Below are 72,089 nucleotides of genomic sequence, written 5' to 3' on the forward strand. Positions count from 1 at the left end.
CGCTCCATCGCGATTCTATGGGATATTGTGTGATGAAACTAATGAATATAGTGTTTTTAGCACTAAATAATACAGGACCGTGGTAAAATGCAACTTACTTGCCACATTGGCGAATAGTTTTATTTAATGTTTATTTACTAGCAAATCTGGCTCCTAGATCACGGTAACTTTTTTTGGAGCCGCAGGACATTAATCAATGTTAATATGGTTCCCGTTAAGATAAAATACTGTTATTTATTCTTAGTTTTTGCTCGCATTTTCTTCTAAGTGGGATGTTAATGATGAATTGTTCGTCCTTTCCTGGGACTTAAACTCCATCCTTGTCAAAAATATAGCAAATTTATTTTTGCATTAAAATAACAGCTGTAAATTTGGTTACTCGTCTGAGGGAATAGTAATGCTGAACGTAAATTTGGCCAATCAGATCAGGTCAGGACATCTGCTTGCTCAACCGGAATATGTGCGACAATTGGCGTGGTCCGTTAGAATGTTCAATCATATTTAAATATATTTTTAAATATGGCTAAATTTGATTTTGGTAAAAATAATTTGTTTCTATATTGGCTTCTTGTTTTTGCTGTTTCTGGTTTTATGGGAAATAGATGTGGGTGTTTTCGAACAAAGATTGCCGCTTCCAATATAAATATTGAGGGTAGCGTTAGAAGCTTAAAATTAATAAAATGAGGGCGAGCGCTATTAGGGATGTGAATGTTGGCTAATATGCGGATACATTTCTTTTGCATGATGAAAAGTTGTTGCGAGTCTACACTGGTTCCCCACAGAACGACACCGTAACGGAGGCTCGAATAAATATACGAAAAATATACAGACAACGCGGCTTCAAGACTAGTGTTAGATTTAACTATGCTTAGTGCGTATGTATATCTAGCTATTTTTGTTTTGGTATTTTGAATGTGTGTTTTCCAGTTTAGACTGGAGTCTATCGTGATTCCTAGTAGATTGAATTCATTAACTTCTTCTATTTCATTATTGTTTACTTTTAATTGTAATTTTAGTGGCTTTTTTTGGATGGGTTTGAACTGAATTATCTTTGTTTTTTGGAGGTTTATTTCTAAATTGTGATCCTCGAGCCACTTTTGAACTGTAAGAAAGGTGTCGCAGATCAGTTTGTTGCATTCAATGCTATCTGTACTATTGAGTAGCAGGGAAATATCGTCCGCAAACATAACGCAATTGACATTTGTGTTCAGTATTTTGGGCAAGTCGTTTATGTAAGCTATAAATAGGGTACTTCCCAGCACACTGCCCTGTGGAAGTGAACAGGTGATAGAACGCAATTGTGAAGTGACCGCTGTGACTTCCCGGGCTATAAAATCATAGTTATCTATTTGCACGAACTGTTTCCTATTTTGCAAGTATGATTTAAACCAATTATGGGCGGTACCGCGTATTCCCATGTCATGCAGTTTATATAACAATACCTCATGGGACACTTTATCGTAGGCCTTCGTCATGTCTAATAATAATCCGATACCATATTCCTTAATGTTTATTTTTTCTAGAATTTCTGTTGTATAATTATAAACTGCTAATGTTGTCGAGTGATTTTTTCGAAATCCATATTGGTTTTTATCAAATATATTATATTTTTCGAAAAAATTGTAGATGCGATTTGACATGGCCATTTCGAAAATTTTTGACACTGCTGGCAAAAGCGCGATTGGGCGATATTGGTTAGGGTTGTTTGCGGCGCCCCCTGGTTTAAGTATGGGTTTTATTTTTGAAATTTTTAATAGGTCTGGAACTACACCTTCTTCAAAAGATTGGTTAATTAACCAGGTTAAAGGTTTAACTAACTCAGTTGCACATATTTTTATTAAGCTCGATGGAATTTCGTCCGGGCCAAAACTATTTTTATTTTTTAGTTGTTGTATTAACTTTATTATCTCGCCTTCGTTGACTGGTCTAATGTAAATAGAATTACTAGCGGGAGAGATAACCGCGCGTCCGAGCGCTTGCGGCCGCGCTGCAGCGCTGCCCTGCGTGGACGCCGATGTACAGCCTACTGATAAGAAGTAGTCGCTTAGCGTGTTTGCGATTTGTTGGGGTGATTCCACAACTAAGTCTCCTACTTTTAGTGTCATATTTTTATGTTGTCTAAGTTTATTTTTGCGTGTAATAGTATTTATTAAAGTCCACATAGCTTTTGTTTTATTGTTCGATCTTCTTATTTGGAATGAATAATTTAGTTTTTTTGAGGTTTTAATACATTTTTTTAACAATTTTTCGTATTGCTTGTAGTATTTGCTAAGGATATCGTTATTTGTTATGTTTAGAAAGGTTCTCAATTGACGTTTATGTTTGCATGATAATCTTAAGCCTTTTGTTAGCCACGTTTTGGTTTGCGTCGGTTCTTTTAATTTAATTCTCCGCTTAGGTATATATTTATTTAAGTTTTCTTGTAGTATATTGTGGAATGTCTGGAAGTTTGCGTTTATGTCATTTGTTCTCAATAGTATTTTATCCCAATCGATTGACTTTAAACCTTGTTTAAACAATTGTTTGTTATTATCGCTAAATATTCGAGTGTGTGTGAACCATGATTTCGATTGTATTGGTATTGTTTGTGTTTCTAATGTTATCATAATACTTTTGTGATCTGATATACCATTATCCTGAACTTCTACGCTAAATTTTGTCTCATTTGTGAAAACTAAATCTATACAAGAAGATGAGTTATGCGCGTCTCTTGTAGGTACTTTGACAATTTGCCTCAGATTGTAACATAACATGGTGTCTAAAAGTCTTCTGCTAGTATTGTTATTAACCAACATGTTTATATTAAAGTCCCCCACTATAACGATTCTTTTATTTTTATGTTTTTGATGTATGTTACACAATAATTTTTCTAATTGCTCGAAAAAAGTTTCAATTTCAGGACCGGGCCGATAGATATTTATTAACAATATGTTTTCTTTTGGGATTTCAACAGCGCAACATTCGAAGACCGACTCCTTCGACAGTTTAGCGATATCATTTTTTTCCACAAAATCGATGCCTTGTTTTAGTAGAATCGCCACACCGCCTCCGTGTCGTAAACATCGATTGAATTCCGCTGCAAACTCGTATGTGTCAAATGTTATTAATTTATTTTGATATTGGGCTATCCACGTTTCTGATATACATGCTATAGGTATATTTTCGTTAAGTAAGAACGATTCTACGATGTGATTTTTATTTTTTAAGCTTTGTACGTTTTGCACAAGAAGTCTCATTTTATTCGAAACTACGAAAGGAATTATTATCGTGTCTCAAGTTATTTTTTTTACTATTTTCCTCATTGCAACGGGTTTCGGTATCACTAGACGGTAATTGTTTTGGTAGTGAGTGCGGCAGTGAAGTGCTTGTGTGCGGTGTTGTTTCTTGTGATTTCTTCGATTCTTGTATTGTTTCTTCGCAGATGATGTGTTCCTTTCCTTCAACAAAAAGTTTGTTATTTCTTATCGTTGCGTATTTGCCTTCTTGACGTGCTTTTATCATAATTTCTCGTAGTAATTTTCGTTTTTGAAGAGATTTTGTGTCTAGCCAAGCTGATACGGTGTAACCTGTATTTTTGAAACAATATGCATTTTGTAGTATATAGTTTGTCATTCGCTTACTTAGTAGATCAATTTTTACCGGGCGGCGACGGTAGCCTTTTTTACCTACTCGGCTAGCTCCTTCGATAAATCCGTTGATATTGATATTTAGGGTGTCGTAAAATAAGTTGTCCACTCGATGACATAGTTCTGATTCAGTTTCTGAATGATTTTCATCTAGTCCGTAGATAATTAATGTTTTTGTTGTTTCACTATGGTGGTTACAACTGTGTTGTGTTTCTAATTTGTTTTGAAGCTCGTACAGTTCTGTTTGTAGCTTCCGGTTTTCTTTTTCTAATTTGTCTATTTTTGTATTTGTTTTTTGTAGTTCTACTTTTAAGGACGCTTGGTTCGTTGATAATGTGCTGTAGTTTTGTGTAATTTCCTGTTTTAGTTCATGGATAGCTATATTTATTTCTTGTTTTATTGTACCTTGCATCTCCGCTACTATGGCTTTGTTGTTTGCTTCCAGAAGAGTTTTAAATTGATCTAGAGTGATTGACTGTTGGTTGTCTTGGTTTTGTTGTGTAGGCCGTGCAGTGGCTGGACTGGCTGGCGATGTTTTATTAGGTGAAGGGTTGCCGAAGTGGCTGGGTAAGGTTTCGTCGCCGTTTAGGTCTAATAGGTCATCCACTGACATGGTAGTGTCATCTAAGGTTGGTGCGATTTTTCGATTACGTACTGGTGTGTCGTCATCGTTTCGCCTACGTGTTGCATTTTCACAAACTGGGCAACGCCAGGATATTTTCAATTCGTGTGAGTGTTCTCTGTAGTAAGCTTGTGTCATATTTGTACATAGGTAATGGTATAGTCCTTTGCAAGTAACACAGACCAAAATATCCGTGTGGCGTTGAATGCGATGTGGACAAGCCATGCACTTCATGTTTGTTTCTTTGTATATTTAGTATATTACAATTTACCTAATGTTTTGATGGGAGAGTTAATAGTTATTTTGAGTGTGGAGGGGTCGGTATGTTGAAGATAGTCTTGGAAGAGCAGCATGCATATATACGGAATATGATATGGGGTTGATATGGGGTGGTATGATGTGGGGTTTTCCACCGGCAATGTGAGGGCGTAGTGCTACCAGAGGATGTAGCCGTCCCCAAAGGTTGGCTCTGTAAGGTATGCCATACGAAGCAGAGCGGGGACAACAGCTCGCAAGGCGACAACAAAGCCGCGCCTTCTTCTGCTGAAGCTGCCCGGCCCGCACTCTCTCCTGCCGCTCCCGTGCTGCTTGGATCGCCCTCTCCTGCTGCGCCCGCGCCGTCCGGCACGCCCGCTCCTGTCGGGGCCGGAGCCGTGCTGACCATCCCCCCTTCGCCCGCCTCGGTATCAAGGCCACTGTCGCCTGATGTCGACCCCAGGGAGTTAGACTGGCAACAGAGACTCGATAAGTACATGGAGGAGCAAAGGGCGTTTCGAGAGGAGATCCGGGCCACACTGAGAAGCCTCACGGATCGCATGAATGGAGTCGAGGGCCGCCTGGATGCGATCGAGAGAAGAGTAGCAGAGGTGGAAGCGGCACCCTGCGGACCTAGCGAGGAGGTGAACGAACTGCATCAAACAGTGTCACGGCTGCGGCAGGAGCTGAATGAGCGGGACCAGGATGCGCTGCTTGCCGACTTAGAAATCGGGCATATCCCAGAGGAGAAAGGGGAAAATGTGGTGCATACGGTGACGGTTGTCGCCGCCAAGCTGGGCGTGACGCTGGAGCCCCGCGACGTGGTGTTCGCTGAGCGGGTCGGCGTGGTGGAGCGGGGCGGGGCGGACGCCGGGGGGGGGGGCGGGCCGCCCGCGCCGCGTCGTCGTGCGGCTGGCGCGGCGCCAGCTCAGGGACGAGCTGCTGCGCGCCGCGCGCGTGCGCCGCACCTTCACCTCCACAGACGCGGGCCTGCCGGGCCCCCGCCGAGTCTACTTCAATGAGCGGCTCACGCGCGCTAACCGCCTGCTGTTCTACCGGGTCCGTGAGGAATGCAGGAGTCAGCAGTGGAAGTACTCGTGGACGAAGAGAGGCCGTGTGTACGCCCGGCAAAGCGACGGCAAGCAGGCGATCTGCATGAGGTCCGACGCCGATGTGGAGCGGGTTTTTGGGCGCAAGGCAGTTTGATTGCAAGGGTTTTATGGAGGTATAAATGTAGTATTATACTTGATATTGTTATGTTCTGTGTATTCTTGGTTGGATATGGCAATGCAAACTTCACTAGCGAATATATTTATAAACTGTTTATATTTTACTTCTACACAAAGTTACACCGACTGTTTCGCTTTATGATTATATACACTTATACTGTCATTATTTTTACATTATATGATATCTTATTAATTACTACATACTGTGTTCATGACTCAAGCCAGTGCAACTATTATATTTATAATAATTAAAAAAAAAACAACTGAAAATAGGTTTGTATAATGCAGGTTCCTTAGGCACAAACCAGGACAATCTTATAGCGGCTGCAACTCGACTAGATTTTGACCTCCTCGCTATTAATGAAACTTGGCTGACTGCAGAGAGCGATGGCCGGGCTCCGGTGATACCTGGGTACAAGTTCCGGCACATACCCCGGCCGCGGGGTACCCGTTCGCGCGGGGGAGGCGTAGGGTTTTACATCAGACGCAGCCTCAATGCCCGTACATTCTCCCACCCTGTCGACCCCCTGCACAGGTTAGTGGAGCAAATGTGGCTTACTATGACGGTTAATGGGAAGAAACTAGTGATAGGTACAGCTTATCGGCCGCCATGGATGGACATAGATTTATTTTTTGACGCAATTTCTGACACAATAAGCTCAATTCCCAATTATGACAATATAGTAATACTAGGTGATTTCAATATTAATTTATTATCAAATGCTGACCCAAGAATAGTAAAATTTAATAATTTCTTGACATGTTTTCATCTAAATCAATTAATCTCACAGCCTACACACTTTACAGAAAAAAGCCAGACCTTACTTGACGTGGTATGCACGGATATGAGACCAAAAAATACATATAACGAACATGTAGGGTCACTCTATGGTCACTGTCTCGTAATCTGCGAATTTAATATTAAATTAGATAAACCTAAGCCATATTGCTTAACATACAGGCCTCTCAAAAACATACAAATGGAGTATTTTGAAAGAGACTTACAGTGTGTGAAGTGGGACTGCTTGTCAAATTCTGGAAATGTGAATGATATGGTTAGTGTTTTCAATAACAGCTTACTATCTTTATTTAACCTACATGCGCCTCTTAAAACAATCAGGCTCAAAGGAAATTCTAACCCATGGATTACAGACACAGTCAAGGATATGATGCGACTACGCGATAAGGCTGCAGCTGACTATCATAAGAACCAGTCTGAAGGTAAAAAACAATATTACAAGGACATGAAATCCATAGTAAACAGGGCTCTATATTATGAAAAATCAGCATATTTTAAATTAAATATAAATAACAAAATAAACGACCCTAAGTCACTATGGAAAAATCTAAAATCAACTATATTGCCTAAGAAAAATACTGAACTACCGAATAATTTCAACGATCCTGAAATAATTAATACTCATTTTCTGACTCTTCCTGGTACTTCAAAAATTAGTATGTCTGATCTCACCTATTATGAATTTCACAGGTTTAATAACTCCATCTTTCATTTACACCCAGCTAACTCTGACCATATAATTAAAATTGTTAAGAGTCTTAAGTCAAATGCTGAGGGATGTGATGGAATTACTTTGAATATGTTATTATTGACATTTCCACACACTATTGACATAATCACCAAAATAATTAATACCTCATTTTTGACATGTACATTCCCTGATATCTGGAAACTAGCTCTAGTCAGACCATTACCAAAAATATTAAACCCGTCTGAACTCAAAGATTTAAGACCGATTAGCATCCTGCCCTGCCTCTCTAAAATAATAGAAAAAGTGGTGAGTCAGCAGTTAACTGATTATTTAGAGACCAACAATATCTTACCAGATGTTCAGTCGGGTTTCAGGAAGGGGCGCGGCACAGTGACAGCCTTGTTGGATGTCACTGACAACATCTTGTGTTCCCAGGATGAAGGGATGTGCACGCTGTTAGTGCTGCTAGATTTTTCCCGGGCTTTTGACTGTTTAAATATTGATTTGCTGATTTCTAAGCTTGCTTACTATGGATTTGACTGTAATGCAGTAAAGTGGTTTGATAGCTACCTCAATAATCGATATCAATGTGTAAAATTGAGTCAGAGCAATGGTACCACACAAACTTCAGTTCAGGCCGGCCTTAAAAGAGGAGTTCCTCAAGGATCAGTTCTCGGCCCGATCCTATTTATACTGTACTCCGCAGACATAGCCACACAGATCACACACTGTAAGTATCATATCTATGCCGATGATATTCAAGTTTATATTACTTGCAAGCCAGGGGAAGTAGATAATGCAGTCGAAATGTTAAATCATGATCTTGGCAAAGTTGCTGCTTGGGCCACAAAAAATGGTTTAGTGCTTAATCCTAGCAAGACCAAATATTTAGCTTTTGGCAGCAAGCATCAACTGACCAGACTTAATCCCACATCCAAAGTATTGTTAATGGGGCAATCAATTGAGGAAGTGCAAGAAGCTCGTAATCTAGGGCTTATTATGGATAGCAGCCTTCGATTTGAGTGTCACACAGTAAATGTAGTCCGGAGTTGTTTTTACAAACTGAAAGTACTTTATAAAATAAGGCCATTTGTAAGTGAGAGTGTGCGTATACAGCTGGTCGAGTCTCTCATACTTTCCAAACTAAATTATGTTGATAGTGTCTATGGTCCACGTCTACTTGCCAAGACTAAGAAACTTATACAGCGCGTCCAAAATGCCTGTGCTCGTTTCTGTTTCAGTATTCCTCCAAGATCACATGTCACGCCTTTCCTTAACAAGCATAATATGTTAAAATTGCAACATCGACGCAAACTGCATTTAGCCTGTCTTCTCTTTGGTGTCTTGAAGTTCAATGCCCCAAAATATCTGTACGACAAGCTCTCGATCATCAGGGCGCGTGAACGCCGGCAGTGTGCTGTACAGCTGGTGACGCCCCGGCACACCTCATCAGCATTCCGTGGTTCGTTCAGATACGCCAGTACGAAGATCTGGAATAACATTCCCCCGCCTATAAGGAACCTGCAAAATGTATATAGTTTTAGATGTAAACTAAAAGATTTCATGCTTCAACATCAAAGAACGCAGGAAACTTTGAGTCATGACACTAGTTGCATATGATCTAAACATATAATATATCCGTACCAGTCGTTTTTGTCCCATTTGCATTGCCATATCACTCCAGCTTGTTAATTTATGTATGTTTTTTAGGTTAGACCACGCTGCTTTCTGTGTCGCGGAATGCCCATTTTACTTGAGGCTGTAACATTACCGCAACCGCATATAAGTACACCGATCGTCTTAAGGATGTTTGTTACATGACGCGACCACATCAGTAAAACAAATTATATTTGCTTGTGCTTTGTAGCCTTTTTCGCTGCGAATTGCACCAATAACACGTTAGTTACGTTTGTTGCCACCGGGCTGGGTGGCGCTAGATGCGGCAGGCTGGGCTGACAGCTGATGTGGTCGCGTTCAATGTAATGTAGTTGATAATGTTTTATTAAAATTTGTGTTCTGTTATGTTTTCCTTTTTTTCCCGTTTTTTGTGATTTATGTGTATTCTTGGTTTTTTTTATGTAAATAGTTTTATTTTTTCTGTCTCTTTTCTTCATTTTCTTTTTCTTTTTATTGTTGTGTGTTTGTTATCTGTCGTGGCATCACCGAATGGGCCCTACGGAAGACCAGCGCTGGCTTCCAGCTAGCATTATGCTGAGTTGGGTCCATTTCGTGATGCGCACTTACTTAATGTTCTGTTCTCTGTTTTTTGTCCTATTCTTGTGTTATACAGATGGACTCACGTTATTATATCCCAATTATCCCTGGATCCCCTTGGATCCGCATGAGTTTAATTTGACCACATATATCGGATCATGAAGTAACCTGTTCAAACGTAACGTATGTGGTTGGCACCGTCCTGTAGGATCTTCAGTTGTGCGTAAAACATTTATTTTTCCTTTCATCAAAAACATGTAAAATGGTAAACTGCAAATTTGAATACTCGTGTGAGGCTCTCGTGATTCATACCGTTAATTTGGCCAATCATATCGAGTCATGACGTAAGCCAGTTCAGCCGCATCGCATACGGTAATTGGCGCAGTCTGGTGGGATCTTCAGTTTTGCGTAAAATATTTATACAATTTAATTCGCCCAAGTAAACCGACATGTTTTATGTAAAAATTGATAATTTTATTTACATATCCGTAACAAGTAGTAGCTGTCAGTGGCGTAGCGTCGATACAACTCGGTTCCCATCGGGTTCCCTAAAATTCTGCAGTATCTGTAGAAGTCCATATAAAACAGATACATACTCGTACCAAAAACCCCTCCGGCTTTACCAACAAAAATTTTCACGCGTCGCCACTGGTAGCTATATTTTTACTTGTTAATTATTAAATAACATCTCACGCACATTCATTCTACTAGCTTACGTTCAGTAGAATTGAGTGAAGAACCTAAACTCATAGTGCATTAATAACATGAGGCATCTCATTTCAACTTTCCATTCCGATTGCGATCACTACTGTCTACTATCAATAAAACAAATGCACTTAATACATTGATACTTTTACAGCCAAACCCTTAAAGCCGTCCCCGCTGTAAACATCCCAATAGATTTTTATCACAACCACTATAAATTGACACTCACCACTAGTTGCCTTTATCTCATAGTCACCAGTATTATGACGGTCGAAATCGTGAATATGACTGCATGATAATGACTATGTCGATCTCTTTCAATCGTACGGTGTTAAAAGGTGAAACTGATTTTGTCACACAGATAACGTAAACCTTCATGCGCCCGTAGGTAGGTCATAGAGTTCTTCCCCATTGGTCCATACGGGTATCTGATTCTATCCATGTGACGAGCTCCTGCATTATTCATAACGTTTGAGACAAAGATGCTGTGAATACGTACCCAAAACGCCAGTCTTGCATTGATCACTGTGTTTGTATAAACAACAGGCATGTTTTGTTAGGTTTGGTGGGAAAAGTAGGCAATTTGCCAGTTAGATTGGGTTTACATTTACGCTTATGTTATAAGTATAACGTGTACTGACGGGTGTATTGATGGAAGAGTGACTGCGGTATAAATGTGGCTAGCTTTCACGAAGTTTGTTTACACATTGATTTTTTTACGAACATGCATTAAACACTTACCAATGAGAAAAAAACTGAACATGCTATACGTAAAAACTATACTCTTAGCTATTCGTATCTATACTTATTTCGTAAACATAAACTAGTGTATGAAATGTAAATTGACAACAGTGTCATGAAGTCAGCTTGCATTTGCCATAGATACAAGTTGTGCCCTTGCGAATATAGAAAATGATCTTATAAAGGCGTTGACGACGTCAGTAGTGGAACACATTAAGAAACAGGAGGTCCAAAGTTCAAATCTCACCAGTTCACTAACCCTCATTCAAACGGCAGTTCGATTTTGTGAGGGGTGCTATAATTGTAAGGCTCACCCATATTACTGATACGACCAAACTTGGCCTCGCATACCTATTATTAAATGTAGACGATTTCTCTAGTCAGCTTCAGCGTCTACTTCATAGAAGACGTAGTGTAGGGTAAATATCAAGGAACATGGCATTCATTGTAGAGAATAGTGGCTCCAAACTATTAACATACTAAAACCGGAAATTACATTTTTCGTGACTTTTATCGAGTAACGTATTCTAAAACGTCAAAACTCATGACGCAGTTGACCGTATCAAAGGATTAACTACCTTTGAGAATACGTGAAATCATCTTGCGTCAATGAAAAACCGTAATCGTTCATAAAATAAAAACAAAAACCTGCGAACCAACGAAATAATACGTAATTCAACAAGCAAATTGCACTCCAAAAATGGTGAATCAATTTTAAGGGAATTTACGCTAGTTTACCGCCCCGAGTGGACAAGCCCCGTGTTTGGGCGGCGGCTGTAATTCCATTTGTGATGGCGGCCCGCCCGCGAGGACATTTTAGCGATTAAAATGTGTCCAATGACAAGCAAATGTTAACCGTTTTTTTTGTATATATAGATCTTGTTTTTGTCCTTAAATTGGCAATTAGGGTGTACATTACCTATGACCGTCTTCTTATATTTTTGAATCAAAATGGTTAGTTAATGTTGATCTCCGAGTAGGCTTGAACTCGGGACTCTCCGAACTTTTTGATAATTTTAGGGTTAAAGTTTTCGACTAGGTGGCTATCATGGTTTTCATTTGTTATTTACGTCAAATATTAGGTCCAATTACGATATTATGGCAGCAATTCCCGTCAACTTTGTACAAAAATTAAGGGAAAAGTTAAATTTGTTTTTATTAATTCCTATTTTGTTACCAAGATTTTGTTGATTAATTGAGATTTTATTAAGTTTTATTTCGTCATTAAGGTTGTCTAGTATCTATATTTTCTTAATTATAACAATTATCCTGTATATATCTTACGAAAGTCGAATTATATTACTAAATGTTGGTAACAAAATAGGATCAATTAAAATTTGCTGACGTGGCATTGTACAAAGTTGACGGGAATTGCTGATGGAAGTTTTTTGACACTGATAGGTAGGTATATGAGGACTACATTGTATGTAGACATTGTAGGTATTTAACGTCGTAGAAATGCGGAGGTAATTAAAAAAAATGGGTGGTATATGTAAAAACATCATACAGGCATTTTTCTAAGATTTCTAATCATATGTATGTATATTATTTTCAATTTACTATTGACGAAGACACAAATACATAAAAATATTTCACGTGCTCAAAACCTAAATGATTTTTTTAAAGAAATGGCTTATAATTTAAAGTTTGACTTTCTCCCATTATCGTGTAATCTCATTCAAAAGCCAGGCAATTGAGCTTCCTTACCTCAAATTTCAAAGGCACGAACACACGAGCGACTTTTCAAACGGCCCGTAAGGGAGTGAAAAGGCATCGCGAAAGTGCTGCAGAGCGCACAATAACATACGTCTACATGTAGAACAATGCGACCACCCTCTGTTGGTTAAAAGCGAAACGATGTAAGAGCAAAAGGAATCCGCCTATCGGTTTTTCACTGTATTGTTCCTTTTCGTCATATTAGTTTTCCGCGTAACAAAAGAAATAAGTTTGAAGTTTGGTTCAGCATTTCTCGTTTCTAGTAGAACAGTCACTTTTTATAATCACTTACTGTTTATAAATCTGTATTCTTATGTTACTTTATTTGAAAGGGATTTCATAAGAGATGGTAAATTTTATATTCTAGCTGTGTAGGTAGTTTATTCGTGTTGTAAAACAGGGGCTATGTTGATAGGATGGGCTGCATTGTTTGTACCGTTCATTTGTACATAGCGAAAAAACCAAGTAACTCATAGATAAAGCAAAAATCTATCTATAATTAAATGTACTGATAAAAACATTGATAAGAACAGAAACCATATGGGTCACTTTCTCGTTCCAGGGTTACCCAATGAACTCAAAAAGAACCATTTAAACATTACCCCAAGTTAGTTGTCTAACCCCGGCACGTGCCAATCACAAGACAAAAACAATATTCAAAGTTGATACAGGTTGTTAGAACGTTCCAGTTTCAGAGATTCTCTAAACCGCTCACAACGCAAGACAGATAGCCGCCCGTCCGCCCGCGATGTTTTATTCATCCTTCACTCTGGCCTTATGCGTTTTAAGAAATGAGCTTGACTCAACGGTCTCATAAGAGCTATTATGCTGATCGCAGTTGTTAATTTATTTATATTCCATTGCTGAAATGAACGCTTAAATTTTATTGCAAAGTTTCTGTTAGAAATTTGCGGACTTGATTTAGTATTGGAAACGGATTTTATTCGTTTAAACCAAGTTAAAGCCAAGAATGTTCCTTGAAATATAACTTTTTTAGTTCTTACTTGAAATTGAAAAGCATTAAGGAGCGCCTGTTTAAGAAAGACTTAACCGTAGGTATACTTATAATATTTGTTACATAAGTTTTCGAAGGAATTTTGAATGTGTTTCGCTTGCCTCGTATCAGCACGAGAAACGTATAGACTCTTGTAAAACCAATAACTGGTATAACCTGGTGTTAACAAGAGTATTGCCACCATAAGTCACGCCCCTTGAACCGACATCAAAAACCGAATCCCTACAGAAATCTGTCCCGAAGGTGACTCCGAACAAACGCTCAAATGACCCTTAAACATTATCGCAGTATACAATTGAAAGAATTTGTTCATTGATTAGATAAATTTGGTTGATAGTATCTCGAGGGGTCGCGGGCCGGGAATTTACGACTGCCTTCTATTTACGACTAAATAAAATACGACTATTCTCCACACGAAATAGCCGTAAAATTTATAGAAAAGGAACTATTTATGTCTAAATCACACGTAGAGTAAAACTCTGGGTATATTTATAAGCAGTAAAGCCTTATAGTAATTTCTAGGCATTTGCGTTGTAGACAAATCAGTTCAGAATTTTTATAGCCGTATAGCCTGACAAGTTTTTATTTGACCCTCGCCACGTTGCGGATTTCCAGCTGAAGCAATTTATTTTACTGGCAAGGATTACTATTTGACACCCGTCGTCGAAAGTCATCGAATGTCAGTGATGTAAACAAGAAGCAAATAATTTTAAATTTTCTAACGGTTTCATCGCAAATATGCCCAAACTCATATTAGAAAAAGTGAAAATAATTATACTGGACGTGATAAATTACTTACAAGAAAAAAGGATATAAGATTTCACAGCATTTCGAAAACAAGGTTCTGAAATCGGTTTTTTTTTATTCGTACAATAATGGCTTTCTGCTACCAGGGCACTTTGCCAATGTCAAGTAAATTACAGATATATATAAAACAGTATAAGTAATTTTTTTGCGAACGAGGCCTTCGCGATGCACTGGAGGATTGCTGGAGCAGCAGTACAGACCACAAACTGCCGAGTGATGTCCGTAGAATTGGTTATTCGTATCTCCAAAAGAATTCTTCATTAAATGCACTCTTTGCGCAGGCTATTCACTGCATAATATCCTATCAAACTTATACATTAAACAGCAGAATGCAAAAAATAAAAAAAATATCGGAGGACGATCCGCCATGTTCCATGGGTCAATCGAAAGTCCCTGAAATCGGTTGTTGACATGTCCGGTACTGACAGTTTATAGTGCGGTTCTCCTGTAGGTATTGATTAGTTGGTTTCGATTTAGCTTAATATATTTTTTGTTTTTATTTAAGGTGTCTGTAGATCTGCCGTGAAAAATATTTATAGAAATAAGGAGGTCGTTCCATCATTACAAAACAAGGTCCCACGCAAAAACAAAATAAACATCGGCGACTTCTATAAAGGCACAAGATTCATTGATTTTAAGCTGTGCGGAAAAAAGTCGTGTTAAAACTTTGCGTATTCAATTTTGTTTCTCTAAAATCATATGTTTTAATTTTCTATAAAATATTAACGCGAAACCAGTACACACTGACGTCCGCACATTATTGCCATATGAAAGCGGTTTGTAGCGACATAGTAGCGACACTCTTTCAGGGTCAAATAAAAACTTGTTAGGCTATACTTGACACATGGCGTTGTATGTACCTATAGTTAAGTACTTACTAGAACCAAGCTATAAAGGTATATTTTCCGTTACGTTGACGTTCTCGAGTAAATAATTCCGAAACCGGAACTCTGATGTATTTGTTATTGTGATTTTATTGTATTTGCGGCTTTTGTTTACCTATTAAAGTAAATAAATTTCATTCATAACTCGCTCAATTTACCGGTAACATGGGCATTTTCAGAATTTGGGACTCCCCAATTAGCGTAAGTTGTTAACAAAAATTAACTCATTGTCTGTTTTGTGACGATAATAATTAAGCATGAAATTTCAATGAAAATATTATATTCGTGGTAATTACACAAACTAAGCGATAATCTACATTCATAATGTGAAAAAAGTAAATTTTAGACAGAATTTATGCTTAATTGTCATTACAAAACTGACAGCGAGTTAATTTTTATTAACAACATACGCTAATTGGGGGAACCCAACTTCTTAAAATGCCCACACACATACATTCATACATAAACACGTAACTATGTTATGCAACACACAAATTCCAATTGCCACTAATCTAGAATAATAGACACTAAACCAACATTTCCTGGATACATTGGATACCAAGGTAATTAAGTATTTACACCAATAGCCGAAATACATCAGCATGAAATTTATTGTGTTATAAAATTTACCGAAATTACCCCCATAAATAAGGTCCCGTGTGAATAGTTAGTGGCACTACACCTCCGTGACATTAGGTTTACCTTCGTCAAATGTAACTTTAACTAGAGACCAGTAAATAAAACAGAGAGTCAATAACAAATAACACCGAATTAGCAGATTTCAAGCATGCTTCAATGCCACGCCACACTAATTACCGCCTACATAGAAGAAAGATTTTTCATTATTATGCCAGCCTTCTCCAATTTTAACGATTATTTATTTAGGTAAGGTACAGCGGGGCAAATCTCGACTGGGGGGCAAATGTAACTGGTCCATTTTTTCCATGTTTTACATTGTTTGCATTATTAAATAGTGTCCATCGGTTGTATTATGGTAGGCGTGTTCAGTGGATACAGTGTAGAACTCAACATCATAGTGTAATAATGGAAAAAATGGATCAGTTACAATTGCCCCCTAGTCGAGATTAGCCCTGCTGTACCTTATTTTATTTGTCATTAGACTTTATGGTTATGGCTCTCGCCGTCATATCGGCTTATAATTCACAGTCTATATTATTCTCTCTATGTAACTTTAAAGTTTAATTCTCACAGTTCTCTAATTCTGGCTTTTTAATTAGTATTATAACAATACGATAGATCGCCGATTCACAGATTTGTATCGTATGTTTAAACAAATACTTACCTAAGACGTATACAGGATGAATTAAAAAAAACCGGCCAAGAGCGTGTCGGGCCACGCTCAGTGTAGGGTTCCGTAGTTTTCGGTATTTTTCTCAAAAACTACTGAACCTATCAAGTTCAAAACAATTTTCCTAGAAAGTCTTTATAAAGTTCTACTTTTGTGATTTTTTTCATATTTTTTAAACATATGGTTCAAAAGTTAGAGGGGGGGGGACGCACTTTTTTTTCCTTTAGGAGCGATTATTTCCGAAAATATTAATATTATCAAAAAACGATCTTAGCAAACCCTACTTCATTTTTAAATACCTATCCAACAATATATCACACGTTGGGGTTGGAATGAAAAAAAATATCAGCCCCCACTTTACATGTAGGGGGGTACCCTAATAATACATTTTTTTCCATTTTTTATTTTTGCACTTTATTGGCGTGATTGATATACATATTGGTACCAAATTTCAGCTTTCTAGTGCTAACGGTTACTGAGATTATCCGCGGACGGACGGACGGACGGACGGACGGACGGACGGACGGACGGACGGACAGACAGACATGGCGAAACTATAAGGGTTCCTAGTTGACTACGGAACCCTAAAAAGGACTAGCCATAATTTGCATAGTGACTTTTGAGGTCGTTATGAACAACTGTTATCATGGGATGGGACTATTGCTGAAATCGCGAAAAAAATTTTGACTGTTCCATAAAAATGAGCGGCATCAAGTCAGTCAAAATGTATGACAAATATCTGTTTACACCGGTCGTTAAACTAATAACCTAACGGAGTTTCAAGCTGAAAAAAAATTTAAAGAAATAGTCTAGCGTTGGCGGTGACTATAAAAGCAGACTGATAGGAATCTTCACGCGGTCGAATGCTTGTAGTGACCCTGCGGCACTCCACCCAAGGCGGTGTCGGAATTCGTTGGTGATTTTAGTCGGTAGTCGTACATTAGTTAGTCCGTCATCGCCCCTAGTTCCCCCGGGTGGCAAACGTAAAAGCATTTCCTCAACGTTAAGAAGAAAAAGGCCGATAGAAATCAGTTATAGGAAGTCAATGAAGGTAAGAAGCAATTTCTTAAAACATGTTGCTGTTTATGTTACCGTGGCAAACGTGACATAATGAGCATCCCTTAATAATCGAGTGGTGGCATAGTAAATCAAGCAGATATTTGGCTAATATATTAATATTATGCATTTCGTTTCTAAATCGTTTCACACTACTTACATAACAGAAAATATTTAAGTAGATACACAAATTAATTGTTACGTGTTAGGCATTAGTTTTACTAATGTGTCGAACCACTTTACATTACAATCTACATTCTAGAATAAACACGTAGAAAATTGAAACCTTTTTACGTGACATAAACTCACATAGAATATTGGTCTACGGTTCAAATTTGCATAGAAAAACCTGCAATTTTCCAAAGAATTTACGATGGCGTGAAGTGGTTATCGGGCACTCAAAGGATAATTTACACCTTGGTTAAAAGGGAAGGGGTGAGTTGGCTATCTCGAGAATAAACTTCAATATTTTTTGTGAGAGTCAAAAATATGCTGTAATTGCTGTGTAGACTAGAAAACAAGTTCTCCAGAAAATTAACTGCATTTCAAAAAGCAAAAATATATTTATTTTGCAAAGTGGAAAAATTGGGGGGAGGCCTTTGCCCAGCAGTGGGACACGACGGGCTCCAAATAAATAAATAATAAATAAAGTGTCTCGGGACTCGTGAAGTAATGACATACTTCTCGCACTAATAACGAAATGTACTATTTCAGTACAGATGGTGTTTTTCTACGCACTAGTGCGAGAAGTGGTTCATTATATGTCAGGTGGAAACTTCGGAGGGCCATCTGTACTGAAAAACGTCGAACGACACACGTGCGAAAAGGAAATTCGTAACTCGTGTCGATTTACTTCCTTTTTTACGCACTTGTATATCGTAATGTACTATTTTAGATGGCCTATCTGTAAAGTGTTTAACAATGAAAATAACCATAAAACAGCCTTAGCCTCTAAGAACACTAGTACCTAACTATCAACTTCACCTCTCTTTTTAGTGAAATAAGTTCCTAAGTTCTCGCTTGCGCCAACTTTTGAGAATTAATACATAATAAATAAATATTATAGGACTTCTTACACAGATTGACTGAGTCCCGGGGTAAGCTCAAGAAGGCTTGTGTTGTGGGTACTCAGACAACGATACATATAATATACAAACAAATACTTATATACATAGAAAACATCCATGACTGAGGAACAAAAATCTGTGCTCATCACACAAATAAATGCCCTTACCGGGATTCGAACCCGGGACCGCGGCTTAGCAGGTAGGGTCACTGCGAGTTAGGCCAGACCGGTCGTCAAACACATGACTCGTCCCACTTCCTGTTTCGCGATGCCTTTTATAAGTATTTCTTGTAGTCATGGTTTAGTGGGTTTCCATTTCAATTTACTTATTTAATTATTTTAGTAAAGAGGACTACATATAATCTTCACATTTTGACAATGTTCAATACTTGCTTAACAATAAATATCCGAGAACGGAACCTCTTAAGCTTACTTAACATATTAATTGATATTTTTACGAAATGAATGTTAGGTTCACATTAAATTTACAGCAGAGTTTAACGGTTACGGTGCATGCTACATGCAAGCTAATTTAATTCGTAGAAAGAATGCACATTGTTGTTATGCTATGCAGTGGCACTTTGACACGAGGTAAGTCTACCGTAAATTGTTGGTACCTAGTACCTACTGTATCTATGTATGTACGGTCAACCAATTTGAATCCCAGGCCGCTCTAGAACCCTGTCTTATTGACACCGTGTTTTATTTGCCATAGAAGTCACTTTGACGTTTACTGTGAAAAGGTTCTACAAAGGCCTTAGGATTCTAATTAGCCTACTATATGTTACTCCAATTTTTAGGTAGGTGTAGCTATAGTAACAGAGGAAGACACCGGCAAATACAAAACTTCTCAAGTATATGCGATAGGCCCTCAAAAGTTTTAACCATGACATGCTCATCAGGACTTCTATCAACTAAGTGGATTGTCAAATAATTTATATGATTATTGATTACAATATCGTGCCGTGATCCTAGTGTCGCGAACATCGCGAATTATCCTGTCGTTGTCACTGTGATTCAATAGATGGCGCTAACGGATCATCCATGTTATATGGCTATGCTAGGTGACGGTAATTTTTATAGGTAAGATTGGAGGGTAGATGCGCGAGGCAGTGGGAAAAGACCGAAATCGTTGAATCGGTAAAGGTGAACTCAAGGTGAACTTACTGTGAGGAACGGGGTCGCTGGGGAGGTTGAAGGCGACTAGGATTAAGCTTAAAGGACCAAGTGGACAATCACGTAAGAGTGAGGCGCATTCGTGAGTACCTATGAGTATAAGACTACCAGTAACGAGAAATCGTCATCTCACCATTTATCCAGGCCTTGTGTGTTTCATATCCTAGTAACAGTATCATGAAGGGCATCCTCTCATTGGTGAGCGTGACGACACCTAGTAAAAAGGGGTATATTCCACATACTTATGGCAGGGGTATACTTTTCCACCTGAGACGTGTGATACTTATGGCAGGCAAGCATGGTCGCGCGATATGGTTGGTGTTACAAATTCCTTACTTTGGTAGTAGGTAGATCGTTACTCGATCTAGAACTTCGTGATTGGCATGTAATAGTACATTACATCAGAGGCCGGGAAAATGAGGATTTCCGGGCAAGTGGGTATATACGGCCGAGCGAGCGTGCGAGCGAGGCCGGATAGGGATACGAGGCCGGGAATCCGTTTTCACGCCGAGGCATGTATAGTGCTTTTCTCAAACATACAATGAAATAAAAAAAACTGCTCTAAAGGACAATATTTTATAAAAAAAAGTTACTTTGCAGGCCTAGGCCTAAAAAATAATATGAAATCCCTTTACAGTCCTCTCGAGTTGTTGCGCCCAAAAAGCGATACTTCCCAGCCCATTTTAAGGAACGTAAAGACAATATTTCATTGCATGTTTGAGAAAAATATCTTTAAACCGAAACCGAATTTTGAACCTCAAATAGAATTCTCGTTTATTATTCGCATAATCACTCGCTTGCCCTTATTGAGATAAGAATTACTCGGGGTCGGCGCTGCATGTCTTTCTTCCATACCTCTCTAAGCGGCAACCCATACTAAGGCGACGCACGTCGTAAGACGCGGAACGGACGTCAGCGCGCGCGCCGCCCGAGTGTAATTTAAGAATCTTCGCTTGGGGCGCGTCTTACGTCCTTCCTATACAAAATGTACTAAGGAGACGTTTTTTAAATTACACTCGGGCGGCGCGGCGCTGACGTCCGTTCCGCGTCTTACGACGTGCGTCGCCTGAGTATGGATAGTCCCTAATGGACGTCATCTCATCATTCACTTGCATTTGTTTCGTATCATCTCCCACACAGTCCATCCACCTTTTCTTCGGCTTTCCTCTCCTGCTTCCTAACTCCTAGAAGTTTCTCAACAGTATTTCACTCCATTCGAACGTATTTTTTATTTATTTGTTTTATGTGACAACGTTTTGGCCTGTTCAAACTTTGTCTCCGTAACAGCCCCTCTAGTACATCTTGCCCTGCGCGCTAGTCCATACTTGAAGTCGCGCTTGATGTATGGACAGGTTACAATAAATACCTATAACAGCCAATATGGGTGCAGCATTAGCGGATAAAATGACGATCCAAAGCGCTCTGGAACTAAGTGAATGAATAAAGTGATAAAGCAAAAGAAATTATCTACTATCTCCTCGTTATTCCAATGTTAAATGAAGTCTGAAAGCGAACCTCTTTACTCTGTTTTTTCCTCAATAATAATTTCGAATGGAATTAAAGGCGGATTTCATGCAAAGTGGTTTTGTGGTGGAACAAAGGATTGTATTAAACGTTATTATGATTAATTGGATGAAAATGGAAAAGGGTTACTTTAGTGCGCTCAGGAGTTTTCTTAAGTTAGGATGAGGTCATTAGAACTTGGGTGTCGTAAATTATTAATAAAACCGATTACATAATTTATTACGCTTAAAAACGTGCTATATTATTCAGATACCGGGACTATCGGGTCAGGTGTTATCGATACCGAAAGTAAGGAATTTGTAACACCAACCACATTCAACAGACCGATCTAACTAAACTACAAAGTATATGACATGTTTTGCATAACAACATTTATGAACAATATAACGTTGTTGAACTTCATGATAGGCACACTATCTAATATTTTTTGCGTCTTCTCGCGTCATATTGAAATCTACTGTTGAACATCAATACCATCTGTCAGTGAAACGCAACACCTCAAAAATTTGCGCCGCTGAATAATAGATTCGATCAATTAGCCCGGAGTTCGAGAAGTTAGTTTAATTGCAATACCACCCGAGTACTATCATTTATCGTTAAAATATTCAAGTTAATGGCTCTTCTTGGAGAAGATAACTTCACCTTGGTAAACTTGATGCTTAGTTTATTGTAGCGAAGATAGGTTAGACTCATTATTTTATATATTAGATATTTTCTTAAGTTCATGATAAAAAAATTCTCTATAAATATGTTACATGTAAAAATTTGTATTATCTCATCATGACCGTATAACAACATGATGCAGGTATATATGTAGGGTATATATGCCTAAGGTTTCCAAATGAATAAACAATGATATTGTTCATTCATAAATTATTTAGTACTAGCTTTTGCCCGCGGCTTCGCTCGCGTTAGAAAAAGACAAAAAGTAGCCTATGTCACTCTCCATCCCTTCAACTATCTCCACCTAAAAATCACATCAATTTGTCGCTCCGTTTTTCCGTGAAAGACGGACAAACAAACACACACACTTTCCCATTTATAATATTAGTATGGATTAGGATCATTCAAACAAACTTGTTTTTGGATTGCACCTGTTGGCATACGTGAAGTAAATAAAATCAAATAATCATCTTATGAATCTGTTTCGAGAAATATTACGCAACATGCCGCCAGAATATTAAATAGTCATCTAAAGTAAAATATGGTCGTGTAATAGTTCTACAATTATTGTCAATTCGCCAAACGGATAATACTTATTTTGATGAAGTGCTGCAGTGGGTAGTTATTAATTACAGGCGTGACGATAAATCAGAGTCATTGTACTGCACGCACCTGACCGAGTGTATTGTGATTGACGAGTTATTAATGGTGGGATGGATTACTGTACTGTGTGTTCTATAGTTTGTGCTATTATTATACATATACCTACTAGATTTTGCCCGCGGCTGGCTAGCGGTAGAAAGAGACCTAGCCAGCCTAAAAAGTAGCCTATGTCACTCTCCATCCCTTCAACTATCTCCACCTAAAAAAATCACGTCAATTCGTGGCTACGTTTTGCCGTGAAAGACGGAAAAAAAAACAGAGAGAGAGTCTGCCGGCCTAGCGGAAGTGACAATACGAAACGCAGTCTGGCGCTGTCGTGGTGTGACAGAAGAGTGTTAGGAAGAGGTAGTTTCACAAGGCGTCACAAGGCGTAAGCGATTGTGACGTTGGCTAGGTACCCTAGTCAGAGCAGTCTGAGGTTGGCTCATTTACTACAAAAATAATGACGGTCATTGATTCTCTATTAGTCGCTGTTTCTTAAAATAGCAACGGGATTTTGCACGTTACTGGCTACACTCGTAGCGCGTAGCACAGTTATCATCAATAGCAGCGGACTAGCGGAGGAAACAACGCACCAAAAGTATTTGGCATCATGGGTAACTTTTCCAAAAATGGATTTAATAACTGTACAGTTCGTGGTCAGAAATGTCAAAGTTTTTCTATGTATAGTAATACATTTCTTTTTGTTTAGCGGTTACAAAATGGCCGTTACTTCTGAAGCGTTATTTGATCCGATTCTTTTAATGCTAACTGTACTTTCTGGTACTGAATGTGTTAACGCATTCACTGCCACCAACGCATATACGCGTTTTCATTATTTTCACCCAGTGGCTTCAATGCACAGACGCGTTCATAGTATTTATTGACTTTCATCCTGTGCTTTCAACGCACATGTGAGTTACATACAAATTAGTATGGACTCACATATGCGTTGGAGGCACTGGGTAATATTCGGTTGAACTTACATGTGCGTTTGGGGCGCATAGTAAAGTGTGGCACCTGGCAAATGGCCAAGATAAGAGGGTGGCATTGAATGCGTTAAAGAGCAGTTTGGAGTTTTAATTTCTTTACAATGATGGGCATGGTCATTAAAACATCGTTTGCTTCTGTCGATGTTGAACAATACGTCTTTCTTGGTGTACGCATCTTTTCCTAGTGTCCTGAGCCAGGCACAACTTAAGAAGTATCTCTGTGTATACCTATGTATAATTTCCCCAAAAAACGATGGGCAACGATGGTAAGCTTTAAACTACTCGTACAATATAGAAAAAGGACTTCAATTATAGCAGTAAACAGAAAGAACAAAACGACGTGTAAATACCATCGACATCGGTTTACTCATAATGAACTAGGCACTGATGACGCCTTTGAACGGTTGCCCAGAAGTATTTTTGTTACATCCATACTTAATATTATAAATGGGAAAGTGTGTGTGTCTGTTTGTTTGTCCGTCTTTCACGGCAAAACAGAGCGACGAATTGACGTGATTTTTTAAGTGGAGATAGTTGGAGGGATGGAGAGTGACATAGGCTACTTTTTGTCTCTTTCTAACACGATCGAAGCCGCGGGAAAAAGCTAATTTTATATAAATGTCAAATGTAACAGCTGCTACGAAATAAAAGTATACCTAATTGTGCGTCATCAATGTCCTCCACATAGTTAAAATCAAATGTAAAAGCATAGCAAACAACTTAATCAAATTGCATTCGAAAACCAAATTAAAATTAGAACTAATCTGGCTGTATACGTAATCCCAAAGGTGGCTTTAAATAACACGTACAGGAGCACAAAACTATCACGTTCCAGTTCCATTCAGGGCCGAGCGTTTGCATTGTATATGTATAACGAGCAAAGGTTAGGTGGACTACCAGTGTTAGATGGGCTACTGGTGTTAGGTGGCCTACGAGAGTAGTGACGCTATAACCTAGAGCAGTTTAGATTCCATCGACAATTCGACTCTCCGTATATGGGCACATAGGCATTATGCATCCTATCAGTGTACCCTTCCGTCCCTTACATTTCATGAAAATAGCAAAATCCCTCTGCTCCGATTACGCTTTCCAAAGGTCCGCAACAGCATTACGCTCTGAAATATTTCCAAGACATGCTACATGAACGTAAATGTTGAATGAAATACTGAACACTAGCCTCGCGCCTCGCATTATCAAATATCATCAGAAGAAACAGTTTTGACGGTATCATCAAGGTTATCTTCAAAGAACAAAACAACAAAATCTGATGCGTATGATGTGTCTCCGTTTACTGGACTGTCTCGCGATTAAACAGGCTCTGGCTTGGCAAGCAATAGCAATACCATCACTGTATTTACGTGCTATAGGCGGCCGTTGCATCCACTCGTCACTTACAAAACATCGTAAGTACATCCCTCGTTAAATGGCAGATACGCCTTTTCGTCCCGAGCCGGGAACTTTGTTCATAATGAATGTTCGATACGGACTAGATCCGGCGCGTGTCCGGTTTGCAGTCGGCTTGCATTTTGAAATATTTTCCATTACCGATCTGCAGGTTGCATTCCACTTTTAAAAATATCCTCCTAGTCGCAGGGACTTTAGCCAAGAGTATAAACGTTGACGTTCACTGATACGCAACTGTTTCTGTCACACAAATGCAGAAGAACTACAATACGATATGATGACACGATGTAATATTTATTACAGGGTCAATGCATCCTACGTTGACGTATCTTACATAGATTCATGTTAAATCAATAATAGGAAATATCATATTTCTAATATTAGGCTGCCCTTCCGAAGATTGAAACAATATTTAAACATAATTTTTAAAAAAAAAAACCGCCGCTTTTGGGGTTCTGGTGAAAGGTACTTTCGAATGTTAGATTATGTAGAAATGTGTAGGTATTTTTTAAAACTGCTTCTAATGTAAATCTTTGATTATTTGATGGAAACACAAAAATCAATATACGTATACCGTTAAGGTTTGAAGAGTTTCCTCAATTCCTCATGAATCCGATATCCATCGATCTTGACAAAATTTGAAAACTCAATATACTTGATGTAATAAGCGACTTTCAAAAATTTTACTTCTAAGGAAATAAAAAAATGAAAGTTTATATGTGGTGCAAGATTAATTTTAAGCTATGAATTTTATTTACACTGCGTAAGTACATGTGTATTTTATTATAAATTTAAAGAAGAAAAGTAAATTAAACTTTTTTTTGGTCGTCGAACAAGGTGGTTTAAAATTAGTTTTAAGATCAATCCTTTTTGCCAACTTTGTCGCGTCTGGTAAAAGTTATATTTATAATAAAATACACATGTACTTACGCAGTGTAAATAAAATTCATAGCTTAAAATTAATCTTGCACCACATATAAACTTTCATTTTTTTATTTCCTTAGAAGTAAAATTTTTGAAAGTCGCTTATTACGTCAAGTATACAATATACACGTAGCTTAATGTAGAAAATTCAAGTTTTTAGCTTTTATAGACCCAGAATATTTCAATTCTACTAATGCTCATATCGAAACTTTAAGTCGGTCTGGCGGATGGTTGGGTCCATCCGATTGGTCTGGCTGCTTACAAACGGTCTGGTTACAGGTCCCTGCGTATCATATACCAAAATCAGGCTTGAAAAAATGAGGTAAGTTAGAGTCGTTTTTTGCCAACTTTGTCGCGTCTGGTAAAAGTTATATTTATAATAAAATACACATGTACTTACGCAGTGTAAATAAAATTCATAGCTTAAAATTAATCTTGCACCACATATAAACTTAATTTTTTTTATTTCCTTAGAAGTAAAATTTTTGAAAGTCGCTTATTACGTCAAGTATACAATATACACGTAGCTTAATGTAGAAAATTCAAGTTTTTAGCTTTTATAGACCCGGAATATTTCAATTCTACTAATTCTCATATCGAAATTTTAAGTCGGTCTGGCGGATGGTTGGGTCCATCCGATTGGTCTGGCTGCTTACAAACGGTCTAGTTATAGGTCCCTGCGTATCATATATCAAAATTAGGCTTGAGAAAATGAGGTAAGTTAGAGTCATAACAAAAAGCTACTTAGGTTTATCTATCTATCAATAGGTAATAAGTACCTCTTGAACCGTATGCACGACATTGTATTGTACCTGTTTCATATGTTACAATAAGTTGTTACGAGTATTCAATTTACCGTACAGCTGCTAGCAAACGTATTTATGAAGCAATTATATCTGATCAGCCACACGTCAAATCCATACAAAAAAGTCACTATGAGTGTGCCGTTCAGGTTTGAGGAGTTTGGTTCTGGCCATCATCAGCAGTTCCACTGCACCAAATGTCACTGTTCTGGACGAAAGTGCATGCTGTTCTTATAAAAATACCAAAGTCACTATAAGTATGCCGTTCAGATTTGAGGAGTTCGGTTCTGACCATCATCAGAAATTCCACTGCACCAAATGTCACTGTTCTGGATGAAAGTGCATGCTGTTCTTATAAAAATGGCAAAGTCACTATAAGCGTGCCGTTCAGATTTGAGGAGTTTGGTTCTGGCCATCATCAGCAGTTCCACTGCACCAAATGTCACTGTTCTGAACGAAAGTGCATGATGTTCTTATAAAAATACCAAAGTCACTATAAGCGTGCCGTTCAGATTTGAGGAGTTCGGTTCTGACCATCATCAGAAATTCCACTGCACCAAATGTCACTGTTCTGGACGAAAGTGCATGCTGTTCTTATAAAAATGGCAAAGTCACTATAAGCGTGTCGTTCAGATTTGAGAAGTTTGGTTCTGGCCATCATCAGCAGTTCCACTGCACCAAATGTCACTGTTCTGGACGAAAGTGCATGCTGTTCTTATAAAAATACCAAAGTCACTATAAGCGTGCCGTTCAGATTTGAGGAGTTCGGTTCTGACCATCATCAGAAATTCCACTGCACCAAATGTCACTGTTCTGTACGAAAGTGCATGCTGTTCGTATAAAAATACCCAAGTCACTATAAGCGTGCCGTTCAGATTTGAGGAGTTCGGTTCTGACCATCATCAGAAATTCCACTGCACCAAATGTCACTGTTCTGGACGAAAGTGCATGCTGTTCTTATAAAAATGGCAAAGTCACTATAAGCGTGTCGTTCAGATTTGAGAAGTTTGGTTCTGGCCATCATCAGCAGTTCCACTGCACCAAATGTCACTGTTCTGGACGAAAGTGCATGCTGTTCTTATAAAAATACCAAAGTCACTATAAGCGTGCCGTTCAGATTTGAGAAACAAAGTAAATGCAAAAGTTCCCAAAGCTTTATACCCGCCCCGTTTGTTGTGGCTACAAAGTTACAGCGTAAGAGACAAATTACCACACACTGGCTTACAAAGCACACCTTTACCACGAGTCGCAACCGAATACTCTCATTATCATTTCGTTACTATTGACATACTTACTTATTAAATTATTTTGGTCAAAACTGGGAGGATTGGAAAAGGGTTTTTATACGCCTGTTTTTTAACCCCCAACGCAAAAACGGAGGGGTGTTATAAGTTTGACGTGTCTGTCTGTCTGTCTGTCTGCCTGTCTGTCTGTTCGTCTGTCTGTCTGTGTGTGGTTTGTTTTTGTTTGAAAGCTGAGTTAGTCGGGAGTGTTCTTAGCCATGTTTCATGAAAATCGGTCTACTATGTCGCGATCGGGGTTTTTCTCACAATGTCTTAAATATTGTGCTCTTGATAATAATTAATAACAGATCAGCTGTATTTTATAAATTTTTCCCATCTGCGTTTCCCTCCTCGGTGCAAACCCCTTCTATGAACTCCTACAGCTCCAATAAAATCTCTAGTGTCTAATGTCTCTCTCACCTAGTTTGAAGAGACAAAGTGTGGAATGTCATTGTTCGCGCGCACAGCGCCATCTAGCGGGCATCCCAAGAAGAGGACGAGTTCAACTCACGGCCGCGCGGGGGCGCGGCGATAGCCTCTCCCACTTTACCATCCTCTACGACACGGTACACAAGCCGCTCTCGCGATTTTAAAGATTTTATATACATTCGCCTTATAACTCAAATAATTGTAAAATTTCATTTAATTAATCAACAATAGAATCAATTTGTAAAATCATACAGTCATATTGGCAGGAGAATAGCGGTGTACGAGTAAACATGGTAAGGGTATTCACTAAAGCACAAACACAAGTGAAATGCAACATAATCAGCATTACAAGTGCCGTAGCCGAATGGCATTTCCGCAACGCGAAACGAAAACGAAACGCCGCGAAAGCTAGTCTGGCTCTGTCGCGCCAATACGCAAGAGCGATAGAGATAGTATCTACGAGCGTTTCGTGAGTGTTTCGTGAGTGTTTGTGCCATTCGGCTACGTACCCAGCTCGGGACTCCTTCTGTGTGTGCATTTTAAAACTAGATCGAATGTAACCTGCGTTGTGGTTATACAAAGTATACGGTACAATTGGAATTTGTTTCAAAATAATGTGCTTAAGGTTCCATAACTTTTTTAGTAACAAAAACTTAAGAGTTACAGTAAAAGACGTAAGTTAAAAGACGGCAGGGCCGACCTGGCACAGAACCGCCGCTTACAGAACAGAATGGAAATCCATGAAAGAGGCATATGTTCAGCAGTGGACGCAAATATGCTGAGAAGAAGAAGAAGAAGAGTTACAGTTACTATAAATTGTATGGGCTACGCAGCGTGTCTAAACATAAAAACGTTTGGATATACATATAGAATAGACGTTACCTGCACAAGTTGACTTAGCCAGTATGTAATGTATAAGATCACAACTATTGCTCTATAAATATGAGGTTTCATTTTTTTTAATACTAAGTCGGTGGCAAACAAGCATACGGTCCGCCTGGTGTAAAGCGGTCACCGTCAACCTATGGACGCCTGCAACTCAAAGAGTGTCGCATGCGCGTTGCCGCCCCATTAGAAACTTGTACACTCCCCTTTGTGTGTGTGTGTGTGCACAGCAAAAAGGAGTGTACAAGTTCAAAGGAGGGTTTGGGTTGCCGACGACTCAAAGGACAATAGACGGAACAAATTAGTTCCGTAGGTCCTTCCGTCACCAGCACATCGCACCCTCGTTGAGCTCTGGCAGCCTTACACACCGGCAGGAACACAACGGAAGGGTCTAGTGCTATTTGGCTGTGGTCTTCTGTAAGACGGAGGTACTTCCCCAGTTTGGCTCTGCTCTATATTCGAGCGAGATGATATCCGCTGAGCTGTGCCCTACCACACAAAGCGGAATATCATTCGATGTGCCCTACCACCTACAATATTACAAGTATTTTTAGACAAAACTAAACTAGTAAGTATTATAAAGAGCATAATATACAAACGCACAAAGTGTAGCCCCGCCATTAGCCAGTGTAAGACCGGCTTATGATTCCATTTGTGAACGTTACCCTCGGGAATGCAACTACAGCTGTGAGTTTAATTGAAAAAGATATGTTGATATATATTTGCGTATATCGCTTGATACACTTGATACTAAGATTAGTAGTAGTAGTAGTAGTAATCACTTTATTGTGTACAACAAATTCATATACAGTTTACAGGAACAGAGGTACAAAGGCGAACTTATCCCTATAAGGGATCTCTTCCAGCTAACCTTAGATTAGATGAGAGGAACATTCAAGTAGGCAAGATAGACAAACTTACAGAAGTACAGTCACGGACTTTAATTGTTGATCCACTTCTAGCTCATTTTATACTGGTACGTCATAGCTTAACTATGCTTAACTATGAGATGTCCAGTATAAAATGAGCTAGAAGTGGATCAATAATTAAAATCCGTGACCGTACAATAAAGGTCAGAAATAAACCAAAATAATGTCCACAAGTAAATAAACTACATAAATACTAAATAATATTATGATCAATCAATCAAAATATTCTTTATTCAAATAGGCTTACAATAAGCACTTTTAAATTGTCAACAGTGTACAATATTCATCTTATTCTAAATATCAGAGCAATTTATTGGTGCAATAAACAATATTGTTTTAAAACTACATTGATTTAATACAATGATATCAATCTAAATTGTATAAAAAAATACTAGTATAAAAACTTCTAGAATAAATTCTAAATGTCAAAAAAATTGTGTAAAAATACATTGAATTATCAATATCATCATTAATAAGCTATATAATTAATGGTTTTCAGCAATACTTGTATCCCACAGTGTTTCATCATTCATGTAGTCTTGTGTGCTATAGTAGGCTTTAGAGATCAGTATACGCTTTACATAATGTTTAAATCGATTAAAAGACAGTTCAGTGATGGCATTAGGAAGTTTGTTATAAAATCTTACACAATTACCCATGAATGATTTTTTAATTTTATGGAGCCGAGTGAAGGGCACTGCAAGCTATGCTTATTTCTAGTGTTTATATTATGTACATCACAGTTTTTCTTAAATTTACAAATGTTTTTATGTACATACATAATATTCTCATAAATATATTGACAATGCACTGTCATTATATTAATGTCCTTAAACTTATCTCTAAGTGAGTCTCTATGGTTCATTTTGTATATTGCTCGAATAGCCCTCTTCTGCAGAACAAATATGGTATTTATCTCTGAAGCACTGCCCCATAGTAAAATACCATATGACATAATGCTGTGAAAGTAACTAAAATAAACTAATCGAGCTGTTTCCACGTCTGTTAACTGACGGATCTTGCTCACTGCAAATGCTGCAGAGCTCAGTCTATTCGAGAGGGTAGCAATATGGGGACCCCACTGAAGTTTAGAATCTAAAGTTATGCCAAGAAAAACTGTACTATCTACCAGTTCCAATTCCTCATCCTTCACAACGACACTTGCTTGTCCATGTACAGGAACAGAGGTACAAAGGCGAACTTATCCCTATAAGGGATCTCTTCCAGCTAACCTTAGATTAGATGAGAGGAACATTCAAGTAGGCAAGATAGACAAACTTACAGAAGTACAGTCACGGACTTTAATTGTTGATCCACTTCTAGCTCATTTTATACTGGTACGTCATAGCTTAACTATGCTTAACTATGAGATGTCCAGTATAAAATGAGCTAGAAGTGGATCAATAATTAAAATCTGTGACCGTACAATAAAGGTCAGAAATAAACCAAAATAATGTCCACAAGTAAATAAACTACATAAATACTAAATAATATTATGAAATAAACTACATACACGAATACACAAATAAAATACGATATATAAATATATATATACATAAATATGAATATCGCAAGAAATATGTACTTCTCAAATAGGAGTAGGTTCAGTAGGTATACACATAACCAGATCACGCTTGGTTGGAAAGCCAAAGCTTCTTCAAATTAGTCTTGATTGTATAACTACTTATGCGACTCCTAGACAAGAGAAGATAATGTAGCATAATAAACGTACGAAGTTTAGCCACGCGGTTAACCAGCGAGACGACTAAATCAAAATGTTAAGTCTGTCAGTTGGATCATCAAAAAATTTTGGAAACTTATTTTTTCTTTTTTCTCCTAAACGAAAAATGACGACGGCACAGTGCGTTGAAGGTTACAGTGGCTAACAGTGACGTCACAAGCCCTCCACTGCAGAACTTTGATGCCCTGTATCTTTGTAATTTTTCATTCATTAATAATTCATTAGATAAAGCGAAAAATATGTGTTCAGTATTTTTAGACAATCTAACTGACGGACTAAACAGAATGCCATTTTAGGGTTCCGTAGTCAACTAGGAACCCTTATAGTTTCGCCATGTCTGTCTGTCTGTCCGTCCGTCCGTCTGTCCGTCCGTCCGCGGATAATCTCAGTAACCGTAAGCACTAGAAAGCTGAAATTTGGTACCAATTTGATATCAATCACGCCAACAAAGTGCAAAAATAAAAAGTGGAAAAAAATGTTTTATTACTGTAAAGTGGTGGCTGAATGGCTGGCTGAACCTTAACGTGTGATATATTGTTGGATAGGTATTTAAAAATGAATAAGGGTTTATTAAATCGTATTTTGATAATATTAATATTTTCGGAAATAATCGCTCCTAAAGTAAAAAAAAGTGCGCCCCCCCCCTCTAACTTTTCAATCATATGTTTAAAAAATATGAAAAAAATCACAAAAGTAGAACTTTATAAAGACTTTCTAGGAAAATTGTTTTGAACTTGATAGGTTCAGTAGTTTTTGAGAAAAATACGGAAAACTACGGAACCCTACACTGAGCGTGGCCCGACACGCTCTTGGCCGGTTTTTTTTTATGTAGTCGTCATCCTTATTCCACTTGTGAACGTTACCCTCGGATCTGTAACTATAGCCTGGAGTTTAATTGAAATGGTTATATTTACAAAACCACGAACCGCTTTTATTCAAACTATAGTGTCATTATTCATCGAAATTAACAATAAATAGCAGATAGGGTGATATGCGAACGCACAAAGTTTAGCCACGTTTTCAGCCAGTGTAAGACCGGCTTATTATTCTATTTGTGAACGTATCCTCAGACCTACAACTCGAATCGTGAGTCTAATTTAAATAATTTCGTTTTCATGTCTTCATGTCGCGCTTGTTTTTTTTATACCACGTCGATGGCAAACAGGTATACGGCCCGCCTGATGGAAAGCGGTCACCGCGACATGCGCGTTGCCGACCCATGAGAAACTTGTACACTCCTTTTTTGAAGAACCCCATACTGTAGTTATGTAGTTCAAGTGAATTTCTTTAAACTACATTAGGTAAGTATAGGAATAACAATCTATTCCTAATTAACTACAGAGAGCATAACATCCGAACGCACAATGTTTAGTCACTCCATTAGCCAGTGTAAGACCGGCTTACAATTCCATTTGTGAACGTTACCCCCGAGCCTGCAACTACAGCTATGAGTCTAATTGAATGTTTTTGTTTTGATATCTAAATATATAAAAGAAGAAGCTGACTGACTGACTGACTGACTGACTGACTGACTGACTGACTGACATATCAACGCACAGCCGAAACCGCTGGTCCTAGAGATTTCAAATTTGGCACGTAGGTTCCTTATATAGTGTAGAGGAGCACTAAGAAAGGATTTTCCAAAATTCACCTCCTAAGGGGGTCAAATGGGGGTTCAAAGTTTGTATGGGGAAACAAGATTAGTTTGACTATTCTATACGAAACTTCACAGGAAGATTCCTTAAGACATATGACTGAATACGTGTTTCAGGTTTTTTGAAAATTTAACCCCTAAAAGGGTGAAAAGGGGGTGATAAAGTAAAAAAATCAATATGGGTATCGTTTTTATGGTTTATCGGGTCGCTGATCACGATAAATACAACGTTTTTAAAATCTAACGAGGCGGAAGTGACCTTCTCCCCTGTTGTGGTGCAATGGGGTTTAAATATATAAAAGAAGATATTGACTGACTGATTGATATATCATCACACAGCCGAAACCGCTGGTCCTAGAGATTTCAAATTTGGCACATAGGTTCCTTATATGGCGTAGAGGAGCACTAAGAAAGGATTTTTCAAAATTCTCCTCTTAAAAGGGTGAAATGGGGGTTCAAAGTTTGTATGGGGAAACAAGATTAGTTTGACTATTTTATTCGAAACTTCACAGGAGGATTCCTAAAGACATATTATGACTAAATACATGTTTCAGGTTTTTTGAAAATTTGACCCCTAAAGGGGTGCAAAGGGGGTAAAGTCAAAAACACAATATGGGTATCGTTTTTATGGTTTATCGGGTCGCTGATCACGATAAATACAACGATTTTAAAATCTAATGAGGTGGAAAAGAAATTTCCTCCCTGTTGTTGTGCAATGGGGTTAAAATATCCAAAATAGCCACAAGTATAGCTTTAGTTTTTATCTTTACTTCTGGTTCAAGAGATTTCAAATTGACACGGAAGTTCCTTAGAGGAGCACTAAGAAAGGATTTTTCAAAGTTCACCTCCTAGCATGATAATTTGACAGGGGCAAGGACAGGGACAGGGCCAGGGACAGGGACAGGGACAGGGACAGGGACAGGGACAGGAACGGGATAGGGATAGGGATTGGGATTGGGATTGGGATAGGGATAGGACTAGGGATAGGGATTAGGGATAGGGATAGGGATAGGGATAGGGATAGGGATAGGGGTAGGGATAGGGATAGAAATAGGGATAAAAATAGGGGACGGGGATAGGGTTAGGGGAGGGATAGGGATAGGGATAGGGATAGGGGTAGGGATAGAAATAGGGATAAAAATAGGGGACGGGGACGGGGATAGGGTTAGGGGAGGGACGGGGACAGAGACGGGACGGGGACAAAGATAGAGATAGGGACGGGGACAAAGATAGAGATAGGAACGGGGATAAGAATAGGGATTGGGGTCGGAATAATCGGTCGGCAATCGATATCTAGGCAGTGTAAAATGCAGGTGGCTCAGTGGGAAGGTATTAGTAAGTAGGCATCGGCGAGTATCCTGCATCCGTAATAACTATTACATTCAATGTGCTATAAGAAGATCGTTGTTTGCTTGCCTTTTATATGTTTACGTTTGCAATAAGTATAAGCAAAATGGAAAAAATTGTAAGCGATAATGCAAGGAAGTACTTTTTACCCTACCGACCATAGCGTCGAGATACTGGCTATGTGGGTTGTATGAAGTTTCCCCAGTATAAATATTTATATAGGTAAAATACATACATATTCGTACCTACTACCTACGCTGTGGTCGCTGTGTAACAATTCTACAATCATTGCAAGAATTTCTTTAAAAACAATAGGTGTAAGGTACAGTCAGCCAAAACCGGACCGTACAGCAAATAGATCAGTTACAATGGCCCTCCAGTCGAGAATTGCCCCGCTTTACCTTAATCGAAATAATCGCGGACAGATGTACCTACAAAGAAACCTACGGATCCAAATGAAAATCTTATTTTTTGTAAACGTTTCAATAAGAATACTTTTATTACGCGGGCGAAGCCGCGGGTAAAAGCTAGTATAAATATACTGTTGCAATATTGTGATGTCGCCTAAGACTTTAAAATGTGGTTTATTAACTGAAATTGATCATAGGTACTAAAAAAAATGTGCGTGGAGTCCTTTCGCGTGGAAGAAGTGAAACTTCGTAATGTGGAATGAAAATAGGAACTATAGGGGTATTTCAGAATTCGAGTTGGCAACAGTTAGAAGTCGCATTAGAAGTTCCACGTAAAAAAAACAGTTTCAGTTTTCAGCTTACGCGGCTAGCGTCTTGACCGATAGACCACCCAACCACCAGTGACCCCAGTTATCGATGTTTTGTTATTAACTACTTTCTAATACCTAGTAACAGTTGTCAACATAACAGAGTTAACATGCATTTTATTTGTATACAAATATTCACAAGAAAAACAAAATGTAAGGTTGATCATTGATCAAAAATACTGTATTTAAAAAATATAAAAAAGACTTCATACCCATAAATTCAACAAAAAGTCCATTAACACAGAAACAGATTGAAATAGATTCGGATAAAACCGAATCTTTTCTATTGTGGGCTCCGCTCGGGGCATAATTCAGTGATATTGCTCGTGAAATTGGTAGCAAATGTACTTTATGACGTCACCGGCTCATTCCAGTAATGTAGTGCTTGTGGGAATAGAAAGGATTGGTTGAAATAGTGCAATCCATCCATACTAATATTACAAATGGGAAAATCTGTGTGTCTGTTTGTTTGTCCGTCCTTCACGGCAAAACGGAGCGACGAATTGTCGTTGTTTTTAAGTGGAGATAGTTAAAGGGAAGTGCGAAATGATATTTGCCAGTCGCTTTTCGGTAAAGGAAAACATCGTGAGGAAACCGGACTAATTTCAATAAGGCCTAGTTACCCTTCGGGTTGGAAAGTCAGATGGCAGTTGCTTTCGTAAAAACTAATGCCTACGCCAAATCTTGGGATTAGCTGTCAATTCGGACCCCAGGCTCCCATGAACTGTGGCAAATGCCGGGATAACGCAAGGAGGATGATGATGATAGTTAAAGGGAAGGAGAGTGACATAGGCTACTTTTTGTCTCTTTCTAACGCGAGCAATGCCGCGGGCAAAAGCTAGTTCGCTATAAGTGATAAAATAATTGAATTAGCAATTAGTGGTGCAAAACTAAAAGTCTTTCTCTTGGTTTTCCGAGAGGTCGCGTGTGAGCAGACAGGTCACCTGATGGTAAGCGATCACTGCCGCGCATGGACACCCGAAGCACTAAAAAGATTGGAGGTGCGTTTCCGGCCGTTAAGACCATGTGGGAGCGAAAATGCTAAAATGGAAAGGAACCCCCTTTCAATTTGGGAATTTCAGTTAAATATACTAGTGTTATTAACTAGATTTAACGAAAAAAATATGTCCATTAAGAACAACTCGCTTAAAAAATATTGCGAAAAGAACTTTAAAATCTAGGTTCCGCTCTCGACTGTTTCCTCCTTCAAAACTTATTTAAACGGAACGAAATTTGAGAATCTGAATAACAATGAAATAATCTGTGTCGGACCGTTTAGATTTTTTGGCTAATTGTTATCGGTCTTGAGTATCACACCTTTTTTTGAGCCATATTGAAAAAGGCCGTTTTTAGAAATTTTTGATTGGCTTTAACGTCTTTTAAAATAAAAATAGCAAAAAAATCAAAACGGTCCGACACAGACAAAAATAATAATAATCTGTGTTGAAAAAATCATAGCTCTATCTTCAAAAACCAGGGAGGAAATAGTCGAGAACGTTTGTATGGAGAATTGACCTGTATCGTATCGTATCGTCTTAATATGGGTAAGGTTTACTCCGTTTGGGAATACAGGCTCACGCCAGTCACGCCTGTAAAACTCACATTTATGTATGTTTGTATGTTTGAAGGTCGGTTCGAGCTGTATAACATTGTTTCCTAATATTTATAACAAAGCACAATTCCTAACGCAGGGTATCGTGCACCCCTTGTAAGCCAGTCGTCAACCTTTTCACTAATTTCGATTGCCTTTCGAAGGAGTAAATATTTCAAGCCCCTTGTTTCCCCCCCACAATAAAGAATTCATGCTCAAAGTTAATTCTGTCCGGACACATGTATTTTTTAACGACACAAAAGTAATTATTCGGCCTTGGTACCTAGCCAACTTCACAGTTGCTTAATGCTTACCCTCATGTTATCGTGGCTACTTGGCTAGCCGGCTCTGTCGTGCTAATACGGAAGAGCGACAGAGAGAGAGCTAGCTACGATGCGCTAGGGAGTATAAGCGATTGAAAATTTGGCTAGGTACCCTGTTCTGGCACTGCGCTTTATTGTTATTGCTAAGTATTGTTATTACTTTACCGTTTCATAAAAGCGCTATAAACGCGGTGGCGGTGAAAAAATATAACGACGCTTTAGTGTTGTAGCCAATTATCGTAAAATGCGGTGACAGTTTAAGACATGTTCGCGCAGAAAAGTTTAGTTACCTCTTAACTCTTCACACTGAACCGATTTACTTTATGATTAGTTTGACGTGTACATGGTTATAAATAAGACCATATATAAATATATAGGGTATAATATACCAGACATAAGCACTATTTTCAAGAAAATCGGTATCATACATATATTTTTACAGGTACTTACACTTACATATATTTAAATTTACTTGTTTCAGAACTAGGTATGTTTAGAAAGTAGTAGAAGTAAAAGCATATACACGAATAATTATCACTATGAATTATCTTGTTCGACCTGTGAGTGACTATAAATATGTACCTACACATTTTTTTATTTCAATTTGTCATCAACGTCAGAAAATATTTCTTTCATTTTCAAATATATTTTTATTGCAAATTGCAAACAAGCAGCGGCTTGTACCGATACGAAGCCCACCGATAAAACATTCGAGAGATAAAGTTTAATTAAAAGTTTTATTGCATTATCGCAACTTTTTCTGTTGTTTACCTTTTTCCGAACGTCCCCTGCCGGTTGTGATCAATGCTTACAGTTTTCCAACAAGAAACTTAAAGTTAATGAGGCTACCAATAATTTAATTACTTATGTCCCGATTTGAACTGTATTGTATACGGTACAGTGGGACAATTTCGACTGGCGAGTAAATTTAACTAATCGACATTTTTTTTCTATAATTATTATACCTACCTACACTAACTTGAGTGCCATATATCTCCAGTCTCCACTGATCACTCGTGCCATTTGTGACCACTTGGTATTTTATTTATTAGAGAGAGAGATTAAGAAATTTAAAACATGGAAAAAAATCGATTAGTGGAAATTGCTCGTCACTCTCGTCAGTCTAAATACAGGAGGACACTATACCTTACAATACATTAGAACTTCCTGAATAAGTGATAAGTGTCCGTATAAAATCCGGTCTGAGATAAGTCGTTTCGGTGAGTGAAAAATGTAAATGTGCTTCCACCTGATAAAATAGCAGGATATAATATGATAAAGACGACTCCCATTAAATACTAGCATTACATTTAGCAACTTAAATAAAATAACATTAAATTGTAAGAAACCACAGGGAACGTAGCCAAATGCACAAACGTTCACGATAATATCTGTTTCGTAGCTCTATCGCTCTTACGTATTGGCGCGACAGAGCCAGACTGCATTTCTGTCGGCAATTCGGCATCTGGCGTCGACGATTGCCATTCGGATACGCCGGCAGATCTCATTTAGGTCATTCAAATAATCTAAAGCTATTTTTTTACGCTGTAACTGGTCAAATGATTCCAGTGACTTACATACATACGTTCACTTTTATCGTATTGTCCTAAAACTTTTTTCTAAAGTCTGTCTGACCTACTTTCTTTACAGGGGAGTTTTAGACCTTATAAAAAATAAGATTCTATTTTCTTATTGCCTGAATAAAATTCGGCAGTGTGGTAAGATTAGGCACACACCACACAAGTACATGTAAGGTGGGAGCATCCAAGCAGAGCCAAATGCCACTCGTGATTTCTCAGGAGATGCCTCGTGAATGGCGGTCGGTGGGCCGAGTCGCGCCGAGGGGCGTAACAGGTATGGAGGTGGACTGTTTTAAGCCTCGACTTAAAAAGTGTTAGCGGAGTAGATTTCTGTGCGTTTATCTGTAGTATTTATTGTGGCTCACTCCGGCGGATGGACCGATAGTTACTTTATGGCTGGTTTCATTTACCTTGAGAGCAGCAAACGAACAGACCAGCCGCCTGATGGAAAGCAGTCATCGCCGCTCATGGACATAAGCAACATCAGCATCCTATGCGTTGCCGACCTTTAAGAACCCTAAATACCTGCTTCTTGAAGAACCCCATGTCATAGCGCAAGGGAAACACCTCGGGGTTTCCTGCGATAGCGTTCAGAAGATAAAATACGATTTAAACTGTAAGAGCAGAGGAAGTAAAAAAGTAAGCATCAGCTCTTTTGTAAAATCATATAAGTCCTAATTATTTTAATAAGTAGGCACTCAGTAAGCAGATACCTAAAACATGGTATACGGAGTCATAGCCTAAACGTCACGATTTTTGGCCATTTTTCGGCTTAAGTAAAAACTCGTGATCCGTCACCTCACAACGCGATTTCAAACCTTCACCCTATTTTTCGTAGCGTTATGGCCGATCCTTATCATGATTTATTTAATACTAGCTTTTGCCCGCGGCTTTGCTCGCGTTAAATTCAAAAATTTCGGAATGCTCCATACAAACTTGCACCCCCCATTTTAGGGAAGTGTGGGGTTAGAAAGAGGCAAAAAGTAGCCTATGTCGCTCTCCATCCCTTCAGCTATCTCCACTTAAAAAATCATGTAAATTCGTCGGTCCGTTTAGCCGTGAAAGACGGACAAACAAACAGACACGCACACTTTCCCATTTATAATATTAGTATGGATATAGTAATATTCTCCTCTTACTTGAAGTCCTCATATAACATAAAATACAAGGTACAGTCAACCAATTGGAACTTTGGAACCCTAGGCCACTCTACAACCACGTCAAAATGACAAGCAGTAAGAGATTTCTTACAATCTGATCTATAACTTCCCTGTGACATAGTTCTACAGAGGCCTAGGGTTCCAATTGGTTGTACATAAAGCCGTCTCCATGTTCAGCTACCGCAACGACTCCCGATTTCTTTGTAAAACCCCACGTATTAAAGGCAGCTCCATCAGAGAGCTAATTTTAAGGCAAATTTGCCAAATTTAATTACACTAATGAAACGAATTGCGTCAATCTGGCCTTCGCGAGCTATTCAACGCGAATTCAAAGAAAACTTGCTTTCATTTGAGCTTCGGATTTGGCAAGCCTCTTGGCGACGATTTTTCCCTTAAGGCTATTTTAAAGCGAGCATGTATGAGCATATACTTTGCTAATTAATTAATTTGAGAGACGAAGTAATGTTTTCAATATAGAAATACGCGGTTTTGAAGTAAGAACGAATCACATTACATTTGTTTAGGAAAACTTTAAATATGAATAAACAAATTGTGATCAGCTCCTTAAATGTTGCCAGTTGTAAAAATTACATCCCGTATGAAGTAGGTTGGAAGACACCAGACGATATTTTATGACATTGTTACCTTGAAACTCGAGAAAATAAGCAAAATCTCGGCTTCTTGTTCCATTCAATTACCCAAGTTTGTGCCTATTAAAACTTTCCTACAATATCGTTTTATACAATGAGCCCGAAATTGTTATTATGAGGATTATTTACGTAGAGGCCCTTTCGACACTTTAATGAAATGTAAGGGGTACACCGAGCGGATGTTGCCCTTGCCCGTATCATGGGACACACGCAGAGGCAACACCCGCCAGGGTGTAAGGACTATTTGAGAGTTAATGGAATCTAAAATGAACTGGTCTATTTTGATGAAAGTGATGGACTAAATACTGGGCTATGGATAAAAAACCGGACGCCTGCCTAATAAAACGGTATACAATTTTATTTCCGGCAGACGGTGACTCGTCCCCACAAGATGGGCCCCCACAAAAAGCGACATCCAAGATGGCTCAAGGGCAACACCGGTGTGAGAACTCAAGGGTGTCGAGAGGTGTACACCGCTTTCTGCCCAGTGGCTGTTAAGCCACTGCACCAACTCGCGTCTTATGCAAATTTTCACTTCCACCCCTGGGGCATATAGCCCTAACGACTCCACTCTGGACGGCCAGCCAAGGCAAGCCAGAGGTAGAGAGTACTGAGGATTATTTATTATTATCTTAATAAGGATTAAATTTGTTTTAATTAAAACGATTTTAATTAACGGTACCATTACCAATTGTGAAAGATTGTAATAGAAACCGGTAATACCAATTTATTTATACTACGTCGGTGGCAAACAATCATCCGAACACACCTGATAGTAAGCAGTCTCCGCAGCATATGGCCGCCTGCAACTGCAGAAGTGTCACACGCGCGTTGTTCACCCTAACACTACAATAGGCTACAAGACTCATATCGAATTTAGCACAATAAATGATTGTCTTCTGTAGTATTTGACATAACGAACCAATATTTATAGATTTTGGGTATTAAAAGTGTATGATGACTACGTATTTTCGAATTATTGTGGCTCACTCCGGCGGATGGACCGATAGTTACTTTATGGTCTGGTTTCATTTACCTTGAGAGCAGCAAACGAACAGACGAGCCGCCTGATGGAAAGCAGTCATCGCCGCCCATCGACATAAGCAACATCAGGAGAGTCACCTATGCGTTGCCGACCTTTAAGAACCCTAAATACCTGCTTCTTGAAGAACCCCATGTCATAGCGCAAGGGGAACACCTCGGGGTTTCCTGCGATAGCGTTCAGAAGATAAAATACGATTTAAACCGTAAGAGCAGAGGAAGTAAAAAAGTAAGCATCAGCTCTTTTGTAAAATCATATAAGTCCTAATTATTTTAATAAGTAGGCACTCAGTAAGCAGATACCTAAAACATGGTATACGGAGTCATAGCTTAAACGTCACGATTTTTGGCCATTTTTCGGCTTAAGTAAAAACTCGTGATCCGTCACCTCACAACGCGATTTCAAACCTTCACCCTATTTTTCGTAGCGTTATGGCCGATCCTTATCATGATTTATTTAATACTAGCTTTTGCCCGCGGCTTTGCTCGCGTTAAATTCAAAAATTTCGGAATGCTCCATACAAACTTGCACCCCCCATTTTAGGGAAGTGTGGGGTTAGAAAGAGGCAAAAAGTAGCCTATGTCGCTCTCCATCCCTTCAGCTATCTCCACTTAAAAAATCATGTAAATTCGTCGCTCCGTTTAGCCGTGAAAGACGGACAAACAAACAGACACGCACACTTTCCCATTTATAATATTAGTATGGATATAGTAATATTCTCCTCTTATTCCTCATATAACATAAAATACAAGGTACAGTCAAGTCCTCATATAACATAAAATGACAAGGTAAGACATCTATAACTTCACTGTGACATAGTTCTACAGAGGTCAACAGCTACCGCAACGACTGGAACTTTCCATCCAAGCTTGGAAATAATGAAACGAATTGCGTCAATCTGGCCTTCGCGAGCTTTTCAACGCGAAGAAAACTTGAACGAATTTGGCACCTTACATTTTGGCTATTTTAAAGCGAGCATGTATGAGCAAACTTTAAATATGAAGACGAAATGTTTTCAAATTGTGATCAATCACATTACATTTGTTTAGGAAAACTTTAAATATGAATAAACAAATTGTGATCAGCTCCAAATGTTGCCAGTTGTAAAAATTACATCCCGTATGAAGTAGGTTGGAAGACACCAGACGATATTTTATGACATTGTTACCTTGAAACTCGAGAAAATAAGCAAAATCTCGGCTTCTTGTTCCATTCAATTACCCAAGTTTGTGCCTATTAAAACTTTCCTACAATATCGTTTTATACAATGAGCCCGAAATTGTTATTATGAGGATTATTTATTATTATCTTAATAAGGATTAAATTTGTTTTAATTAAAACGATTTTAATTAACGGTACCATTACCAATTGTGAAAGATTGTAATAGAAACCGGTAATACCAATTTATTTATACTACACTCTAAAAAATGAAGACCAACTAAGAGCAGTTTTCTCTTAGTTGACGTTAAGTTAATCACTACAATTACGATCTTATATAATTCAAATAAAGCTGATTACTAAAAACAACAAGGGAATGTATGATTGAACTAATTACTTAGGTGTTTTGTTATTCCTAACCATTGTACACCTTGAATCAATTACTAACTTGTTAGGCATAACTATGTAACATAGGTTGATTCAATCCTTAGTTGAACTTACTAAGGTAATTTAGCTAGCATAATTATTTTTCATGGAATTATTGAACAAGATCTTAATCGATTCAGTTACGTTGCAAAAGTAAGAGCAATCAAAATTACCTTATTAGATGTGTCTAAGATCTTATCAGGCTCGTATGGAATCAAGATGCTTGACTACGACTATCAAAATATTGATAGGAACAACCAAATTTTTTTTAGAGTGTACGTCGGTGGCAAACAATCATCCGAACACACCTGATAGTAAGCAGTCTCCGCAGCATATGGCCGCCTGCAACTGCAGAAGTGTCACACGCGCGTTGTTCACCCTAACACTACAATAGGCTACAAGACTCATATCGAATTTAGCACAATAAATGATTGTCTTCTGTAGTATTTGACATAACGAACCAATATTTATAGATTTTGGGTATTAAAAGTGTATGATGACTACGTATTTTCGATTAAAAGTGTGTGATTTTTTTTTATTGGCCACCGAAAACGCTGTCAGCGATGTAGTGACGTCATCGAATTCGAACTTACTCCATGCATGTCAAAACAATCACTGACATAATGAACTTTATGCCTCATACTCAAAAGTCAGAAAATGTTGTTTTCGAATAGAATGACCTGGGGCCTGTTGCATAACAATTTACAACTCATATTACAAGCGGTAGTCCCCCTCCAATTCATTTTATAAGAAAGAGAGTTCCGCTTGTAATACAAGTTGTAAATTGTTATGCAACAGGCCCCTGATTCACAGTATTCTATAGATTAACATGACTGTGTTGTTTTCGCCTGATTATGTAAAAGTATAAGTACTTAAAAAAATATTTTTTTGCTGTTTAGGTCATAATAAAATATGGTAATATTTTATTTGGGTTAATTGGACAGTACCTACCTAATCATATAAGTCAGAGTTTAAAAAAGGTTCAAGTAGCCTATTACATCACATCCCCGTTGAGTTCTGGCAAAGAGGATCGAGTATTATAGAGAGTTACTGTCGAAATAAAATCTGTAACAACAGTGCATAGACTGCCATCTCTTGACACAGGCTTAAAACTTTTGAACCTCAGTTTTGACAATTTGGCCCATATTCTTAGCCTGATATGTTTTAAAATGTCAAATATTAATATTAGCGCCATCTAGCTGAGCGTACCCCAAAGGTGTAATACCATCTAGGCCACCGTACCTTTTTCTGTGTGGTACTGAGGTACGTTTTTTTCTTAGACTTTATCTGTCTATACGGAGTTACAGTGCCGAACAAAATGCATCATACACCGACATATAAAATAAACTTTTTATCATAATTTCTTTACCCTTAAACTTAACATCACAGTTGTATTGGAAAACTTTTAGCTAATTTCATGGCGTACAACATACAGACAATAACATATCAATAATCGTACAATTATTTTTTTACATGAATATAAATATAAATATCAGTACTTTTGGCTCTGGACGAACTTGATCATACAGAAATTAAAATACGAATGAAATGCAATGTAGTAGTGTGTATGGCTTTCATCTGCTTTAGATATCGCTGATTGTCTCGAAGGAACATTTTCAGTTAGAAACTGAAGGTATTTATCTAACCCAAGCATTTTCCTGTGTGTCTACTAAAGTAGGCAAAGTGGGTATAATTCAGAATGACATTTGATATTTTCTTTATTTTTCCAAAAACTTCCTTAAATTTTGACTTGGATTGATTACATGAGACTATGTTAGCCATTCAAGCTATTCATACCTATTGTTAACGCCCTGACTGGCAACACAGACAGGATAGCCAACCTCCGGTCACCCCGCTGATCCAATGAGCGGCGGCCAGAGCCTCGAGCTGCCGGACCAATAGGAATGAAGACTGAAGCGCCGCGGTTTTCCCCCGTCGCGACACTATAAAAGCACGGTGCGCGGCACCAGCGTCCCCTTTTTTACTAATCGAAAACTCTCTCTGTCGCGTGTCCTAGACAAAAACCTGTAATTTAAATTCCATTAAAAGAAATGGTAATATTTTATACTGTTTTATTTAGACAATTGAGTTCAGGCTCAAACATTTTGGCGACCGTAGACAGGACACGTGCGGAGAGAGGAACTCTAAATTTTTATAGCCACCTCAAGACAACGGCCATCTTGGCGGAACGGGTTGGGCCTGGAGCAGAAGAAGACGTCGCAAGCCAGAAAAGGGACATCGCCGCCAGCCGAATATCAAGTTCCCGAAGTCTCCTGGGGGACAGCTGCGGCGAACAAAGAAAAACCTGACGAGCGTCGAAGGCGCGGCACCCGGCGGCAGCGTGTGGCGGCTGGCGAGTTTTTAAGGAAAGTGCCGTGAGAAGTGCCCATACCCACCTAATTCTGTTTCCCCCAATTTCTTAATTAGCCCTAGTCTTTTTTCCAATTTAAATTCATTTTCCAATTTACAAACCTTAAATTTAAATTCATTCCAACCCAACTTAGCTAACATCAATTTATATATCTACCTACTTACTCAACTTTGAACTCGTAAACAACTTAACCTCTATTTGACCTTTACCCGTACTGACTTGACAACCTTACTTTAAATTCAAATTTCACTAGTTCCCCATCAATCTAAAATTAGGAGAGAGCTCGCTGCGTATTATTGCCTTCATTTGTGTTTTAGTTTCAGAACGCATCTGCAAATTGTCAGTGTGACGTTAACCTCAAAAGCCACGCTGGCACATAAACGTTGCTATAGCATAGCTTAACGCATACTGCATTTCGAGTTTTTTCTGCTTAAAACAGTAAAGTGCATTGTTCTTTCCATACTTTTAATTTAAAAATTGAGTTTCGTTTAAAGTTTAATAGAAATTGCATATGCCATTCTTATTTTGTGATAAAAACGTAAGGTGATAAATTCATTTGCAATCAAAGGCACTGCTTTCTTCTTTAAAAAAGGTGAATTTAAACTCAACTGTATCTATTTCTTTCTAATTACGCTGACGCAAAGTGGTTCTATTCTAACATCGCGCCTGCTTGCATCTTGGTTTGTGTTCGCTTATGCACAGTTTCGTTTGCACAATTTCAGTGGATTCCGTGGACAACCGTCGCAGTGCGTATCGCGTGCCACATCTGTAGTGCCACGCCCATACCTGCCACCACGTGGCAAGTTGTCCAAGGGACTGCTGCCGCAACACACCTCGGCCTAGCTGTTGAAGTTTAAAAGGCGCGTAAGCTGTTTTCACATTTTTATTTCTAACGTGGATAACTTTAAACTTGACATTTTATTTTTAAAATTGTATTTGACTTGTTTGCTAGCCCAGTTAAAAACATAATTCAACATGGCTGAGGCAGCTAAAAGGGAGGCTCTTCTAGCAGAATTGCGTACTAAACGCGGATCGATTAAAGGTCAAGTGTCCAAATTCCGCATTTACTTAGACAAAATTTCAGATGATGAGGTGTTATCAGGTGTTAAATTCAATGAGCTGACCTTAAGATTAAACAAAGTTATAGAGTTATCCACGCGACTTGACGAGCTGCAAACTTCAATCGAAGTTGCTAATTTTGAAAATTTAGACACTGAACTTGCAGAACGGGACAACAATGAAACCCATATCAATAATGCTATAGCTGCAGCTCAGTGTATTCTTGAACGCTCTCAAGCTCAAAAACCCTCTCCAGAGACTTCTGTCAGAACATGTTCATCGAACGGCTGTCATTCTGAGCATCTCGGCTTCAAGCTTCCTCAAATTAAAATCTCTAAATTTGATGGTTCATATTATAAGTGGATGGAATTTAAGGACCTTTATGAATCTTTAATTCACAATAATGATCACATTAAACCTATTCATAAATTCCATTATCTGAGCTCTTATCTTGAAGGGGATGCGGCCAGAGTGATAGCAAACTTAGAAGTCTCCGCTAACAATTATACTGAAGCCTGGAAAATTTTGTGTGACAGGTTCAGTAATAAAAGACAGCTGATTACTAACCATTTAAATTCTCTATTTAATTTAGAACCTATACAGCGAGAATCGGATAAGGCCTTAAGGTTCCTTAATGATCATGTAGTTAAAAATCTCCGGGCCCTAAAGACATTAGGTCAACCGACAGAGCATTGGGATACAATTTTAGTTCACCTATTGACGGCTAAGTTAGACGTCAATACTAATGCAAAATGGGAAGAACATAGGAACACTCTCAAAGAGTGGCCATCACTCGATGACTTTAGGGGATTTCTTAGTAATCGTGCAGACATCTTAGAAAATCTGTATCGCTCTAGGAGAGAAAAACAATCTAACCACAAGCCAGAGCCTGTGGCCAATAAAACTTCATTTAAACATGATAAAAACATAAAAACATTCGTGATTTCAGAGAAACAAGATGACCACAAGGGTCGGCCGTGCATCGTGTGCCATGGTGATCACAGAGTGTACGACTGCCCAGCCTTTAAAAAGATGTCAGTCGACGAGCGCTGGTCGCAGGCGTCACGTCTGAAGCTGTGCCATGTCTGCCTCCGACCGGATCATGAAACCCGTCAGTGCAAGCTGAACGGTTGCCGGGTATGTAAGAGACGTCACAATACATACTTACACACCACACAAACACTCAACACTTCTCCACCTGGAGCCAGCACGGAACAAACAGCCGAACCTGCAAATAGTGCTAGGTCGGATGTGGCTTGCTCCTCGACTATGCTAACCTCTGACAGTGCAGCGGTGCAAAACACCCTCACTGCTAGCACTTTAATTAGCACTAGCGAGTCATTGCTCTCAACAGCTCTAATTGAAGTGATCAACCCTATTAACAACAAAAGGGAGACAGTTAAATGTCTTGTAGACAGTTGTTCACAGTCTAATTATCTATCTCATAATTTGAGACAAAAACTAAATCTTGATTGTCAGCCTCTAACTGCCTCAAATGTGACAGGAATAGGAAATACGCCTCTGACCTATCAACCTGTGCTTTGTGCAGCTCATATTCAATCTAAACTCAGTGATTTTAATGCCAAAATTGACTTTCTAGTTTTAGATCAAGTAACTAGTCGCTTTCCACAAAACTATGTAGACATTAGTCACCTTAACTTACCTGCCTCTGTGCAGCTTGCTGACCCAACATTTAACGTTCCATCCCAAATAGATATGCTGTTGGGAGTGGAAATGTTTTGGACTATTGTGACAGGTGCTGCAAAAAGATTGCCAACGAGCAAGCGCACCTTCCTAATCCCATCTAAACTAGGGTGGTTAATAGCGGGACCGGTAGAGGGAGCCTCGGCTCATTTACATACAGGGAACACGCGCAGCCACCTCTGTCTCTCTGATCTGTCGGCTCAAATGACCAAATTTTGGGAAACAGAGGAGCTACCGTCTGAAACGGACTCCATCAAAAATGGGAGTGAGTTCGAGTCTCACCCTATAAACCAACACTTTGTTGAAAACACTTACCGCCAATCTGACGGCAGATTCGTTGTGCGCTTGCCTTTAAAGGACTCGCCGGACTGCTTAGGCAACTCATTTAACATAGCTAAAAAGCGTTTATTCAGTTTAGAGAAACGTTTTAGTAACCAACCTGAATTAAAATCAATGTATGTTGATTTCATAAATGAATATAGAGACTTAGGGCATCTGTCGGAGTCTGAGCGATGTTACAAAGCTAATCACCTCCCGCATCACCCCGTGATGAAGGAGAGTGAATCTACACGCATGCGCACAGTCTTTCACGCTAGCTGTCCCACCTCTTCTGGGTATTCAATAAATGATATTCAGCTTGTAGGTCCTAACATACAAAGCCCACTGTTTGACATATTGCTTAGATTCCGGCAGTACAAGTATGTGCTATCTGGTGACATAGAAAAACAGTACAGGCAAATAATGATGAATGAAATAGATAGAAACCTACAAGTTATTCTATGGCGCGAAGATGAGCACTTACCCATACGCTCACTAACTTTAAATACCGTTACGTACGGCTTTGCTTCATCGAGCTGGCTAGCAGCACGCTGTTTGTGGCAGTTAGGGGCTGAAAGCAAGGATCCTTTAGTTAGGACTATTATACAAAATGACTTTTACTGTGATGACTTATTAACAGGCGCAGACTCTGAAATAGAGCTGCTTCGTATACAAGCAGGTGTCTCACAGGCTTTAGCCTCTGGTTGTTTCAATTTACGTAAATACCGCTCGAATTCTAACGCGCTATTAAAGTCGGATTATATTAATAAAGATGATCACTTAGCATTGAGTCAAGCTTGCCAAACGCTTGGACTAGGGTGGCAACCTAGCCAAGATGTACTAAACTTTTCCATTAAAAATGATCATTCTGATAAAATAGTTACAAAAAGAAAAATCTTATCTGAAACGTTCCAAGTCTTTGATCCATTAGGACTCTTAAGTCTATGCACAGTTAAAGCTAAAATATTAATTCAAACCTTATGGAAAGAAGGCAAAGCTTGGGACGAGCCAGTGTCTCCTGAAATACAGCATATCTGGTCAAAATTCATTAAAAACTTACATCACATTAAATCACTTAGCATACCTAGATATGTATTATGTGAGGCAACCTGCACAATAGAGTTACACTGTTTTTCTGACGCTGCGGAGACTGCATATGCAGCCTGCATTTATGTTAAATCTATTTCTGAATCCGGTGAACAGAAAGTACATTTGCTGTGTGCGAGGGACAGAATTGCTCCAATCCGTCGCACATCTATTCCTAGACTTGAATTGGCCGGGTGCTTGTTAGCAGCCCAAACATATGCAGCCGTAGTACGAGCCTGGAGACGTCCTGTCTCTCGCACAATATTCTGGACTGACTCTAGCTGCTGCTTGGCTTGGCTAAAAACAGACAGATCAAAGCTTAAAACTTTTGTGGCCAACAGGGTAGCAGCTATAGACAGCCTTGCTCCCGGAGCCACCTGGAGACATGTACCTACAAAACAAAATCCAAGTGATCTTGCAACTCGTGGTGTGGATCCACAACATGTCGCAGGGACAGCTCTGTGGTGGGAAGGCCCCGAGTTTCTATTAAAACCTGAGAATGAATGGCCAGAATTAAACGCTGTAGATCCGGAGGTCTTACCTGAAACTAAAGTAACATCAATGCTCACTACTAACACAGAAACCTCATCTATTATAGATTTTGACAGATTTTCAAAATACACAGAACTACAACGTACTATGGCCTATGTGCGTCGTTTCATAAATAACTGTAAGCCCCGTGGGCCTAAATTAACTGGTGCACTTTCAGCACAGGAGCTTACAGACGCATTTAACACTCTAATTAAACTTGCACAGCAGGAGTCATTCTCTGCAGAGCTTGAAACGCTTCGCAAAGGTCACAGGTTGAGTCCCAAGTCACACATACTAACCCTGGCCCCGTTCATCGACTCTCAAGGCCTCTTGAGAGTAGGCGGGAGGCTGGATGCTTCAGATTGTACTTACGATCAGAAGCATCCAATGTTGTCACGTGCTAAACACACACTAACTAAACTCATCTTTACACATGAACATGTACGTCTCTTACATGCCGGGCCACAGTCATTGCTAGCCTCAGTACGAGACGAGATATGGCCGATCGGAGGCAGGAATTTGGCACGAAGCACGGCCCACAATTGTGTCACCTGTAAACGTATCGCTGGCCAAACTTTAAAAAATATAATGGGAAATTTACCAGCGCAACGAATTAAGGCTGATTTTCCATTCACGTCAACAGCTGTAGACATGGCAGGGCCCTATTTAATAACAGATCGCCGGGGGCGTGGATGCAAAATCACCAAATGTTACTTGTGTCTGTTTATATGCTTAAGATATAAATGTGTTCATATAGAAGCTGTGAGCGACTTATCTAAAGATGCATTTGTGCTAGCTCTACGCAGGTTTATCGCTAGGCGCGGCAGACCTGCGGAATTGTTTTGCGATAATGGCAGAAACTTTGTAGCTGCAGCTAAAGAAATTAATGATTTTTTTAAGTTATATAAAAGTGACTTGTCTGAATTTGCAGCTGGTCAGGGAATTAAATTTAAATTCGCACCAGCTTACGCGCCAAATTTCAACGGATACGTCGAGGCCGGTATAAGGAGCGCCAAATTTCATCTTAAAAGAGTTTTGGGTAACACCCATCTCACCTTTGAAGAAATTGCATCCCTTTTTAGCCAAGTGGAGGCAATATTAAACAGTAGGCCTCTCTGTCCACTCTCTCCCTCCCCCTTAGACTTTACACCCCTTACTCCCGGGCACTTTCTCATTTTTAGGCCGCTCACGTCGCTGCCGGGCCCGCCGCTCGACGACCGCAACCCGCACCGCCTGGACCGCTAACCTATTAATCATAACAAACGCATGAGATATACATACTGGTATTGAGATCTTTCAGCCATCGCCCGTCTGAATATATATGATGTGTTTAATAAAGATCCACCGCCTCCAATTCTCCTTTAACGGCCTAACCACGACAATGGTCTGCTCTAAGTTCGCCTTTGTACAAATGATGTGTGTGTTCTTTTTCATTCCTGTTATTATGTATTCTTATTTTTGTACAATAAAGTGTATTACTATTACTACTACTACTACTACTACTACTACTACATATTTAAGTTGGATACTTATATCCAACCCGTGTTACGTATATTTTCCCGTGGGTGTCGTAGAAGGCGACTATGGGATATGGGTTAAATTGTGGCGTAGGCGAGAGGCTGGCAACCTGTCACTGCAATGTCACAGTTTCATTTTCTTTCACCCCTTATTTGCCAAGAGTGGCACTGAAACTTTAGTAGTTTCATGTGTTCTGCCTACCCCTTTATGGGATACAGGCGTGATTGTATGTATGTATGTTGTATGTATGTGTATGTATACTTATATGAGCAGCGGGTGTAGCACATTAGTTCGATAAACTTTATCGCACCGGTGCGTTTCTATCGCACTTGCAAGTAGTGTGAAAAGTACGGTCTGACGTTATATCATTTATCACACGACCATGCTTGCCTGCCAGATATACTCCTAGAGCAACCAAAGGCGAAATACCTAAATTGTATTACTATAAAAACCTACTTTTCATTAACCTCCTTACTTGGTAGATATTACGCGAATTCGGACGAAGCGCTTTGCTTCTTCTTTTCTTATGCGCACTGCCAAGGAGTAGAATTGCTTGCCGGCTGCTATATTTCCGAGCTCTTATAACCCGGCAACCTTCAAATCTACGGTGAACAGGCATCTTCTGAGCGAGCTCACTTCATCGTAGACCACGTCGCCCACATTATATAATAATAAAAAAAAACCGGCCAAGAGCGTGTCGGGCCACGATCAGTGTAGGGTTCCGTAGTTTTCCGTATTTTTCTCAAAAACTACTGAACCTATCAAATTCAAAACAATTTTCTTAGAAAGTCTTTATAAAGTTCTACTTTTGTGATATTTTTCATATTTTTTAAACATAGGGTTCAAAAGTTAGAGGGGGAGACGCACTTTTTTTTCCTTTTTATCAAAAAAAGATCTTTGTAAACCCTTATTCATTTTTAAATACCTACATACATACATACAATCACGCCTGTATCCCATATAAGGGTAGGCAGAACACATGAAACTACTAAAGTTTCAGTGCCACTCTTGGCAAATAAGGGTCCCCCCACATCTAGCGTCTCGCGAACGTCGTCGCCTCTCCAACGCACGCGCGGCGTCGACGCCGCGCTACCTATCCAACAATATATCCGACGCGACGTTGCGGCGCCTCTCGAACGTCGACGTCGCAGTGGCGTCCGCGCGGCGTCGACGCTTTCTAGCGCCAACGCCGCGCCCGCGCAGCGGACGCGATGCCAGCGGCTACCAACGTCCAGCTAGGGCTTCCAATACCGGGATCCCAGTATCTCGGGATTTTTACGGAATTTCAAAACCGATATTTAATTTTGTAATCGGAATCCCTCCGCGTATTTTTAGTAACTAACAAATTATGGCAAATAAACGTAAACTACTAATCAAAAACCTTAAATTTCTGCATCAACGGTCGCTGACCAAATATTGTTTTTGCTCTCGTTTCTTCGACAGATTCTCTGTTTGATGTTTTAAATATTTTATGAAATGACAGTTTTTCATGAAGATGAAGCAATACGTCAAACATAGTTGATACACACAGGCCATTCTCAACCATTATAGAAATAACTGGGCATTCTGTTCTGTCACTGACTGACGTCAATAACGTGACGCCGCGCTGAATGCGACGTCGACGTTCGAGAGGCGCCGCAACGTCGCGTCGGCGCTGCGGAAGCGCAGCCGCGCGGGCGTTGGAGAGGCGACTGACGTTCGCGAGACGCTAGATGTGAGGGGCACCCTAAGGGGTTGAAAGAAAACGAAACTGTGACATTGCGTGACAGGTTGCCAGCCTCTCGCCTACGCCACAATTTAACCATATCCCTAGTCGCCTTCTACGACACCTTACACTGAAGAAAGGGGCTAAAATTTTTGCTCTAACCCGTCACCACACAGGCAAATACCCATCCAACAATATATCACACGTTGGGGTTGGAATGAAAAAAAAAATCAGCCCCCACTTTACAAGTAGGGGGAGTACCCTAATAAAACATTTTTTTCCATTTTTTATTTTTGCACTTTGTTGGCGTGATTTATATACATATTGGTACCAAATTTCAGCTTTCTAGTGCTAACGGTTACTGAGATTATTCGCGGACGGACGGACGGACGGACGGACAGACAGACATGGCGAAACTATAAGGGTTCCTAGTTGACTACGGAACCCTAAAAAACAGTGCGTGGAAGGAGTCCCTCCGCGCAGAAGAAGTTAAACTTCCTAACATAACCTCAAAAACATTTTGTCAAGTGACCATCTCGTTTTTGCGTTTAGTTATGCACGTCCATATTTTTGCTGTTTTAAATATTTTATATTGCTATTTGCTCAAATCATGTTACACTTGATTTAAATATAAAACACACATTCCAACCACCCATTCCACCATTCTGGGCATTCTGTTCTGTCACTGACTGAGTGAATAAGTGAATGAATGGAATGAGTGAGTCGCGTTGAGCGCAGCAACACTGACAGAATTTTACGCGCTGAGTGAGTGGCATTTCACGCAACGTAACAATGACTGAGTGTTACGCGCTGTCAGTTGGTAGACGCAGTAAAAGCTTCACTTCAAAAAACCACCTCTCTAATTAGCCGGCTACCTTTCTACACAACCTTACTATACTGTCTGACACGGAGCTACATATTTTTGCTCGCTCGGCTCCTGAGCTTACTGCTAAGCTCGGATTAACTTGCAATTAGAAAGCTCCTACACTGTGAAGCTCGTGTGTTCCTTCCACAGATTAAATAATGCCATAGGATACTTATGGAAAAAAGGAAAATTATGTTTTACTAGCTTTTGCCCGCGGCTTCGCTCGCGTTAAAATTGCGGAATGCTCCGTACAAACTTCCACCCCCCAATTTAGGGAAGTGGGGGTTTAAAGAGAGACAAAAGTAGCCTATGTCACTCTCCATCCCTCAGCTATTCCCACTTAAAAAAGCACGTCAATTCGTCTCTACGTCTTGCCGTGAAAAACGGACAAACAAACAGACACCCACAATATACCACTATACGCTACTTTTGTGAAGAGCTACTTACTGTGACTATTCTCTACTTGGGAAAGCCGCGAAAGAGATGTGCAGGCTCATTTCACAGCCATCGCGCACGCATTGTATACCTACGCATTGTATCTAGGGTTTTATAAATACCCTACTAACGGTAAGCAGTTCGGCAATAGAACGTGGCCATGGTCAAAAAATACCGAAATGAGGAATCAGTAAATCTCACTTTTTATTCAAGAGTTGCATATTTACTAGTATTACTCTGTGTAATCTACGGCTCTACTGACTTAACTGCAATAATTACACGTGTCACGGCATCTTAGCTTTGACTCGGGCATCAGCTATATCACAGATTATATAATGCCATAGCACACCTCAATCACACAAATGGAAATGTATGTTTGTCTTTGACACCTTGCTGTCCAAATGATTGGAAGAAGCACAAAATCGGAAGGACAAAACAGGAGAAAAGAGTTTGCCACAGTGCGACACTTTTCATCTATAATAATTACATTAATTCTGTAAAAAAAAACATTTAATAGGTAAAAATCGGACCTTGACGACCGGTCTGGCCTAGTGTAGTGCGTACCGTGCCTGCTACGCCGCGGTCCCGGGTTCGAATCCCGGTAAGGATTCGATTAAGTTACGGTGATGAGCACAGATATTTGTTCCTGAGTCATGGATGTTTTCTATGTATATAAGTATTTGTATATTATATTTTATCGTTGTCTGAGTACCTGCAACACAAGCCACCTTGACCTTACCGTGGGGCTCAGTCACTCTGTGTAAGAATGTCTTATAATATTAATTATTTAAAATCTGCGTTCTAATAAAACCCCGAGGTACATTCCGTTACACAAAATATTTGGCTACAGAGATTTCCATGCCACACTTTTGGCGACTAGATGGCGCTAATATTAATTGTCAATTTAAAACATACCTTGGTCGAATTGACCAAACTGAGGTTCGAATGTTTTGATCCCGCGCCGAGAGATGACAGTGTACGCTCTGCGACTACACAGTTTACTTATACTTGATGATTTGTAATACCAAGAAATCATAATTATTTTCCCCAAATATTTATTTATTTTAAATCATGATATCACGTCAATACACATTTTGAAATAAATAAATTTGTAATAGACATCATCAATGCAGTTATGATACAAATGTAAATCCATTAAATGTAAATCCTATATAAATAATCCTTGATAATACCATGGATGCAATAAATGAACATGAATATCTTTGACTAGGAGTAATATAATTCTAACATCAGTTTGAAATCCATGCACGTACCGGTTGGAAAAGACCTATAAGGTAAGTTCTTCCGTTCCACTTTAATTTCACTAAAAGTAGACAAATTTAGCTAAAATTTCGCAAACGGCTGATTAATAAACTCCAGCGACACAAACACTCAAAGGACTACAGAAACTCTTTACTTTGTGCTGTATTCAAATCGGGATCTGTTTTCCATTGGCTTAGCCGGGATCATAGACGGTCTGCGGCAGACGTGCTTTGAGCAGAAACTAATTGCAAGAAAGGCAATAACACGGAGCTAAAGTTTGAGAAACGCTGTCACGGATGCAAGAACTGGGTACGTAGCCAAATGCAGAAACGCTCACGATAATATCTGTTTCGTTTCGTAGCTCTTGCGCGTCAGAGCCAGACTGCATTTCTGTCGGCGTCTAGCGTCGATGATTGCCATTCGGCTACGCCGGCTGGGGTAAGGGCCCCCCACATCTAGCGTCTCGCGAGCGTCGCGTCGGGCCAACTGTATGGAAAAAGACGCCGCGTCGACGCGGCGTCAGGCTTTGCCCATACCACAGAGAACCTCCTATAGGTAGCATTCTTGTATATTTTGTTCGCGATACGAGTCACCAGTGCCAGGGGTGCGAGGAGCGGGCGGGGAATGTGTTAAGCGTGATTGGCCATTTCAAGGACGGCGGGCAGTCGCGCCAGATGAAAGGGACTGTCCCTCTACTGACGCGTAAGTGGCCAATGTAAGTTGACCTATGCCGGCTCTGAATAAATTATAAATATGACTTTTATGTGGAATGTAATGACGTCTGTTTTTAAATTTGAGCTTCTTGTTACCTTTCCACACCATTTCACACTACAGGTGGACATCTTTAAGACATCAAAATACCCTTTTTCAGTTTTTTTACTGCGAAAAACACGCGCTGCTTTCGGGTCTGTTACTTGGTCGCTACTGATCGGGCACGGCGAGCGCCCGCGCTTATATCAGTGCAAATACTAGGAAGGCTGGCGACCGCGAGTCGTCTTGTAATGGATGTCTATAGGGGTTGGTCCCCATACAGTTGTACGACGCGACGTCGCTCGAGACATTATTACCCAATAGATGCCTTACAGCCTTCTGTCATAGATGTTTTAACATTGGTTTCTTAATGCACCGCCTACAATATTTTCTATTATTATTTATTGTTTTTTCAGACACAATAGTTACATTACAAAATACCGCGGCGGTAATTTACAAAATACCGCCAAACTGCAAAACAGTTTGTTGGCAGTTATGTTTGCTCTTGATTGATTACTGAGTAGGTACAAGTTGTGTCAAGTTATACCTACATAATATCAGGCATTTTTTAAATCATCATTATTATCTATAATAACTAAGCATGCAAAGTTAATTGTTTTGCCTAAAGGTTAACCTGGTAGAGAATTCGACTTGGTACATTATTTTTATTTTGTGTAATAAAGTTTAAATAAATAAATAATTATTAGCAATGATAAGTAAGTAAACGATGACTTACCATGAAGCAGGCGGGCAGGTTCAACTTAACACCCATCGCAGTAACTATAACAAAAAAAACATTCATTTTAAATTTGTAGATAACTATATTATTCCGAAAAAGAAGAAATTTGTTATTACTCTCCATATCTGTGATTGGAGTATACACTAGGTAGTTTCATACTTTGTCACTAGGTTGTATATGTATCTATAGGGTACATTATAACAGGTCCATAGTGTCCATACCTACGTGTAGGTACGACTGATACAATCCCAGGCCACTCTAGAACCCTCTTATTGACGCCATAATATTATTGCCATATCATTCCTTTTGACGTTTACCGTGAAAAGGTTCTATTGTGGCCTAGGATTACATGATTGACAGTAGGTACCTATTATTGCACAGATTTCCCATCTAGTTGCTTTAGATCCCCGACTTGGTCCTCTGGATTAAAGCCAAGGAAGATGTTTGCCTTACCCCTGAATAACTAGCCGGCGCCAGTATTCCGTTTGCGATAATGCCGAAATACGGGACATCTGCAATATACGGGAACATTCGCAGTCGCCATCAAATATATCGGAGCTGCCAAAGTTGTCATAAATATAAAAACGCCTCTGTCAAGAGTGCGTGTTCCGATATTTTTGAGAGCTTCCGCAGCTCCGATATATCTGATGGAGAATATACGACGACCATAATGCATAAATAACTTTTGCGTTGCTGGACTGTAATCATCAATCAATAATATGTGACGTTATCTGGGTAAAGGGACCTTATTGTCGATGGCGCTTACGTCCCGCGGCGTCGTATTCGTACACGAACATCGCTCATAACGCCGTAAGCGCCATCGACAATAAGGTCCCTTTACCCAGATAATGTCACACATTTAATCATGGGAGTCACAATCTAAACCAAATGAAGTCCGTTTAAAGTTCTTTTCACATCACCATTTCGAAAAAGCGGCTTTTTCTTTGCCGCTGGAAGGGATCAAAGTGGCACTTTCATTTCATGCTACGAGAGATCAAAGTGACACTTTCGCTTCTGAATTCAATTGTTTTTATTTAAGTGATACCTATTGCGGTACACAATAATTTCCTCATTAGTGTCTCATCTTATTACAGCAAAATTATTTCGTTTTACGACGTGTCAGCTGTCAAATCACGAATCCTGAACGAAGCGAAGAAATTGATTCTTTAAAATATCGAAAGATTCTAGATAGAATAGAATCCTGAGCGTAGTTATAATAGACGCTTTAAATGTACCATTTGCGCCCCTGTGCCACAATATACTATTTTTCTTTAATATCGTCCACGCTATACCGCGGTAAACTGCAGTGTCCACCGTCTAATACAAGTTCAAAATCGAAACAGAGGCGAAGATCACAATTTTAGTATGTGATATGATCAATAAAAAAAGTATACAAGTGTATACAAAACACTTAACAATGTTTTTAAATCCAGTCAATTAACACATATCAGTATTGGTTTGCACTTGTCACATTTTCGTTTTTAATGCATTCTGGCGGTAGATTGAGTTAGCGAAGGGTTATCGAAGTGTAAAATTTGAAATAAATTGTGATAAAGTGTGATTCTTCCCAAAGAGTCTACTGATGAGCACACTGTACCCCGAAACCAGATAACAAATTCAACTGAAATAAGTAGCTCACACACGAATACTTCTATGCCAAACCAACAAGAGAGTGAATTAAATAATAACGTATCTTTTCTGGAACTAGATGAAGTGACTGGATTATTCAAAGCTAATGAAATTAATTTAAGGACCGAAAATGCTAATTTTATTCTAGATGATCAGACTGGTGAAATTATATACATACAAGAGCCTGCCGAAGAGCCTGAAATAGATATTTACGATTATCGTAATGACAGGCTTTTTGATAAAAAACGACGAGTGACTGGTAAACAGTATTTGGGGAGAAAATTTGAAAAAAATCAAGATAATGATAAAACTATTTTAAATTTTGTGACCAAAGACAAAAAAAAGATGAACCCTAAACTTTGCTGTCATAACTTGGACGTTGCTAAAACTCCGAGAACGTTTTTTTGTGGAACAATAAGTGAAGAGCAAAGGCTTCTAGTCTTTAATTATTTTTGGGGTTTAGAAACGTGGCAAGAGAAAAAAGCTTATTTAAAAAACTTAGTACACATTCGGCCAGTAATGAGGAGACGAGTTATGTCTGATACAAATTCCAAAAAGCAATGCGGGTTTGATTGTGTGCTACCAAACGGCAATAAAGAGTTTGTAAGGGTATGTAAAAGTTTTTTACTGAGCACGTTGGACATGAACAACCAGACTTTAATTGAGTGGATAAAGTCTATTGATGATGGTACAGGGCCGGTTGTTGAACGGAAGACTAATAAATCTAGGGAAAATACCTACTCAACGTCCGAAGATGGTGCTCGTGTCTCAGCAAAAACTGATTCCACAAAATAATGGTTAGCCCTATTGCCAAAAATACCTAGCCACTACTTACTGTAGGGCAAGCTCTAAGAGAGTCTACGTTGAAGATACATTCAGGAGCAAGTTACATATGTTTGGAGAATACAAGCAATGGTGTCTTGCTCATGGTAAAAAAAATCGCTTATCGTAAGTTGTTTTCTTCCGTATTAAAAACAGAAAAAATATCTATTTTTAAGCCACGAAAAGACCAATGTGACACATGCACAGCATTTAAACACGGAAGCATTGATATAACCGATTTCGAAAAGCACCAAGAAATGAAAGAGGAAGTCTACCGTGCCAAAGATGAAGCCCAATCCTTATGCTCTTCGGAAGTACTGGTTTTGACCATGGATGTTCAAAGTGTATTATTGGCACCAAAATTGATGGTTTCCGAAATATACTATAAACAGAAACTACAAGTACATAACTTCACAATATACGTAAACAATGATAAGGAAGTTCACTTATATGTCTGGCATGAAGGCGATGGTGGTGTAACGGCCAGTCAGTTTACGAGTTGTTTGATAGATTTCTTGAAAGCCGAAGTAGGTCAAGGTTTCAAAAAAGTTATCCTACTTTCAGACGGTTGCTGCTACCAAAACCGGAATAAGGTATTATCTTCTGCTCTTCTTAACTTTACACTACACCAAAACATCGAAATAGAGCAGCGGTATCTTGAAAAAGGCCACACTATGATGCAGGTTGACAGTGTTCATTCTACATTAGAAAACCTGTTCAAACCTCCAATATACGCGCCTAGCGATTACATTAATCTAATGGCACAAGCAGTGTTGTCACATCTACCTATTTATAGGTAGATCTACCTATTTTGCCTCCCGTCTACCTGTCTACCTATTTCGGTCCTAAATCTACCTATTTTCTAAAATATTACTATTGTAGAAAATTCTCCATGCGTGTTACGAAATTAAGTTTTACCTGTCTTATAATTACAGCATTTTACTTAAATCGGAACGTGTTTAGTGAATAATCTGTGGGTGAGTCAGCTTGAAAGTCTTGATGTTTGACAGTTTTGACACTGACAGCCTGGTAGTGATAGTGTCATTTGACAATGACATGATACTGACACTTCTGACAGCCTGACAGTGGCAGCTCTCGGAGACGCTAAGCTTGTGTTTAAAATATTTTAACAAAAACATGTATAAACACCATAAAGAACTCACCAAGTAAACCAATAAATATATTTTTAATAGTTTAGAAGCATTTTTAATCATTAAAACTGGACTTACCTTAGATGGTATTAAAACAGGTAGATCTACCTATTTTTCGTTTCTAGTTCTACCAGTTTCTACCTATTTTTTCACCCTGGTCTACCATTTTGTTCAAATTGTATGTGACAACACTGGGCACAAGCTCGACCGACTAACCCGTACATTATACATCACTTAGATTACACATTTTTCAAAAATTACGAATTGGTGTGCGAGTTCGAATCCATTAGACCCGCAAAAAAAGTCGGAGATCCCGTAGTAACAGACATCAGGGTTTGCTTTATAAAAATGGTGAAGTATTCTACAAATTACGACATCCAGATGAATGGCAACTGTTACCTCAAAGATTACGAGCCTCTAGTGCAGAACTGTCTGCTATGTATGATATGCCCCGGAAAATAGAAAAATCAAAATATAACAGCTTACAATCGTTAAAACGATACATGCACCGAGACTACCATGGTTTTTATGATAATTTGAATCACGATTAATATTAAAAAGTACTACTACATCGATTGTTATATTAGTAATCACATATAACTGCAGATTTATGAGTTATGGAAGTACCGCCGGACAGTCGCAAATTTAGATACAGTCGCAAGTTTTTTCTACTTTTCCTTTAATTTGGAGATTTGTGGTATAGTTCGTAGACGTTTCTGCTTATTAAAGATATATTATCTATTATACAATTAAATACATAATTTTGAATATGAAACTGTTAATTTTGACTCGCTTTTTTCGTTATAAATCATTTCCAACTATACTTAACTGTGTTTCACTAAACTAAACCACCACTAAACAACTACCAGTAAAAGGGAATACCATATTGTCCACTAACTAATAACCTTACTTAATTTTTGTTAAGTATGTATAGGTAACACAATGAACACATTCCCGTTAAATTTTTTTAGTTAAAAAAATAAAAGTAACATAATTTTGCAGACTTTCAGATGTAAAACCGTTTTTTTCGTCTAGAATGTATTCGCGTCCGGCCATCTCGTTTGTCATCCTCACAGTTTGTTCCGAGAACACCGGCCGTGTGGTATATGGAGTGAAATATTAGTTTGAAATAGACTTGTCTTGTATGTCCTTTCTTCCCGTGGGTGTCGTAGAAGGCGACTGTGGGATATGGGTTAAATTGTGGCGTAGGCGAGAGGCTGGCAACCTGTCACTGCAATGTCACAGTTTCATTTTCTTTCAACCCCTTACTTGCCAAGAGTGGCACTGAAGCTTTAGTAGTTTCATGTGCTCTGCCTACCCCTTTATGGGATACGGGCATGATTGTATGTATGTATGTATGTATGTTTGTCTTGTATAGGGGATATATATGGTGTCGCCCATTAATAAATAATTAATATTAGGTATGGACCAAACCTAAGGGAACCTAGCCCACGTAACATTCGCTTACGCCTATATATTAATCGTAGCTAGCTTTCTCGCTCTTCCATATTAGAACGACAGAGCCAATTACGTTTCATTTGCCACGTAGCGTCAACGATTGTCACTTTGGCTAGGCCGGCTGGCTTGTATGGTACATATTATACCCACATCAATTCTTTAAATTTAAAATTACATGCAAAACTGTCAGTTAATGTTAGTTGTATAAATGTTAAATTTTTAAAGTTAAAATCCATTTCAAATTATCTGTGCATTACCTACGTGACCAGCTTCTATGAAAAGCATTAACAAAATATTCTGCCCAAACTGAAAGCAATAATTACCAGAAACTTTCACAATTAGAGTCGTCAATCTCAATCTGAAGTCCGTCTTCAGGCCAATTCTAACTTACTTTAATATCATTATGACATCTGAAGGATGTAATTCGGTCATTCTCATCTTGCATTTCACTCGTGCTTGCCCGTAGCCGTATTAGCGCAAGCGAGACGCACGATGCCTGAATTACATCTTTCGGGTATCGTTCTGATGTCGGTGTACGTTGGAATGGGCCATGTTGTCGATAGCCGGCTCGATCTCAAATCATAACTTATTCATGGGCACTATTCTTCAAATATCGGTCAAGATTAGTGGCAATCGACAGATGAAATTCGTCGATAATAGTTCAAGCGACTTGGACCGTAGTTTTAATCTTGAAAATAATTTATGCCGATTTTATGGCAGCCCGTACTCTTTAATACGTTATTTCAGTTATTTGCCATATTGCAGAATATCGCATTTTTGTACGTTGCAAATCCATGCGACCTCTGGTCATATAAGACGAGTTCCCATCTGAATATTTTTTATTATTTTATGCTGTAATGGGGTTTGAAAAAAGTACCTATACGAATTCGTTAAGACTGCATATTCCTGTTGACAAATATTTTCATCTACTTTTTCTATGACTGTATTTTCCTTCTGTTTAATAATTTTACTTTTCGAATACATTATATTATTCGTATATCCCAAAAAAAGGGCGAGTAATTAATAATTGCATTACGGGCGTGCACTCCACCATGTCATTTGTCATCCGAGACGACCGCCTGACAGATTTCAATTATACGCCGCCCCCGGCCGCGCCAGCCCTGGCCCGTTACGTTCGTTTGTTTTGTTATATACCTACATATATGTTATATACCTAACCTATTACTTACAATAAAATTAACTAGATTGAACTATCTACACTGTAGAATGAACAGTCGCCTGCAGTATTTCCGGACTGATACGATTTTCAAACCTTCAAGAAAAGAGCGTACACTCATCTTAAAGACCGGCAATGCACTTCCAACGGCTCCAACACTTCTGGTGTTTCGGGTGTCCATGGGCGGCAGTGACCACTTAACATCAGGTGACCGATTTGTCTGTTTGTTTGCGTCCTATCGCATAAAAAAAATTCTGACAACAGGTTCAAGCTACATTACAACGACTTATCCTTTTTTATTCACCCCCAAAATCCACAGCAATAAACACAAGTTTAAGTAAAATAAAACACGCTGCACTTAAGCAATTGTGTACCATTAAGCTCCGTCGTAAGTGCAGCAAATCCGCACGGGTTTTATTTATTTTTCCATCGACCAAATAGAGTAGTGCCTAAGTGAGAGCGCGCCGCGCCAGCTACAGAAACGTTCATCTCAGATATATTTTGTAATTTGTTGCCGACAGAACGACAAAGTGGTCAATTTCAGTCGATCAGAAAGTCTTTAAAACGGGTCAAATTAAAGGTTATCCTAGAATGAGCAAATATTATTAAGTTAGCAATCCTGCAATCTTAATCCATAATCCATAATCTAAAGTTAAAATGTAGATCTCTCTGAATGAATATGTAAATAGGATGCCTAGCCAGGAAGATAATCACTTGCGCTATGACGACTATAACATAGAAGGTAGCATTTAGAACTACTAATAGCAATTTAAAATCCTGAAATCAAATAGTGCGATATCGGCCTGATATTTTATCATTTATCGCGCGACCATGCTAGTCTGCCTAATCTTGTCCGAAATAAACCAACTTTGCAGAGAAAAATGTAATTTATCTTTGACTAAGTAATATAAATTACAATTTAAAATAATCATATTATTGATATTTTGGTTAACATTTTTTTTGTTGTGATTGGATAGGTACTTTAAGTTACGATCTTCGTTTTGAATTACTCTGAATACAATTTATAACCGTTTGCATGTCTAATATCACATTCAGTTAGCAAAACCTAAACACAAGGTATATCTCAATCGTTTATTGACAAGTAGGTACAAAAGCGGACATTAACACAAATATTTCAGGAATAGCTAGTTTTATGCGGCCGTAAAGAACACGTTCCACATTCTTCGCGATCTCGACTCCAAATCCAAGAGATTAGTGTTTATTATCTCTTTGAGCCAAACCGGCACTAACAGTTTGCAAGTATACGTTACAACTAAATAGTATTGTCCTCATTGGAAAATGGAGCTATGAAATTAAAGACATTATGCTGAATCCTAATAATCCTACCTAGCCTTATGCGATACGGAATACCCGTCCTTATTGTTATATATGTAATAGGGGGTAGCCCTAACTTTACTTGCGCCGACTAGAGTTCAGTTCAGGGCGGTTCTCAGGGATGACGTTCGGTGCCTGATTTCGGTGCTGATTTTTATTTACTACTTTATTGATATGTCAGTCAATTTACTAAAATCTAGCCTAAATATAAAAAATATTGGTGGTGAAGGCCTCCATTAGAACCTTATAGTTTGTAAGAAATCTGACATTTTACAATCACCGAAATTATGTATGGGCACTGTAATCAATTTGCCCCACCGAATTCAATTTTTTACACATTATTCCACATTTCAACTTAATATATAACTTATTATTCAATTTATTGATATTTTTCATTTTAATTCGATGACAGGTCATGTAAAAAGGCTCATAAGCGCGCAATTTTACTAAATTTAACATGGTAATATGCTATTCATTATCGAGTAGAGAATTTTGTACCCATAAAGGGGCTTAATTTGCTTAGAAACATAGTTCTATATTTTTACAAGGTATATCCTACTATTTAAGTATGAAATATTAGAAAATAATGGACATTTAATCAGTTTACAACGTGGCAATTGAAGTCGGTGGTCACTTTTTTGATATCGGTGGTCAAAAAATCCACCGAAACCACGGAAATCAACTCCACTGATATCAAGTTTTATAGCTTTTTTGAAGATAACTGCAATAGCATGCATGATACAGAGGAGATGTCATAATGACGTAATAACATACTTTCAAGGATTTATTAGTACCTTACATAACGACAAATGGACCTAAACTGTGGGAGTAAATTGATCCACCGAATCTTAAAAAACATGGGACCAAACCCAGCGAACGACTGAGAAACCTTCAAAAAGTCCCCTTTATAAAACTGTACTTCATCTCCTCTACACTGAATGGTTAAAACATAGCTAAAACTAACTATATTTGTGCTACTACGTCCCTGATCTACTAATTTGTAAGAGTACTGTCATGTTTAAAAAATTACACCGAAATCAGTCACTAGCCCGGGACACATGGTAAATTTGTCTTTACTCGATGAGTTTAGCTAACATATTATTTTTATACAGAAAATATGATAGGTTAACTAATACCTTATACGTGAATATCTATAACAACTGCGATCAACAACTCCATTTTGAGTTATGATTTTTTGTTTTGCAAATTCTGAGTGCGGGACACGCCCACCGACGGTCATTTTTCGCATTTAATATTTTATTACTCATATCATTATTATTATTATTATTACAAGCCTATATTGTGTCCCACTGCTGGGCAAAGGCCTCCCCCTTAGATTTCCACTCGTCCCGGTTCTGGGCGATCTCCGGCCAGTTGTTGAGATACACGTCCAGGTCATCCCGCCATCTCCGCCTGGGCCTCACTCATACAAATAATAAATAAATAATGTTAAGGTGTACCAAATAGAACAGAGGCTAAAGATTATGCCTGATTTAATTCAGATTTTTAGAACAGTCCGTTCTGACGTTTTTTGCCTCGGACACGTAAAAACGCGCCTCCTGAGAAATGCCCTTCAGTTTTTAAAATTAAATGGCTTCAGTCCATTGGGACTATTTTGCCAGTGTCAAGATGATATGAGCTAATTATTGATAATTTTTGTGCGGTAAGTACGACAGTGTACGGTGAGTTAGCACTTGTAAAATTGATAACTAGATTTTACAAGAGCACGTGGACTACCGTCCGTTGACGACAAAAAAGAGGCTAAACGCGTTTCGAGATTAATTCTTCGTCAGCTTCTCACTAAAACATTAGTTTACCCGATTTTGTGATTTCACTAAACAGAGTCAGGAATTTCGTCAAATGACTGAAATTTCCCAGACAAATGATGAAATGCATTCGCCATTTTGACATCCTGCGTGATTTGATCATATCCCTTAGAGATTTGATAAAATCTCTGTTTTGGCCATTTCCCTGCGACATATATACCAAAGAAAAAGCTACCAAGTCCGTCGGTGGCCGAGCCGGGAATCGAACCCGGGTTCGAGTTCATATGACCAGTTTAAGTAAGTGTACGTACCTACAATATGTTGATAAGATCATGGTGGCGTTCAAGAATGTGTGATTATACATTATTTAAACAAAATCGGGTTATTCACATTAGGTACCTAATACCATAGATTAATTAAATAAAGAAAGATTGGTAACTCAGTACATCGTGTAGCGACCTACTTAACGCGAGTTATCGTCGCTGGTACCTCTTAGTTTTCGAGTTATTTACAGATGGCGCTGTTTTCAATGTTGAAAAGTGCCACCTAGTGAGATAATAATTAATTACATTGCCGAGTAACCACATCTGAATATGATTCAATATTTTGAGCCGGCGGCACCTCGTTTTTTGGCTTAGGGGTTAGAGTATCTGACTTGCATTTTTGAGATCTCAGGTTCGAGACCCAGCTCCGGTTTTTTTTTTAATGTGTTTAAAAAGAATTATGTTGTTGTTTTTCGCTTTTTTTTTCTAGTTGAATATTAGAAAAATAAGTATGATGTGAAGTTGAATCATAGAAAAGTAAGTATGAATTGTTCGCGCCTACTTGTTGTGTGTTTATAAAACCCATAGGCCCATAGGGAGGTACCTATCTACCTACTCTACTCTCCAATCACTTATGTGACGTTGTCTCTTTCCAAAGACCGATGTGCAAGTTTTATCGCCCTTTACTGTATTTATATAAATTTATCGGTACCCATAAGTATTAAAAATCTTTATTTAGGCACCTACAGCTATACAGTCAAGGAATTTGATTCCCTGCCCATTTAATTGAATCGTTGTTAGAAATACGTATATAATATTTTATTTTATTCCATTTATACTTTGGTTATACTTACCTAGTATTGAAATGTCAAATTACTTAGCACTGTTTTTGACATTTCAAATTAACTCGACCAAATTATGTAGGTTGCTTATAGGCGTGTCGTCCGAAACTAAACACGTGTTTCTAATTTAGTAGCGTTGCTAATGTTTTATGCATCAACATCATCAATCATCGTTGTGTTAGGCAATAATCAAAATCCGGGGGCAAGCAAATCACTCAATTTAGCAGAATATCGGAGTCCGTAAGGCGTATACCACTATCGACAAAACAAAATGAGCGTGGGCGCAAGGATTAGCAAAGTAAACTGCGATGAGAAAACAACTCGACTCAGCATAATATATTCTGTCAAACAAGTGAAACAAGTCTATCAGTAAATAAGAACTAAGAAAACTATAGGTATCCTTTTCTCTAGCACCCTAAAGAAAAGGATGCATATAGTTTTCTTTGTTCTTATTTACTGACAGACTTGGTTGACAGAGATTATGTCATAATTTTGAAGTAAAGCGTAACATGCAGTGTTGCCACCGCGATTTTGAAGATAGACTGATGTCTGACTGATGCCAAAAATATGCTAAAATGTCACCTAAAAAAGACAAAGACGCTAGAATATATAAATAAATTTGTGTGTAAGTTTATAATGTCATTAATGCATAGTATGCAGAAAAATACACTTGATTACTTGACTGTTAGGGCTAATGATGTTAAGTTAGTTCCGTAAGTCGTCCCGTCACCAGCACACCGCACCCTCGTTGAGCTTTGGCAGCCTTACTCACCGGCAGGAACACAACACTACGAGTAGGGTCTAGTGCTATTTGGCTGCGGTCTTCTGTAAGGCGGAGGTACTACCCCAGTTGGGCTCTGCTCTAGAGACACAAAGCGGAATATCATTCGCTATGCCCTACCTCCTCCTGAAATGTATTCTATATATATATATCTATCTATTCTATCTATCTATATCTATTGGGTTGGTAAGAAAGTAATGAGCGATCGATTGAATTCCACATAAAATTTTTGAGAGAGTTCTAGAATCTTCTATGGTCGAAAGTATATAAAGGGCTAGTCGCACAGTTTCTCGTCAGTCATTCACTAGCTGTCGCCGAGCTAATATAAGGAAGAAAATGGACGAATTAAAAGTGCATGTAAGGCATTGCTTACTATATGAATTTCAGTCTGGCCATTCAGCCGCCGAAGCAGTGCGTAATATATGTCAGCGTCTTGCTCCTGAAGTTTTGTCTGAGGCCACGGCGAAACGATGGTTCCAGCGGTTTCGTAGTGGCGACTTTTCATTATCAGATCAACCTAAGTCTGGTCGACCGGTGAAGATTGATGTAGCCAAATTAAAAACCTTAATTGAAGGAGATCCGAGGCTAACGAGTCGTACTATTGCTACCGAGTTAGGCTGCTCTCATGTCACCATAGAAACACATTTACACGAGTTGGGAAAAAACTACAAATACAGTGTTTGGATACCGCACGAACTTGATAGAGATCAACTAAACCGCCGTGCCGATATCTGCATACAACTTCTGTCTTTTCGCCGCACATTCAACTGGTTGGACCATCTTATCACTGGAGATGAAAAATGGGTCTTATATATAAATCACACACGCAAACGTCAGTGGCTAGCTCCAAACGAAAAAGGAATAGAGGCACCAAAAACAGAGCCTCACCCGAAAAAAGTTATGCTGTCCGTTTGGTGGGATATTCATGGTATTATTCACTGGGAACTCCTACCAAGTGAAATGACTGTTACCGCATCAATATACTGTAATCAGCTTGAAAATTTAAACCAAAAAATCTGTCAGAATCGTCCACAGCATGCTAAAGTTTTTTCTTACACGACTATGCTCGCCCACACATTGCAAAAGTGACTCGGCTAAAGCTATTGGAGCTAGGTTGGAAAGTGATACCTCATCCACCGTACTCTCCAGACTTGGCACCTACGGATTACGCATTGTTCAGATCGCTAAGCAATGCCTTGAATGAAAAAAGTTCGATGATCAAGCCCATCTACGACAGTACATAGCTGAGTTTTTTGAATCTAAACCTAAGAACTTCTTCGCCGATGCTATTCATTCTTTACCAGAACGATGGAGACAAGTAGTAGATAACGAAGGCCGTTATATTTTTGATAAATGATTAAAATAATAAATTAAATAAAAATTTCAATATTGGTCATGATTGGCTCATTACTTTCTTACCAACCCAATATATAATATAAAGCTACAACCCGACTGACATTTTTCAAAAAATGGGCAGAAGGAGTTTTCGCAGGTGGCAGTGTTTGGTGTGGTCGTATAGAGGTTGGTCCTGCGACCCCGGATAGATCAGACCGTCGGTCTACCGGTTCCGGGTAAAAAAATGTTGGACGGCCTGGCCAAACGGCTGGAGTTAGCCGGGGAGTGTTCGACCAAATGTCATAGAGGACCCTGGGCAGTTTTTGACGCCGCCATTTTTTTTTTCAAAATGGCCGACTTTTTTTTTGATGATTTTTCAAGTTTGTCGTAGAGAGCTCAAATTTTGGTCATAGAATCTCCAAGTGGCCTTGATTCGAATGAAATAAAAAAAATTGAAAAATGCTACAAATGTGGGAAAACTGGCCACTTTTATTTTGTATGGCAACTTTTAAACCGTAAGAGATAGCCGGGGGGTGCTCGACCAAATGTCATACAAGTATCCGAGTAGAAAAAAGTTGCATTAAAAAAAATTCAAAATGGCCGACTTTTTTTTTTAATTTCAAAATGGTCCTAGCGCGCTGAGATTTGGCACACGGGTGGAAAGTAGTCCCAAGATTTATATTCAAAAAGAAAATTTTGAAAAATTCAAAATGGCGGCTTTTGAGGGCCAATTGAAATTTGTATGGAAGTTTTTTTTTAATCGCCATAGCTCCGTAACGGTACAAAGAAGTGAAAAGTGCTCGAACAAATGTTATACCGTCATCCAAGGTCCATAGCATGGCATTTAAAAAAAATCAAAATGGCCGACTTTTTTTTTTGAAAAATTTCAAAACGGTCTGAGCGCGCTGAAATTTTGCACACGGGTGGACAGCCGCCCTTAGATTAGTATACAATAAGAAAATTTTGAAAAATTCAAAATGGCGCCCTTTGAAGGCCAATTGAAATTTGTATGGAGGTCTTTTTTTTAATCCCCATAGATCCGTAACGGTAGGAAAAAGCTTAAAAGTGCTGATCGGCTCGCCGGCGGATCGGGAAGTTGGAGTTTAAACACGACCCAATAGTAAAAGTGTCTTAGAGAAGCGAAACGACGGGATTGGGTCGTGTTTAAGCTCCAACTTCCCTACAACCCCCACAGTAACTACGCGGAGGGCCGAAGGCCCGGAGCGTGTCTTACAAGCTCCCAAGCACGCGAGGCCGCAGGCCGAGCTGCGGGCAGAGAGTGCTCCCAAGCACTCAAAGGCTAAAGCAAAAAAGCAAATAAGCAAAGCAAAAAAACAAAAAAGCATA

General features: G+C 38.9%; 1 protein-coding gene across 1 annotated transcript; it reads left to right on the forward strand.

The window, feature by feature from the left end:
• Positions 1–45,917: 45,917 nt before the first annotated feature.
• On the forward strand, positions 45,918–52,153 carry LOC125226538. Its single transcript, XM_048130529.1, has 3 exons — positions 45,918–47,074; positions 48,219–50,883; positions 52,090–52,153. The coding sequence occupies exons 2-3, from the start codon at positions 48,302–48,304 to the stop codon at positions 52,151–52,153; spliced, it is 2,646 nt and encodes an 881-aa protein (XP_047986486.1). The 5' UTR covers positions 45,918–47,074; positions 48,219–48,301.
• The last annotated feature ends 19,936 nt before the right edge of the window (positions 52,154–72,089 follow it).

This window comes from Leguminivora glycinivorella, chromosome 5 (genome assembly GCF_023078275.1).
Source record: "Leguminivora glycinivorella isolate SPB_JAAS2020 chromosome 5, LegGlyc_1.1, whole genome shotgun sequence".
NCBI classification, from domain to species: Eukaryota; Metazoa; Arthropoda; class Insecta; order Lepidoptera; family Tortricidae; genus Leguminivora; species Leguminivora glycinivorella.

Coding starts and splice junctions, on each gene's coding strand:
- LOC125226538 (XM_048130529.1), top strand. CDS start 48,302: ATGTCAGTCGACGAGCGCTGGTCGCAGGCGTCACGTCTGAAGCTGTGC. Junction 50,884..52,089: donor TTAAAACCTGAGAATGAATG/GCCAGAATTAAA, acceptor TCTCATTTTTAG/GCCGCTCACGTCGCTGCCGG.